We start from the raw sequence: 72,089 nt of genomic DNA on the forward strand, positions 1-72,089 counted from the left end.
TCCTGCGTGATCGTAGGAAAATTTTGAAATACTATGTTTGAAGGAAATATGCCCTAGAGGCAATAATAAAGTTGTTATTTATATTTCCTTATATCATGATAAATTTTTATTATTCATGCTAGAGTTGTATTAACCGGAAACATGATACATGTGTGAATACATAGACAAACATAGTGTCCCTAGTATGCCTCTACTAGACTAGCTCGTTAATCAAAGTGGTTAAGTTTCCTGACCATAGACATGTGTTGTCATTTGATGAACGGGGTCACATCATTAGAGAATGATGTGATGGACAAGACCCATCCGTTAGCTTAGCATTATGGTCATTGAGTTTTATTGCTATTGCTTTCTTCATGACTTTTACATGTTCCTCTGACTATGAGATTATGCAACTCCCGAATACCGGAGAAACACCTTGTGTGCTATCAAACGTCACAACGTAACTGGGTGATTATAAAGATGCTCTAAAGGTGTCTCCGAAGGAGTTTGTTGGGTTGGCATAGATCAAGATTAGGATTTGTCACTCCGAGTATCGGAGAGGTATCTCTGGGCCCTCTCAGTAATGCACATCACTATAAGCCTTGCAAGCAATGTGACTAATGAGTAGTTGCAGGCTGGTGCATTACGGAACGAGTAAAGAGACTTGTCGGTAACGAGATTGAACTAGGTATGGTGATACCGATGATCGAATCTCGGGCAAGTAACATACCGATGAAAAGGGGAACAACGTATGTTGTTATGCGGTTTGACCGATAAAGATCTTCGTAGAATATGTAGGAGCCAATATGAGCATCCAGGTTCCGCTATTGGTTATTGACCGGAGATGTGTCTCGGTCATTGTCATGGACTTGTCACGTCAGATGTCCTAGTGTGAGGACTTAGTCGTGGAGCCATCGCAACGAAGTTAACTTAAAGGGGTTAAACGAGACAAAGGACACTGGGAGTTATACTGGTTCGGCCCCTTGCGGTGAAGGTAAAGGCCTAATCCAGTTTGTGGTGGTATTGCTAGGGTTTCGATGACCAGGGAGCGAATACGCTTATCCTGGCTCTCGATCTGTTGTTTCTTGTCCCTAAACCGCCGCAGGGTCGTCCCTTTATATACACAGGTTGACGCCTTGCGGTTCACAGAATCCCGGCAGGCTCATAAACGTGTCCGGCTCAGTATCTACTCTTTCTTATTTTACAATACAAGTCATACACCTATGGCGGTTTACATCTATGGGCCCTAACCCGCCTCTGGGCTTTGGGCCTTCTTATTAAGTCTCCTTCATAATTCGCCATCTTCTATGTCTTCATGGGTTTTAATACTGGTAAATCATCATGAGTATAATCCGGCCCCTCCTGGGCGGTTTATACTCAATAATTATATCCCCAACATTAGGCCCCGGGTTGATTTGACCTTGTTCACATCAATCTTCAATACTTAGAAAAAATCCCTCCTTCATTACCTTCGCGAAACTTATAACTCGTCATGACGTCATCTTCTGGAATCATAATAACCCGTCGTGACGTCACCTACCATTAATTTTACACAGAGCCAAAATCTTTTAATGTATCTCCTTATCTTTAATGAATCTCCAAAAATCGAGGCGTCTGCACGTTTACAGATCCGTTTTTTGACCTCCTCGATTCCCGTGCTTGCCACTTATCCATTCGCCTTATAAATAGGACCGGGGGTCCTTTCACTCCCCCCCCCCCCCCGTGCCTCTTCGTCTCGTCTTCTTCCTTGCGACACCCTAACGCCCGAGCTCAGCCGCCGCCGTCAAGCTTCACTTCTGCTTCAACGTTGGCCGCTGCATCAACCTGATTGGTCCAGATCTCACTCGCGCGCCTCCGCTGCTCCAGCAGCCTCGGTAAGTTTTTCCTCCTTCCCTCTCCATAGATCCCATTAGCGTTTGTTCGAGCTCATGGAAGTTTAGCACTGTTCTTCCCTTGTTCTTCGCTGTAACATGAACTCTTGATCCAAACTTGATATTTCCTTGTGCGGCAATAGCCATAGTCCTTCTTTCCTTATCAGACATCTCTTTTTAAGTAGAAAATCCAATCTGGAACTTCATAAACTGTTCAAGTACCAATATTTAGGTCTGAATATATTTTCATTTTCTGACATGCGGTAGATCCAAAATTGTGATATCCATCTGTGAAAACTGTTTTTCATCACTTAGTCATTTTCCAACTTTAGATCTATACTTTCAATATCTGTGTAGGCAGTTTAACTCAGAAAATAATAACCCGCCAGGTACCATTAGTCCCCTCTTAAACCGCCAATTGCTCATCTCTGCAACTTGATAACGCCAATCACCGGTTTAGCACTTTTGCATGCTTCAACACTTTCTGCCTTTTAATCTTTAACGGATTAACCATGAATCTTAAACCGGCATAAACCTTCTTCCAAGTGATTGAATAAATGGCCAAGTCCTTTTATTCCTGGAACTGGGTTCAATCCCGGGTTACAGAAGAAAAACTGAACGGGTGTGTTGCTACTAGCGCTTTAGCCAAAAAGGAAGTCATCCACTGGAGAGTCCCTGGTCCTGAAAATCCCCTTGAGCCCAAGGAAGGGGAAGTGATCGTTTTTGTTGACCATCTGAGTCGAGGATTCAGCCCTCCCGGATCAAAAAAATCCATGAAGTGCTTCATTTCCTCCAACTTCACCCTCAAGATATTGGACCTAACTCTGTATCCAATATTTGCAATTTTCAAGTGTTCTGTGAAGCTTACCTGCAAGAGGAACCCACGGTCGAACTGTTCAGAGATTTCTACTATTTAAACTGCCGCACAGAATTTGTGGACGGGCCCAATACTGAACTTGGCGGGGTGTCCATCCAAAAGAGAAAAGATGTCAGCTTCCCTCACGCTAACCATCCTAGCCATCCCAAAGACTAGAATCAAACTTGGTTCTATTGCCGAGATACATCTCCAGCTGATGAGAATCCTCTGTCGGGTTATCGTGCTCACCGGCTTAGCAGTACACATCCACTCCCCCAAAGACTCAGCGCAAAGGAATAGGCCAAGTATGCACCACGGCTTTCAAAGCTCAGAGCCTTTGTGCAAACGGCCTAACAGGCTTTGATTTCGTCCGTTGCTGGGTGTCTTGGAGCATTTTACCCTTAAGCCGTCGCCCCGGTTTAATGTGTGAATACATAGGGGACGTGAAAGATCCTCAACGCCACATTGATATTCAGCTGACTAACGCTGAAGTTACTGAAGCTGTCAAGAAAATGTTGGATATACCGGTGGCTGAGTGCAGCAAAACAGGGCTTAGTCCTTTCTGCGCTTCAAATAAACTGCCAGCTGTAAGAATTGCCCAACTCTTGCTTAATCCATATTATTAATACTCCCTTATGATCTTTTCAACTTTTAACAGGGTGATGATCCATTATGGAAGAGGAAACCGCAATATAAACCGGCCAAGACAGCTCGTCCCAAGACCAAGGTCCACAAGAAGCTCGCCAAGAAGAAAACCGTCGAGTCTACCGAGTTAAACATTGATGATGCCAATGATAACCCGGAGTTAGAGGTAGAACTTGATTCACTTGGCTCCTTTTTCATACACCTCATTGGCAATGATTGTTATCAGGACGACGCGGAAGCCAGCCGTGCAAGTGACGCAGAGGTAATTATTCTCTCATCCGGCTCAGAACCTCTGCCCACACAGAAAACCCGACAAGCAAACCGGAAAGTAAGATTTTCTCACCCTCTAGCTCACTTGGATCCAAACTATCTTTTGAAGAAACAGCAACACAAAGCTCGCCACACAACCCAGCATAGTGGCCATGTGGTAACTTCTTTCGGTTTACCGAACACGCCGGTTCGTAAACGCCGCCCAGAGGTCTCTTATACTTCTGACACATGTCATCCTAAGGCGGGTTATTTCCGACAACCTCTTAATCCGTCTGATTCAAATTATCAGGGAACTTCCCATTCTTCCTCTGGCGAGTCAACAGGAACACAAATTCCAACCCTCAAAACTGTTCCTGGGTGAGCACATTTAATTGACCCTTCATACCTTATGCTTGATCATTATACTAACCTGTTTCTTGCATCTTATTTTCAGAGCCAAGGCCAGACCCAGCAAGAAGGCCAAACTGAATAATCCAGTTAATGATTCCAATCCATCTGGACCAGAATGGACCCCGGAACCTTCTAATCCAAATACTGAAGCTATTCTTGATGATCCGCCACCGCAAGATCATGAAATTGAAGTTGAACATATGGAAGCCGATCCGATGATTCATGCTGATAAACCGCCAAGCCCAACTAAAGTTGTTGTGACAACACTGACGATGTTATGGTCACTGGTGCTAGTTACACTGCCCCAGGCAACCCCACTGCTCTGTCAAAACATAGTGCCAAAGAAGAATTTTCTGCTGTTGACAAAGGCAAGTGGAAGGCAGACTTGGAAAGCTATGCCCACCTCAGCGCCCAAGACATTCATTCTGGGTTTTTAAACCGTTTGTACACAAGCCGCGACTATGAAGCCGGTTTACTGAACATGATGGAGCGATATGAGGTAAATGTTGTTAACTCTGCATAAATATTCTTCCCTTCGCTGCCAAGTTTATTGAACATAATAGAATAGAATGTTCTGTAGACTTCCTAGAACCATATAGATCATCTCCAGTACCGTCAATATGAACCGGGACTTATAGAATAACAACTCTTCAATTTTGCCTGTGTAGCCCCCAAGGGCCGGTTTATGCTTTCAAGATGAACGGATCTTTGGAATAACAACTCTTCAATTTTCCCTTTGTAAATCGGCTAACCACCAAGCTGATAGTGGAAGAAAAATCCATAGTTTTAACTGGAGCAAATATGCATTAGCCCCCAAGTGCCAAGAATAATGCCTGTACTGAGCTTGGGACTTGTAAAAAATTTGATAAGAAGCAATAGACATTAGCCCCCAAGTGCCAAGAATAATACTTGTTATGTGCTTGGGACTTGAAATATGCCATGTCATCTCATAAGATGCTTGTCTCTTGCAGGCTGAGCTTAGCAAAAAGGAATCCCAAATCGTCGACCTTCAAGAAAATATCAAATCGCAACAAGCAGAGACTTCCAAGGCCAAGGATGAACTAACCAGTGCCTTAGCAGCAATGGAAAAACTGAAGGAAAGCTTCAAAAACAAGCGGGCAGGTTGGGATACAGAAAAGTCAACTCTGCTAAAGAGGGATGAAGATGCTGAAGCGGCCCTTAATCCGGTGGCGGAGGAGCTGACTGGCTTGAAACAGCAAATAAATGCCATGACTGCTGCCATTTTTGGTAAATAGCTTCTTCATAAGCTTTAAACATGTATAATCTAATACACTACCGGTTTACAGACGTTTTTGATGATGCAGGATCCCGCATTACTCATCTTGGCTCGGATATGCGGAAAAATCTGAAAGCTGTCTATACACTTGTAGAGCAATTATATACCGACGTACAACGGGTCATGTGCATAGCTTCCCATAATAAGCCACCCCCAACTTTGATCAAGGAGACATTGGAAAGGCTGCCTATGATGCCTGCCCGGTTTGAAGAACTAAAGAAATCAGCTGCAAGGGCAGGTCCTCTTACCGCACTAACTCGGGCCAAAGCATGGATATCTGATCTTGATCCGACTGACTTGGCGAACGGCTACCCAAGCATAAAGGAGGACGGGTCAGACTTTAATACGGATGACCTCGGAGCCATTACGAGGGAAATGCGCCCACTGGCTAGTAAATTGGCTGATGAGACTGATCTTTCATTTTATCAGTCGGTTTATGATGCCAACAATAAGAGAGTTAAAGCGCCAACTTATGATACTCCAAGCCTTACTCCTCCAATCCGTAAGCACACTTATGCCCCTGATGTTGACCCCTCCCCACCTATAAGTGATGAAGCTGTATTCAAAGCCTTAACTGGGATTGATTGGACAACCATTGACTTCCAGCCACTGGGTAGAGAAGATGAAGATGAACCGGCGTTGGATGATCCACAACCGTCAAGTCCACCAGGCCAAGATTCATGAACCGGAGGCTGGCTGAGCCTCTGCTCTCTGCAAGATTTGTTAAAAAAATTATTCTTTTGGGCATCACACGCCTTTTAATAGGCTAGTTTAAACTCTTGATTTGTTATGCCATCGCGCATATTTGCTCTTGCATGACACTGCTGATCCGCCATGTTAAGATATGCCACATATGCTTATGATATGAGCAATTTGAATCTGTTTCTGCATTCAACAGTGTAAAAAGTGTCCTGGCGGTTTACCGCTGGACTCGTTATAATACCCAATATAAAGCTATGGGGAATTAATCATAGTTTATAACCAAAGCTGGACTTAAGGACAACCATATATAATTGAGAATATATCATACCTGTGATATTTGATCACACTGTTGGTTTACCAAGCCAGTGTAATAAGGGTGATAACCCAAAATTTGAGCACTGATAATTATATATTGCCGGTTATGAACAAAACCAGGCCGGGTTAATCAACACAGGATATTATCTTATCTCATACTGGCGACTTATAGTCAAAAACCAGGCCAGGTCAATAAACACCGGATATTATTTTATCGCATACTGGCGATTTATAGTCAAAAGCCAGGGCGGGTTAATAAACACCGGTGAATTATAATCATAAAGCATTATAAGCCTCATCAAATAAACCTCAAAAGATCTGTCGAATAAAAACAAACGAAAAACGAGGCTTTTCATGGGCTGCCAGGCCGAAAATCGAGTGCTTTCACGGGCCGCACAGCCACTGAGTTAAACCTATATACAAACCTTATAAGATGGACCTCACATAACCAATCACCGTTTTAACTTTGACAAGTTCAGGGTCTGTATAAGATTGACTTGTCAAATGTACGGCGGGTCATTCCAGGATTACCTGGGCGGAGTGGCTTACTTAAAAAGGCAGGATAACTCGGGGTTTTAGGTGAGTACACCTGGCTTCCAAGCCTGGCTTTTAAGCCTATTACAAGGGTTATAAAAACTCTTTGTTCTTTAGAACAAGGAGCCCCCAAGCAATATTTTTGAGTTGTGCTCAAGGGCCACCTATGTTTGAGATGTGCTTTTGCAACAGACTCTCTTTGGTCCCTTTAACCTGGGTAGCAAGCCCCCAAGTTTTTTTTCAGTGTCTTATAAGCCGGTTCAAAGGGTAATCATAACTTCGCCCATAAGCCGGAAGCCCCCAAGTAACCAAAGACTAATTAAGGAAAAACGATAGAGGCCCTGCTTTAGCAGGGATGCCGGTTTATTATATTGATCATAATATATACATTGTCAAAAATATGTACATCAGAAGAGCCATTGGCTCAAGTGTAGTAAGGCCGAAGATGAGCAATATTCCACGGCCGGTGGGTCTCCTCCTCCGATTTATGTGAGTCTTTGTGCTCTCGAACATCGATAAGGTAGTATGACCCATTGTTGAGATTCTTACTGACCACAAAGGGTCCTTCCCAAGGTGGGGACAACTTGTGCATATCAGTCTGATCCTGAATAAGCCGGAGCACCAAATCGCCTTCTTGGCTGATAAATCGCCGAACAAGCCGCTGCGATGTCACGCTCCTCATCCAACAGGTCAAGTGCTTCCTAACGTGCTTTTTTGTTGTCCGCTTCAACATAAGCCGCTACCCGAGGTGAGTCATGACGGATGTCACTAGGGAGAACTGCCTCTGCTCCATAAACCATGAAGAAAGGCGTGTAACCCGTAGATCTATTGGGGGTGGTATTAATGCTCCATAACACGGAAGGTAACTCCTCCACCCAACAACCCGGCGTCCTCTGTAAGGGAACCATAAGCCGGGGCTTGATGCCTCTCAGGATCTCTTGATTGGCTCTCTCAGCTTGACCATTAGATTGGGGGTGAGCCACTGACGACACATCAAGCCGGATATGCTCACGTTGACAAAATTCTTTCATAGCACCCTTGGAGAGGTTAGTGCCATTGTCTATTATAATGCTGTGTGGAAAGCCAAAACGGAAGATCACCTTCTTCATTAATTGAACCGTCGTTGCTGCATCACACTTACTGACCGGCTCTGCCTCTACCCACTTAGTGAACTTATCAACCGCCACCAAAAGGTGGGTCTTCTTATCTTTGGACCTCTTAAAAGGTCCAACCATATCAAGCCCCCAAACTGCAGACGGCCAAGTAATTGGAATCATCCTCAATTCTTGAGCCGGTACATGGGCTCGTCGTGAAAATTTCTAACATCCGTCGCATTTACTGACCAGATCCTCAGCATCAGCATGAGCCGTCAGCCAATAAAATCCATGATGAAAAGCCTTGGCCACAAGAGACTTAGAGCCAGCATGGTGGCCACAATCTCCTTCATGAATCTCGCGCAGAATCTCACAACCTTCTTCAGGTGAAACACAACGTTGAAACGCCCCTGTGACACTGCGATGATGTAGCTCCTCGTTGACAATAGTCATTGACTTGGACCGCCGGGTTATTTGCCTGGCCAAAGTTTCATCCTCCGGTAACTCGCCCCGGGTCATATAAGCCAAATATGGAACCGTCCAATCAGGGATTACATGAAGAGCTGCCACCAACTGAGCTTCCGGGTCAGGAATAGCCAAATCCTCCTCTGTAGGCAACTTGACCGACGGGTTATGCAAAACGTCAAGAAAGACATTAGGCGGCACCGGTTTACATTGAGAACCCAACCGGCTTAAGGCATCCGCCGCTTCATTTTTTCGCCGATCAACATGCTCAACCTGATAACCCTTGAAGTGACCAGCAATAACATCCACCTCTCGTCGATAAGCCGCCATGAGTGGATCCTTGGAATCCCAAGTACCAGAGACTTGTTGAGCCACCAAGTCTGAGTCGACAAAACACCTTACCCGGCTTAAGTTCATCTCCTTAGCCATCCGAAGACCGTGGAGCAAGGCCTCATATTCAGCTGCATTGTTAGTGCAAGGGAACATCAAACGGAGAACATAACAAAATTTATCACCTCGAGGGAAAGCGAGCAAACTCCAGCCCCCGAGCCCTCCAATTGTCTGGACCCATCAAAGTGAATAGTCCAATACGTGTTATCTGGCTTTTCCTCAGGCATCTGCAGCTTTGTCCAGTCATTGATGAAATCCACCAGTGCCTGAGACTTGATGGTCGTGCGAGGCATATATTTCAAACGATGAGGACCAAGCTCAATGGCCCACTTGGCTATCCGACCTGTGGCTTCTCTGTTCTAAATAATATCCCCTAAAGGAGCAAAACTAACCACAGTGATGGGATGACCCAAAAAATATTGCTTGAGCTTCCGACTGGCCATGAACACCCCATATACAAGTTTCTGCCAGTGCGGATATCTCTGCTTGGACTCAATAAGCACCTCGCTGATGTAGTAAACCGGCCTTTGAAACGGATATTCCTTGCCTGCCTCCTTTCGTTCCACCACAATAGCCACACTGACAGCCCCGGCACTAGCAGCTACGTACAACAATAATGGCTCTTTATCGACAGGAGCAGCCAGAACAGGTGGTTCAGCCAGCTGCTTCTTCAAGTCCTCAAACGCTGCATTAGCGGCATCACTCCAAACAAAATTATCTGTCTTTTTCATCATCTCATACAGAGGGATCGCCTTCTCTCCCAACCGGCTTATGAACCGGCTTAACGCCGCAATACGACCCGCCAGACGTTGTACATCATTGACACACGCCGGTTTAGCCAGAGAAGTGATGGCTTTGATCTTTTCCGGATTAGCTTCAATGCCCCTGTTAGACACTAGAAAGCCTAAGAGCTTGCCTGCCGGTACACCAAAGACACACTTGGCCGGGTTAAGCATCATCTTATAAACCCGGAGATTATCAAAGGTTTCCTTCAAATCGTCTATCAACATCTCCTTCTTTCTAGATTTTACCACAATATCATCAACATAAGCATGAACATTGCGCCCAATCTGATTATGAAGGCAATTCTGCACACATCGCTGGTAAGTCGCCTAAGCACTCTTGAGCCCAAAAGGCATAGACACATAGCAGAAGGCGCAGAAGGGAGTTATAAAAGCTGTCTTCTCCTGGTCCTTAACTGCCATCTTGATCTGATGATAACCAAAATAAGCATCCAAAAAACTCAAATGCTCACAACACGCCGTAGCATCGATAATCTGATCAATACGAGGGAGAGCACAAGGATCAGCCGGACAAGCCTTGTTTAAATCCGTGTAGTCCACACACATACGCCAAGTGCCATTCTTCTTAAGTACCAGCACCGGGTTAGCCAACCACTCAGGATGAAAAACCTCAACAATAGACCCAGCCGCCAAGAGTCAGGCTACCTCCTCACCAATGGCCTTACGTCTTTCTTCATTAAAGCGATGAAGAAACTGCTTGACCGGTTTAAACTTGGGATCAATATTAAGAGTGTGCTCAGCGAGTTCCCTCGGTACACCCGGCATGTCAGAAGGTTTCCATGCAAAGATGTCCCGGTTCTCACGGATGAACTCGATGAGCGCGCTTTCCTATTTCGGATCCAGATTAGCACTGATGATGAACTGCTTGGATGAATCGCCAGGAACGAAATCAACCATCTTGGTATCATCTGCCGACTTGAACTTCAGGCCCGGTCATGCTCTGCAGTTGGCTTTTTCAAAGATGTCACATCCGCCGGATCAACATTGTCCTTATAAAATTTTAACTCCTCCGTTGCACAAACCGACTTAGCATAAGCCGCATCACCTTCTTCGCATTCCAAAGCTATCTTTCGGCTCCCATGCACTGTGATGGTCCCTTTGTAACCCGGCATCTTGAGCTGTAGATAAACATAACAAGGCCTGGCCATGAACTTAGCATAAGCCGGCTGTCCAAACAGAGCGTGATACGGGCTGTGAATCTTGACTACTTCAAAGGTCAATGTCTCTGACCTAGAGTCATGCTCATCTCCAAAAGCAACTTCCAGAGCTATCTTACCAAGTGGGTATGCCGACTTATCAGGCACCACGCCATGGAAAACACTGTTCGACGGTTTAAGATTTTTATCTGTCAACCCCATGCAACGGAAGGTTTCATAATAAAGGTTATTGATGTTGCTCCCTCCGTCCATGAGTACCTTGGTGAACTTATATCCTCCGACCTGAGGTGCGACTACTAAAGCCAAGTGACCCGGATTATCAACCCGGGGCGGGTGATCTTCCCGACTCCACACAACGGGCTGCTCAGACCAGCGCAAGTAATGGGGAACTGCCGGTTCAACAGCGTTCACCGCCCTCTTATGAAGCTTCTGATCCCCATTTGCATAAAATTGTGGTGAAGACGTGGTACTGCCCGCTATTCAACTGCTTCGGGTTACTTTGATACCCAGATTGCTGCTGTTGACTCCCCTGATTACTCTGCTGATTCTAACCACCCTGGTTGCCGTGATTGCCTTGATTTTCTTGGAATCCAGAGCTAGAACCACCACCGACATAACCCGGTCCATGAGAGCCGGATCCTGAGCCGCCACCTGGCCCATGACTGTCTTGAAAAAGATTGGAATTCTTGTACTCCTTCATAATGTAACAATCCTTCCAGAGGTGCCCGGACGGTCTTTCTCGCGTACCATGTCTTGGGCACGGCTGATTTAGCATCTGTTCAAGATTAAAGCCCGATCCTCCGGTCCGTGGGGGCGGTTTACCCTTACGATCCTGACCATTATTCTGCATATTGGTGTTAGCCACAAAGTCCAAACTATTATCAGCCTTATGTTTACCATTGCCTCCCTGATTCGCCGGATTATGATGCTGCCCTCTGGTACTGCTGCTCTTCTTTCCCTTTCCCGGTTTTTCATCATCAGACTCGGGGTCCTTGGTACCATCAGAGTCAGCGTATTTAACCAGAGCCGCCATGAGTGTCCCCATGTCATTGCAGTGGCATTTGAGCCGTCCCAATTTCTGCTTCAGGGGCGTGAAACGACAATTGCTTTCCAACATTAAGACTGCTGAATCGGCATTGATGCAATCCGACGAGTGAGGATTGTTGAGACCCGGCGCACCCAATGAGTCGTCGATTCACCTTCTTCTTGGACACAGGCGGCTAAATCCACAATTGACATGGGCTGCTTGCATGTGTCTTTAAAATTCTGGATAAACCGGGCCTTTAACTCGGCCCATGACCCAATGGAGTTGGCAGGGAGCCCCTTCAACCAAGTGTGGGTCGTCCCCTCCAACATCAGGGGGAAATATTTAGCACACGCAGCATCGCTAACATCCAGCAATTCCATGGCCATCTCATAACTCTCGATCCATGCCTCAGGAGGTAAGTCGGCTGTGTAGTTAGGGACCTTGCGAGGACCTTTGAAATCCTTGGGCAGACGCTCGTTACGTAGAGCGAGCACTAAACATGGCACGCCCAAATTCCTAAAGGTTACACCTGCCTCCACCGAAGTTGTTGGACAAACCGGAGTAGGTTGGCAGGCTGCATACTGTGCTGCTAGTTCGGCCTCTCGACGTGCTCTACCTTGATCCACTACGTTCTGAGCATCAGCACCACCGCCCGCCGGGTTATGTCCACGGGGCGGGTTATGGTTCCGTCCACTGCTTGACACAGCCGGCTCATCGATATGCCTGCTGTAACTCCGGCTCGGGCGAGGGGTGGAATGAATCATGTCACTACTGTGAGAGTAAGCCTGCTGCTGAACCAAAGCTGTCTGAAGGAGCTCTCTAGCCCTCCGTGTTTCAACTGTCGTCGGAGACTCGCCCTCAACCGGGAGAGCTGCGAACCGTGACGCCGCAGCGATCATGTTATCCAAAGGGTTAGAGTACTGACCCGGTGGCGTCGGCACGTGCTGAGGCGGGTTATTGTTCTGACGAGGCAGGTCCGTCGCGCGTGGCTGAACTGGCGTACCCGTCCCAGGTGCTTCGACCCGGTTTACCACTGTCGGGTTACTGGTTCCTGCTCCTGGCGTGTTAAAGAGGTTTCTTGCCTCGTAAACCGGGGGCAGGCGAGTCTGATGCCTCCTCCTCATGACTTCGTTTGAGGCGTTCTGATCCAGCATGAGCCGGTAAGACTCCGACTGAATCCGCTGTGCCTGAGCATCCAAAGCCTCCCGCTCCTCGGCCATCCTCGTGTTTTCTGTGTTCAGCTCCTCCTTTGCCAGTGCTATCTCATCACGCAATTTTGTGACCGCCGCATTATGCTGATCCTGATCCGCCGGGTTGACCACTGTTGTCAACAACGCTGTCAGCTTATCCAGCAAGTCAGTTAAGACCTGAGCCGGCGGGCGCACAGGGCCCCTGCCCCCGCAGCCATTGCCGCTGCTGACCCGGAAATCAGCTCTGCTGCAGTCGACGAGTGCTGCACGGGCTGTGTACCGGCCATGAAGATTGCAACCCGGTTCGGCGGCTCGCAGGGGTCCGGAATACTGTCGCCATCGGAACAGCCCCCAAGCCGGCCGTCTTGCAGTTGATACAATGACTCGGTCTCTCCGGTGGACGATTCATCATCAGAGTAAACAACCGTCTCACCACCAAATGCCGATCTACCTTCAGATTCCGCTCCATGGATGAATCCCACGAAGGCATGATTCATGGCAGGCTGAACTCGAGCGGGTCTCGTACGCTGAGCCGTCTCAATGATGTCGGTGCAGATGTCCGGCTCAGGGCCCGGTTCGTCGATCTTGCTAATGAAGACGTGAATTCCGCTGAAGGGGACCCGGTACCCGTACTCGATTGAGCCGGCCTCGGGGCCCCAGCCTGCGTCGTCGATGTAGAGCTTGCCACGATGACTCTTGGTCATCCGGCCCATAGTGTACCCCTTGATCCCTTCAAAGTTGCCCTCTAAGAACTTGAAACCATCGTGCGATAGCCCCACGGTGGGCGCCAACTGTCGTGGAATTGTCACGTCAGATGTCCTAGTGTGAGGACTTAGTCGTGGAGCCATCGCAACGAAGTTAAATTAAAGGGGTTAAACGAGACAAAGGACACAGGGAGTTATACTGGTTCGCCCCTTGCGGTGAAGGTAAAGGCCTAATCCAGTTTGTGGTGTTATTGCTAGGGTTTCGATGACCAGGGAGCGAATACGCTTAACCTGGCTCTCGATCTGTTGTTTCTTGTCCCTAAACCACCATCGGGTCGTCCCTTTATATACATAGGTTGACGCCCTGCGGTTCACAGAATCCCGGCCGGCTCATAAACGTGTCCGGCTCGGTATCTACTCTTTCTTATTTTACAATACAAGTCATACACCTATGGCGGTTTACATCTATGGGCCCTAACCCACCTCTGGGCTTTGGCCCTTCTTATTAAGTCTCCTTCATAATTTGCCATATTCTATGTCTTTATGGGTTTTAATACTGGTAAATCATCATGAGTATAATCCGGCCCCTCCTGGGCGGTTTATACTCAATAGTTATATCCCCAATAGTCATGTCTACATAGTTCTCGAACCCATAGGGTCCGCACGCTTAACGTTCGATGATGATTTGTATTATGAGTTATGTGATTTGATGTACCGAAGGTTGTTTGGAGTCCCGGATGAGATCACAGAATGACGAGGACTCTCGAAATGGTCGAGACGTAAAGATCGGTATATTGGAAAGCTATATTCGGACATCCGAAAGGTTCTGAGTGATTCGGGTATTTTTCGGAGTACCGGAGAGTTACGGGAATTCACCGGGGGAAGTAGTGGGCCTTAATGGGCCATACGGGAAAGGAGAGAAGGGCCTCGAGGGGTGCCCCCCCATGGCAAGTACGAATTGGACTAGGGAGGGGGAGGCGCCCCCTTCTCTTTCCTTCTCCCTCTCCTACTCCTTCCCTCTCTCCCCTCTTGGAAAAGGAAGGGGACTCCAACTAGGATTGGGAATCCTAGTTGGACTCCCCCTATAGGCGCGCCCCTCCTAGGCCGGCCTCCTCCTCCTCCCTCCTTTATATACGTGGCCAAGGGGGCACCCCAAGACACACAAGTTGATCTTTTAGCCATGTGTGGTGCCGCCCTCCACAGTTTTACACCTCGGTCATATCGTCATAGTGCTTAAGCGAAGCCCTGCGCCGGTAACTTCATCATCACCGTCACCACGCCGTCGTGCTGACGAAACTCTCCCTCGGCCTCAACTGGATCAAGAGTCCGAGGGACGTCACCGAGTTGAACGTGTGCATATCGTGGAGGTGCCGTGCGTTCGGTACTTGGATCGGTTGGATCGCGAAGACGTTCGACTACATCAACCACGTTACTAAACGCTTCCGCTTTCGGTCTATGAGGGTACGAGGACATACTCTCCCCGCTCGTTGCTATGCTTCTCCTAGATAGATCTTGCGTGATCGTAGGCAAATTTTTGAAATACTACGTTCCCCAACAGCGGCATCCGAGCCAGGTCTATGCGTAGATGTTATATGCACGAGTAGAACACAAAGAGTTGTGGGCGATAATAGTCATACTACTTACCAGCATGTCATACTTTGATTCAACGGTATTGTTGGATGAAGCGGCCCAGACCGACATTACATGACCGCGTTCATGAGACTGGTTCTACCGCCGTGCTTCGCACACAGGTGGCTAGTGGGTGTCTGTTTCCCCAACTTTAGTTGAATCGTGTTTGACTATGCCCGGTCCTTGTTGAAGGTTAAAACAGCACACTTGACGAAAATCATTGTGGTTTTGATGCGTACGTAAGAACGGTTCTTGCTAGAAGCCCGTAGCAGCCACGTAAAACTTGCAACAACAAAGTAGAGGACGTCTAACTTGTTTTTGCAGGGCATGTTGTGATGTGATATGGTCAAGACATGATGTGATATAATTTGTTGTATGAGATGATCATGTTTTGTTAAGGTTATTGGCAACTGGCAGGAGCCTTATGGTTGTCTCTTTATTGCGTAAGATGCAAGCGCCATATAATTGCTTTACTTTATTGTTATGCGATAGCAATAGTTGCAAAAGCAATAGTTGGCGAGACTACCATGTGACGACATGTTGATAGAGATCAAGATGATGAAGATCATGGTGTCATGCCGGTGACGATGGAGATCATGACAGTACTTTGGAGATGGAGATCAAAGGCACTGGATGATGATGGCCATATCATGTCACATATTTTGACTGCATGTGATGATTTATCTTTTATGCATCTTATTTTGCTCAGTACGACGGTAGCTTTATAAGATGATCCCTTACTAAAATTTCAAGGTATAAGTGTTCTCCCTGAGTATGCACCGTTGCGACAGTTCTTCGTGCTGAGACACCACGTGATAATCGGGTGTGATAAGCTCTACATTCACATACAACGGGTGCAAGCCAGTTTTGCACACGCAGAATACTCGGGTTAAACTTGACGAGCCTAGCATATGCATATATGGCCTCGGAACACTGAGATCGAAAGATCGAACGTGAATCATATAGTAGATATGATCAACATAGTGATGTTCACCATTGAAAACTAGTCCATCTCACGTGATGATCGGACATGGTTTAGTTGATTTGGATCATGTGATAAGTTAGATGACTAGAGGGATGTCTATCTAAGTGGTAGTTCTTAAGTAATATGATTAATTGAACTTTATGAACTTAGTTCTGGTAGTATTAGCATATCTATGTTATAGATCAATAGCTCGCGATGTAGCTCCCCGTTTATTTTTGATATGTTCCTAGAGAAAAATAAGTTGAAAGATGACAGTAGCAATGATACGGACTTGGTCCGTGATCTAAGGATTATCCTCATTGCTGCATAGAAGAATTATGTCCTTGATGCACCGCTAGGTGATAGACCTATTGCAGGAGTAGATGCAGACGTTATGAACGTTTGACAAAGCTCGGTATGATGACTACTTGATAGTTTAGTGCACCATGATTTACGGCTTAGAACCAGGACTTCAAAAATGTCTTGAACGACATGGAGCATATGATATGTTCCAAGAGTTGAAATTTGTATTTCAGACTCATGCCCGTGTTAAGAGGTATGAGACCTCTTACAAATACTTTGCCTACAAGATGGAGGAGAACAGCTCGACCAATGAGCATGTGCTCAGAATGTCTGAGTACTACAATCGCTTGAATCAAGTGGGAGTTAATCTTCCAGATAAGATAGTGATTGACAGAGTTCTCTAGTCACTATCACCAAGTTACTGGAACTTCGTGATGAACTATAATATGCAAGGGATGACGAAAACGATTCCCGAGCTCTTCGCGATGTTGAAATCAGCGAAGGTAGAAATCAAGAAAGAGCATCAAGTGTTGATGGTTTACAAAACCACTAGTTTCAAGAAAAGGGCAAAGGGAAAGAAAGGGAACTTCAAGAAGAATGGCAAGCAAGTTTCCACTCCCATGAAGAAGCCCAAAGCTAGACCTAAGCCTGAAACTGAGTGCTTCTACTGCAAAGGAAATGGTCGCTGGAAGTGGAACTGCCCTAGATACTTGGCGGATAAGAAGGTTGGCAAAGTGAACAAAACTATATATCATATACATGTTATTGATGTGTACTTTACTAGTGTTCATAGTAGCCCCTGGGTATTTGATACTGGTTCAGTTGCTAAGATTAGTAACTCAAAACAGGAGTTACAAAATGAACAAAGACTAGTTGAGGGCAAGGTGATGATGTGTGTTGGAAGTGATTCCAAGGTTGATAAGATCACCATCGCACACTCCCTTTACCTTCGGGATTAGTGTTGAACCTAAAATAAATGTTATTTGGTGTTTGCGTTGAGCATAATATGATTGGATCATGTTTATTGCAATACGGTTATTCATTTAAGTCAAAGAATAATTGTTATTCTGTTTACATGAATAAAACCTTCTGTGGTCATACACCCAAGGTGAATGGCTTATTGAATCTCGATGATAGTGATACACATATTCATAATATTGATGCCAAAAGATGCAAAGTTGATAATGATAGTGCAACATATTTGTGGCACTGCCGTTTAGGTCATATTGGTGTAAAGCGCATGAAGAAACTCCATGCTGATGGGATTTTGGAATCACTTGATTATGAATCACTTGATGCTTGTGAACCTTGCCTCATGGGCAAGATGACTAAGACACCGTTCTCCGGAACAATGGAGCAAGCAACTGACTTATTGGAAATAATACATACTGGTGTATGCGATCCGATGAGTGTTGAGGCTCGCCGCGGGTATCGTTATTTTCTGACCTTCACAAATGATTTGAGCAGATATGGGTATATCTACTTGATGAAACATAAGTATGAAACATTTGAAAATTTCAAAGAATTTCAGAGTGAAGTGGAAAATCATCGTAACAAGAAAATAAAGTTTCTATGATCTGATCGCGGAGATGAGTATTTGAGTTACGAGTTTGGTCTTCATTTGAAACAATGTGGAATAGTTTCGCAACTCACGCCACCTGAAACACCACAGCGTAATGGTGCGTCCGAACGTCATAACCATACTTTATTAGATATGGTGCGATCTATGATGTCTCTTACCGATTTACCACTATCGTTTTGGGGTTATGCATTAGAGACAGCTGCATTCACGTTAAATAGGGCACCATCTAAATCCGTTGAGACGACACCATATGAACTGTGGTTTGGCAAGAAACCTAAGTTGTCGTTTCTTAAAGTTTGGGGCTGCGATGCTTATGTGAAGAAGCTTCAACCTGATAAGCTCGAACCCAAATCGGAGAAATGTGTCTTCATAGGATACCCAAAGGAGACTGTTGGGTACACCTTCTATCACAGATCCGAAGGCAAGATATTCGTTGCTAAGAATGGATCCTTTCTAGAGAAAGAGTTTCTCTCTAAAGAAGTGAGTGGGAGGAAAGTAGAACTAGATGAGGTAATTGTACCTGCTCCCTTATTGGAAAGTAGTTCATCACAGAAATCAGTTCCTGTGACTCCTACACCAATTGGTGAGGAAGCTAATGATGATGATCATGAAACTTCAGATCAAAGTTAATACCGAACCTCGTAGGTCAACCAGAGTAAGGTACCGTACCAGAGTGGTACGGTAATCCTGTTCTGGAGGTCATGTTACTTGACATGATGAACCTACGAACAATGAGGAAGCGATGATGAGCCCAGATTCCGCAAAATGTCTTGAGGCCATGAAATCTGAGATAGGATCCATGTATGAGAACAAAGTATGGACTTTGGTTGACTTGCCCGATGATCGGCAAGCCATAGAGAATAAAATGGATCTTCAATAGGAAGACGGACGCTGATAGTAGTGTTACTATCTACAAAGCTCGAATTGTCGCAAAAATGTTTTCAACAAGTTCAAGGTGTTGACTACAATGAAATTTTCTCACTTGTACCGATGCTTAAAAGTCTATCCGAATCATGTTAGCAATTGCCACATTTTATGAAATTTGGAAAATGGATGTCAAACCTGCATTCCTTAATGGATTTCTTAAAGAAGAGTTGTATATGATGCAACCAGAAGGTTTTGTCAATCCTAAAGGTGCTAACGAAGTGTGCAAAGCTCCAGCGATCCATCTATGGACTGGTGCAAGCATCTCGGAGTTGGAATATACGTTTTGATAAGTTGATCAAAGTATATAGTTTTATACAGACTTGCAGTGAAGCCTGTATTTACAAGAAAGTGAGTGGGAGCACTACAGCCTTTCTGATAAGTATATGTGAATGACATATTGTTGATCGGAAATGATGTAGAATTTTCTGGAAAGCATAAAAAAGAGTTTTTCAAAGAAAGACCTCGGTGAAGCTGCTTACATATTGAGCATCAAGATCTATAGATATAGATCAAGATGCTTGATACGTTTTTTCAATGAGTACATACCTTGACAAGTTTTTGAAGTAGTTCAAAATGGAACAGTCAAAGAAGGAGTTCTTGCCTGTGTTGCAAGGTGTGAAGTTGAGTAAAGACTCAAAACCCGACCACGGCAAAAAATAGAAAGAGAATGAAAAGCCATTCCTTATGCCTCAGTCATAGGTTCTATAAAGTATGCTATGTTGTGTACCATACCTACTCACCATGAGTTTGGCAAGAGGGTACAATAGTGATCCAGGAGTGGATCACTTGACAGCGGTCAAAATTATCCTTAGTGGAGTAAGGACATATTTCTCGGTTATGGAGGTGACAAAAAGTTCAACGTAAAGGGTTACGTCGATGCAAGCTTTGACACCGATCTGGATGACTCTGAGTCTCAATCTGGATACATATTGAAAGTGGGAGCAATTAGCTAGAGTAGCTCCATGCAGAGCATTGTAGACATAGAAAATTTGCAAAATACATACGGCTCTGAATGTGGTAGACCCGTTGACTAAACTTCTCTCACAAGCAAAACATGATCACACCTTAGTACTCTTTGGGTGTTAAATCACATAGCGATGTGAACTAGATTATTGACTCTAGTAACCTTTTGTGTGTTAGTCACATAGAGATGTGAACTAATCACATAAAGATGTGAACTATTGGTGTTAAATCACATGACGATGTGAACTAGATTATTGACTCTAGTGCAAGTGGGAGACTGAAGGAAATATGCCCTAGAGGCAATAATAAAGTTGTTGTTTATATTTCCTTATATCATGATAAATGTTTATTATTCATGCTAGAATTGTATTAACCGGAAACTTGATACATGTGTGAATACATAGACAAACATAGTGTCCCTAGTATGCCTCTACTAGACTAGCTCATTGATCAAAGATGGTTAAGTTTCCTGACCATAGACATGTGTTGTCATTTGATGAACGGGATCACATCATTAGAGAATGATGTGATGGACAAGACCCGTCCGTTAGCTTAGCATTATGATCGTTGAGTTTTATTGCTATTGCTTTCTTCATGACTTATACATGTTCCTTTGACTATGAGATTATGCAACTCCCGAATACTGGAGGAACACCTTGTGTGCTATCAAACGTCACAACATAACTGGGTGATTATAAAGGTGCTCTACAGGTGTCTCCGAAGGAGTTTGTTGGGTTGGCATAAATCGAGATTAGGATTTGTCACTCCGAGTATTGGAGAGATATCTCTGGGCCCTCTCGGTAATGCACATCACTATAAGCCTTGCAAGCAATGTGACTAATGAGTTAGTTGCAGGATGGTGCATTACAGAACAAGTAAAGAGACTTGTCGGTAATGAGATTGAACTAGGTATGGTGATACTGACGATCGAATCTCGGGCAAGTAACATACCGATGACAAGGAACAACGTATGTTGTTATGCGGTTTGACCGATAAAGATCTTCGTAGAATATGTAGGAGCCAATATGAGCATCCAGGTTCCGCTATTGGTTATTGACCGGAGATGTGTCTCGGTCATGTCTACATGGTTCTCGAACCCGTAGGGTCCGCACGCAACGTTCGATGATGATTTGTATTATGAGTCTGAAGGTTGTTCGAAGTCCCGAATGAGATCATGGACATGACGAGGAGTCTCAAAATGTTCGAGACTTAAAGATTGATATATTGGAAGGCTATATTCGGACATCGAAAAGGTTCCGAGTGATTCGGGTATTTTTTCGGAGTACCGGAGTGTTACGGGAATTCACCGGGGGAAGTAGTGGGCCTTAATGGGCCATACGAGAAAGGAGAGAAGGGCCTCAAGGGGTGCCCCCCATGGCAAGTCCGAATTGGACTAGGGAGGGGGCGGCGCCCCCCTCTCTTTCCTTCTCCCTCTCCTACTCCATCCCTCTCTCCCCTCTTGGAAAAGGAAGGGGACTCCAACTAGGATTGGGAATCCTAGTTGGACTCCCCCTATAGGTGCGCCCCTCCTAGGTTGGCCTCCTCCTCCTCCCTCCTTTATATACGTGGCCAAGGGGGCACCCCAAGACACACAAGTTGATCGTTTAGCCGTGTGCGGTGCCCCCTCCATAGTTTTACACCTCGGTCATATCGTCGTAGTTCTTAGGCGAAGCCCTACGCCGGTAACTTCATCATCACTGTCACCACGCCGTCGTGCTGACGAAACTCTCCCTCGGCCTCAACTGGATCAAGAGTTCGAGGGACGTCACCGAGCTGAACGTGTGCATAACGCGGAGGTGCCGTCCGTTCGGTATTTGGATCGGTTGGATCGCGAAGACGTTCGACTACATCAACCGCGTTACTAAACGCTTCCGCTTTCGGTCTACGAGGGTACATGGGCATACTCTCCCCGCTCGTTGCTATGGTTCTCCTAGATAGATCTTGCGTGATCATAGGCAAATTTTTAAAATACTACGTTCCCCAACAACGTTCCCCAACACTTAATGCTCTAGATGCATGCTGGATAGCGGTCGATGTGTGGAGTAATAGTAGTAGATGCAGGCAGGAGTTGGTCTACTTGAGACGGACGTGATGCCTATATTCATGATCATTGCCTTAGATATCGTCATAACTTTGCGTTTTTCTATCAATTGTTCCGCAGTAATTTGTTCACCCACTGTAATATTTTCTATCTTGAGGGAAGCCTCTAGTGAAACCTATGGCCCCCGGGTCTATTTTCCATCATATAAGTTTCTATTTTCCATGATATAAGTTTCCGATCTACAATTTTAGTTTCCAATTTACTTCCTTTGCAATCCTTTACTTTCCGACCTATAAACCGAAAATACCAAAAATATTTACTTTACCGTTTGTCTATCTCTATCAGATCTCACTTTTGCAAGTAACCGTGAAGGGATTGACAACCCCTTTATCGCGTTGGGTGCAAGTTGTTTGATTGTTTGTGCAGGTATTCGGTGACTTGTTTGTTGTCTCCTACTGGATTGATACCTTGGTTCTCAAACTGAGGGAAATACTTACTCTACTTTGTTGCATCACCCTTTCCTCTTCAAGGGAAAAACCAACGCAAGCTCAGGAAATTGCACCCAGTGCGACCACCAATTTCGGCAGGCGGTGACCATAGTCGAAGCGTCATGTTGCATGTTCCAGCCTATGGTCACCACAATCGCATCCGCCAAACTGCTAGTTCTGGCATCAACTCAAATGGTCGCCGATGCCTCCGCCCACCGCACCTCCGGTTGTGACACGTCATGCGTCAGCCCCGCAATGCGTTAGTTTTAGCACCAGGGGATGCTGCTCGACGCAAGCCGCATCAGCGGTTGTAGCCATAGGCTTCCGCCCCTTGGCAGCTAGCGGTGGTGTCATCCCCAGCTTGGCGTAGCTATCATCGCTGACGACCGGCAGCTAGCCCTGACCCCCGCCTCCTCCCTCTCCAATCTATACGCAGGAGCAGGGTAAAGAGGGAGGTGGGAACAACCTTGCATCGCAGTAGCGTCCCACGTCGTCGACGGTCGGCCGGCCTGGGCTGCCAACCCCTTGGAACAAGAAGGAGGTGAGAGGCGAAGAGAGGAGAGATGGAGGAAACAGGTGGAGGAGGCCGCCTCCCGGAGAAAAGAAAAGGAACTCGACATTTCGATCAGCGGGCCCCGCCAGCCACGTGGCACCTGCGCATAGTGGTCGAGCATGAATCGTTGCGCGATTCGGAGGGCGCGCGTGCGGCCGGGACGGCGCTTCCGCCAGTTGGCCGACATAGACCGTTATCCTTTTACATGGCGCCCTCGTTTTGCATGATTTAACTTTGATCATATTTTAATTAACAATATAAGTAATATATGTCATAAAAATTATATCATTGAATTCGATGATATAATTTCTTTATAAAATATAACCTACATTTATCAGTCGATGGTAATACTTTTATTAGTGTCTCTCTCCCTTCTCGATAGTTAACTCAATAACTAATCATTAATTTCAAAATTTATCCATCAAAATACATCTTGCCATCACAATGTGGTATTTCCTATCGGAGCAAACCAGATTTTTCTGAAAAGGAGGTTCACCTCTGACCTCTAAACATCAGTGATGCACACGACCACATATTATTTATTATAAAAAAGAATGCTAAGCAAGGCCAAATATTGATCCAAAATAAACCAGCATAAAAAAAGCATTCTTTCGGTACATTTCCATTTACGTACAAAGTTTACAAATGTTCAATGTAGTTCAATGGGTGAGATTAAAGCACACCCTCTACTTATCAAAGGAAGTATAATCATCTTGACAAAAAAATCTACTCATTAGCACGTTCAAAATAATGACCTTTATCTAATCATTAGCACGGCTTTCAGTAAAGAGTTGTTTACCCTCAAAAAGTAAAGAGTTGTTTACCATCTAAAAAAAAGATTTGTTTAACATATCCTTAGCCAGGGTCCATTACCGTCTGCATACTTTCTCCGTGATGGGTGAGTGTGGAATTTGTGTGGGGCCGGAATTTGTGCAGGACCGTATAGTATATCTGTGCGCTCTTCAAAGTAGGAGTACTACTACAATTCCGAAGTGCAGAAGTGGCACATGCAGCGGAGCATATGAAGGCGTACAATAACGGTAGTAGTGCAGAAGTGGCACATAGTACTTCCCCAAAATGTGGTGCAGAGCATATGGAAGCACAGTGGTAGTAGGAGTAGCAGGCTACATATGGTACGACAGGACGGCTGCGTGTAAAGACGGAGCAAAAGTAGGCAGCCACCGACCAGAGAGCCCGCTTGTGGCCAGAAGACTGCTCTGCGCGATGCGCGGGCCGCGGGGCCAGTTGGTCCCGGCCCCGGAGTCGCTACGCATGCGACGCAACTGTCCTGTTGACAAGACTTAAGTAGTGAGTTCAGTCATTTCCCCATTATTTCCCTCTCAGCGCAAGGTGCTGTGCTTTGGAGCAACTCCAACGTGGCGACCTGAACGAGAGCGTTTTGTCCGTTTTTCGTCCGGTTAGGTCGGTCTAGCGGACGTGCATGTTCGCATTTTTGATGGATCGATTTGACCGCTCAACGAAAGGCGGATACAAATATGCCCGCATAGAAAAAAATAAGTCACAGAAATAAACATAATTAAACATTAAAGTTGCCGGTCAATCGCCGGCCAAAGTGCACTTAAACCTAATTAAACATTAATTAAAAACATAAAAAAGTCTGCGCCCGCACGCTGCCCTAGACGTCATCCGCCTTGCCTTTGTCCTTGACGTCACCATCGTCGCCCGTGAGGTCGATGAAGACGGGAGCAGGGCCCTCCCACCGGAACGCCGCTTGGTACGCTGCGAGGGCAGCCTCCTCCGGCGTCTGCTGGGGCGCCGGCATTGCAGCTCGCCGGGCGCGCTCCTCCTCCTCCTCAAACCGCAGTGCCTCCGCGTCGCGGCGCAGCTGCTGCTCCCACAACATTTGCCGCTTGTCGTCGGCCTCCTCCTGGGCGAGCCAGTGCGCCTTCCAGCGCTCAAGGTGGGCCGCCTCCTCCTCCAGCGTCGCGGCGTAGTGGACCGGAGGCGCGCTCACCCACTCACGGTACTCGCTGGTCCACGTGTAGGCCTCCTCCGGCCAAGTGGGTGGAGGCGGGGAGCGCTTTCGTGTCGGCTCCGGATCCAGCTTGGGCTCGACGATGGGCGGCGGCGGTGGCGAAGGCGGGACGAAGAGCGGGGTGTGGACGGAGTCCCCCGCCGCCGACAAGGCAAGGGCTTGCTCCAGTCCATCCCAATGCGCGTCCTCCTCGAGCCGGCTAGCCTCCAGCGCGTGCTGCAGGGCCTCCTCGAGGGCGGCTTGGTACTCCGCCTCCGCCTCCATTTCCTCCGGCTCTACCCGCGGGGGCGGCGATGGAAACTGCAGGTTGGCGTCGACGCCTAGCCGCCGTTGCTCCTCGTGTTCGAGGGCAAACCAGGCCTCCCAGTTGGGAGAGTCGGCGGCGTACTCGGGCATATGCCGCTGCGCCGGCGTGAGCTGCGCCCGGCGCCTTCGCGCCTCCTCGTCGTGCGCGCGTTGTGTCTGCAAAACCGCCGGCACCGGGATTCGATGTGGATCGAGGTGCCAGTGGTGCGGCAGCGTCACGTCGGGGTAAGGCAGCGGTTGCCTGTACTCCCAGTGCCACCGCGCTTGATGCACCGGGATGTGCAGACGCCGCTGACCTGACCGGTCACGCGCCGGCCGCAAAGAAGGAGGGGTAGGAGGAGCACGGGAGGATGAGGCGCCGGGGGTCAGCTTGCCCTTGCCGCTGCCGGAGCTGCTGCCGAAGAGGCCCATTGCTAGGGTTTGGGGTGTCCCGGCGAGGAAGCAAGAAGGAGGTTGCGGTGCAGATGTGGACGGAAGTGGATGAGGCCGCCCCCCACCGCACGCGTGGGTTAAAAAAGGACGTTTTCACTGGCTGACTAGTGGGCCCGGTGCCGGTGGCCGTCATAAATTAGACGACGGGCGGTAGTTGGGTGGCCGACAAGTGGGACCACGACAGACACCGAGGAGACGCGTGGCGCGGACGCGAAGCATTTCAGGCGCAATTTTGGGCCGGAAATGGGTCGGCGCGAATGCGAAGCGGATGGCTTTTGGGAATGGGTCGGCGCGTTGGGCCGGTGTTTCTATCCGCGCTGACCCAAACGAACATGGGCGGACGAAATGAGTCGCTTTGTTGGAGTTGCTCTTAGTACTTTCTTTTCACAGGCAAGATGCGTCCTGCGTTAGAGCAACTCCAATGGTGCAGTACTCTTGAAAAACTTTGTTTTACCACTCTGGATTTTGATCACTTTGCTTATGCCATTCTAGATTTTAACCATTTTGCTTATGCCACTTTAGAATTTGGCATTTCACGTTTGCCGCTCTTAGTTTTGGACCCGCTTGAATGTTAGTGATGAAAGACATGGTAACTCGCTGCAGGTGCTCCATTTTATGTTTGCAGGAGTCGAAGCCGGAGCGATTATCTGAGGCAATACGAGCTGAGTTGCCCGGCCCGAGCAGGGGCGGAGCGATTACCAAGTCTAGTTGATAAAAGAATCGGTCTACGGCCAATTATCATACTATTGTAATAATGTGCCACTTTGGCGCTATGAGACATGCTTACATTTGTATTAGTTTGAAATTGCTGATTACCAATAAGATACAATAAATAAGATACCAGTAATTTTGTCAAAGGAGGACTTAGCTGCTAATTCACTTCCAATCTAGATGATATCATGCAGTACCGGAGAAAGTCGCATTCCCTTTTACTCTGAATTAATTTTGACGGTGTTTAGTTGCGCTTTCTCTTCATAACTGCAAGCACCGGGAGTGGTCCTATGAGTGCCAACTTCCTCCATCTCCAAGTGATGATCATGGGTTGAGACATCTATACAAAAAAGGACCAACACCACTCATTTTGATACAGAGTTAAACGCATATTGCAAAATCTAGAAAAATGCAATAACATTCAATTCCATCACCAGCTCAGCTTCACATTTATTATTCTCAACTATCATATTAAAAATATCAAACAAATTGAAAGAACTAAACAAATTCAATAACAAACAACGAAGGAAGGGTTGCTTGGCTGAGCTAAAACCAAAGTAAGTGAGCTACACGGGAACGGGGAAGGCGCTACTTGGCTGGGCTAAAACCAAAGTAAATGGGCCACACTGGAACAGGGAAGGGGATGTTATTCGGAGTACGAGCTATTCATGTTGTTTCTGAATGTTTGTGAATTCAGAAAGTTGTTTGTGAATAAAAAAATGTTCATGCATTCGACAAATGTTCACGAATTCAAAAAAGATGTTCCGGCACTCCAGAAATGTCCGTGATCTAAAAAATGTTTGCGAATACAGAAAATGTTCACAAATTTCCAGTGAATAGGATTTCCAGTGCGCTAGTTCCATCCGCACACAACGAAGGCCTAAAAAAAGCAGAACCAGAAAAGCCCAACTACGACCAGACGACCACGAGGCCTACAAAGACTGAGGTAATTAGGAGCGGCAGATCCTATTTCTCGTACAGGACGTTGGATAGTCAGGTACCTCGTACACCAGAAGCACTAGTGCATTACAAGGGCTTTTGCGAGCCTTTCTTCCATCGGTTTTAGGACGGACCTCCCTTGAATAGGTTTTTTCTACTATTTTTTTGATAACTATCTGGGTTCATCAGCTGTAGTTTTTGATGGACTAGTTGATCCGACTATTTTGGAGGCGCATGCTTGTTGCGAGGCCATTGCTCTGGCACAAGATTTGAACATTCGGAATTTGGTTGTTGCCTTGGCTGCCTCGAGGTCGTCACAAACATAAGGGAGCTTCGCCTTCATGCGCACATGCCCTGAACATTATTAAACTTAGTATTAGTAATTTCGCTTTCACATATTTCCAATTTGAGTTTGGAGAAAATAATTTTGAAGCCCACTCTCTAGCAAAAGAAGATGTGTCTCTGGAGGTGGGTCGCCATCTGTGGCTAGGGGTTCTGCCGGATATTGCTTGTATTCCGCTCGTTATGATTTTCGAAGAAACCCTGGTTACCCTAAAAAAATACTTTTTTATCTCTCCTTTTACTGTTTTCATTTTTTACTTCCATGAACACTTTTTTAGAAGTTCGAAATTTGTGAGCATTTTTATAATTCATGTACATTTTTTCAAATGGTAATATTTTATAAAATATCTGACCATCTTTTTTGAAATTTTTATCAATTTTTATTTCATGATTTCTTCGAAGTCTGGTATTATTCAGATTTATGCAGAATTTTGAATTCTGGAATATAACTGGGGATAATTTCTGAAATTTAGGGATAATTTTTCTGAAATATGAGAACAATTTTCAAATATATGATCAATTTTTTTAAAGGATCAATTTTCAAATTCATTAATGGTTTTAATTGTGCATGGACAATTTTTTCATTTCTGATGGACATAGGTTTGAAAATTGAGAACAACTTTCAAATTCATGAAGATCTTTTGAAATCCAGGAACAACTTTTAAAATTCATGAACACTTTTTTAATATGGAATAATTTCCAAATTCGTGATTATTATTTTTCATTTCAGAATATTTTTTACTCCTGTAGTATTTTTCAAATTCATCAACATTTTTTGTAATTTGATTTTTTTTAAATACTGAAAAATTTTAAAATTCAAAATTTCTTAGTAGTCCCGGAAGTAATAACTAACCAGAAGATTTTTCATGATTCACTCACTAACCAGAAGCAAGGCAATAACTATTCAGCAGCCCCTCAATACTAGACTTAAAAAGCAGCAGGTTGTCAACCAAGAACAATAGGTGGTTGACCACCGGGTCAGTCGGAGCCACTTTTATTCCACTAAGATGCGATGACTACGAACTGAATTTTAAAAGGCACAAAAGACCCTCCGCTGCAATTAAGAAAAGATAAGGGGAAATTGGGGCTCCTTGTTGAATACCTCTTGTAGGTTTGAAGAGGTCTCTCTCATTTAACAACACTGAAAAAGAAACTAATTTGATCATATTCATCACCACATTTATCCAAGATGTCGCAAAACCAAGCTTAACCATAATAGGATGCAAATAGTCCCACTCGAGTCTATCATAGGCTTTGATCATGTCGAGTTTGAGAGCACAAAATCTATTTGTCTTGAACTTGCTTCACTTCTTAAAAAGCAAACATTCATATGCACTAATAATATTATCTACAATTAGTCTACTAGGCACAAAAGTTGGCTGTTTCTCTGAAATAATATCAGGAATGATTTGCTTCAAACGGTTTTGCCACTAACTTTGATGCAAGTTTGTAGAGAACGTTGGAAAGGCTTAGGGGTCTAAATTGTGCCAGAAGTGTGGGATTCATTACCTTGGGGATTAGAACTAGGATTATTTTCATTTATATTCTTGAGATTCTCCTCCCCTCTCACAATGCACAAGACTACCCTAGTTACTTCATCGCCGCAAATGTCCCCGTGTCGCTGGTAAAAATGAGCTGGGAAGCCATCTGGTCTGAGTGATTTAGTTGGGAACATCTAGAAAAGGAGAGCCCTTTTAACCTCCTCTACCATATATGTGAGGTATTGTCACATGCGGCACGACTGTTGGGTCGGCCCATATATCCCATGCTATACACAAGCGCGAATTGTAGCTCGCATTAAGTGGGGCATATCCATTCTTCTATGTCTCGCCTATTGCAAGACGATAGCTCGTCTCGCCTCTAGCACATGCGCTACGAGACGGGCATAACGTGTGTTTATGTAGCTCCTCCGAGCGGTTTTCAAAAGATTTTATGGACCTATTTGAATCGGTTTTGGAAGCTTCGTTGTGGTTTTCCATTATTATTTTTCTAAGTCTTTTCTATATCAATTTTCACTATTTTATTTTATTTTTGTTTTCTGGCTTTTCTTCATTTCTCAAATATAAGCGGATCGTTTCAGATACACGTTGAACATTTTCATATACAGGTTGAACATTTTTCCAAAATACACATTGATTATTTGTTGAATGCATATTCGACATTTTTTAATACAGGGTGACATTTTTAACACACATTGAATAATTTTCATCAATGCAATGAACATATTTTTGAATGTGCATAGATTTTTTATGTGCATATATTTTTGAAATGGTGCAAATAATTTTTATAAAATCATGCAAACATTGTTTTTACGTTTTATAAAGATTTTTTGAAAATCTCACGAACATATTTATGAAATGCATGAACATTTTCCTGTGTTTCTCTCTCCGGGTTTCTCCCTTTTTTTTCATTTTTCCTTTTTTCTGTGTGTGTTTTTTTCTTCGTTTTTTGTTGGATTTTTTAATTTATCTTTTATAACAAATGTCTAGTTTTCTCAACACATGCAGTACATTTTTATTATAAATCTGAAACAATTTTCTTGATACAAGTTGAACATTTTTTGAATACGTGATTGTTTCAAAATACATGGTTTGAATATTTTTTCCAGTGGGTTGTTAAACTTTTTCAAATACACATTGAAACATTCTTTTGAATGATACACAACATTTTTATTAAAAAATACACGAACATTTCCTTTCATTGTATAAACATTTTATGAAAAATACCAAGATCCTATTTTGAAATGTGTGATTTTTTAAACATGTAACGTACATGTTTTGATTGGTACGTATATTTTTTTAAACAAAAAAATATTTTAGGGCATTGCACCAATATTTTTAGAAAATATCATTTACTTTTTAAATGCATGAACATTTATTTTAAATGTTACATTTTTTAATGTTTCGAAACTTTTTTTACTTAAAAAAAGATTTTCGTCCTTATATAATTTTTTAATATCATGAATATTTTTCGAAAGGCGTGGACATTCTTAAAACGTCACACACATTTCCTTTAAGGCTATCAATGTTTTTTTAGATTACGCACCCATTTTATACATTGGATAAATATTCTTTTAAACATGTGATGATTGTTTTTGATAACTTTAGAAATTATTTTTCCATTTTTTAAATATAAGTAAAATTAAAAAGTACTCCCTCCATCCCATAATGTAAGACGTTCTTTGACACTAGTGGTGTAAAAAATCGTCTGACATTTTTTACACTAGTGGTGTCAAAAATCGTGTTACATTATGGGATGGGGGGAGTATGTGCCCTGGATATTCAGCGCTGGGCGGCGCTTTTAGGGGCCGCCTTAGGCGAGCGCCACGTTTAGCTCGTAGCAGGCGAGACATATCCATTTCTCAAAAAAAAAAAGGCGAGACATATCCCTTCCCGTACTTGCATTGCTGACCCAACTCAAAAAAAAAATTGCATCGCTGACGTCCCCAAAAACCAACTTACGTAGCTGACGTCTGCCCATCTCAATCGACTGAGATGAAGCTCAAGTCGCTCCCTAATTTGAAAGGGTCAAAAAAGAAAAGGTTTGCCTCCGAAGAGGAAGCGCAATTACACACTGCAATCAGATATAGAAATAGAACTGCCTTCGTCAGATACGAATCGTCCTGCAGCTAGCTGCAGGTGTCAACACGTTGTCAAGGATGACAAGTCGCTGCTGCCTCTGCGCACCACCTCGGTTTTGATCGTGGGCGCACAGCCAGCAGGCGTGGGAGTTCATGCTGCAAAGTATAAGTTCAGATCAGGGGACGGACGGTTGGTTTCGGCCTTCTGTGAAGAGCTGCTGTTGCTACCCGCGGTTCACGTCGGAGGCATCTGCAATTTCTTTTGTAGTATAGCAGTTGGGCAGGCATTGGAGCACTTCCCTGTAAACTGGTGAGCAGTCCATTGTGAGTGGAGCCGCGTTGGGTATAGAGTATAGACAGTACTGGCAGCTTGGACTGATCTGCACAAGCTGTTCAATTCTATCGCAAAGTCCAAACGGGAGCCAGTAACTAAATCGTTGCAACGAGCCAAGAACTGCCCTCGCAGAAAAAAAATCGGAGCCTACTACTGCTTTCAGTGAGCTGGAGGGGAAGTTGAAGGGAGTAAACAGAAGATTTTGTTTGGGGAGGAAGGACAAAAAACTCAGGGGCATTCCGAGAATTGAACTCGGGACCTCTCGCACCCTAAGCGAGAATCATACCACTAGACCAAATGCCCTATGGTGTCTATTTTTACTGTGTAACCTTATTAGAAGAGAGAAGCACGGTGTCAACTACGTACAATGTTAGTACATTACTTCTTCTTTGGAAAAGACACATCGATTAATTACCGGTGTTGTCAGCAAAAGCAGTTCGTATATGTGTGCAATGCCTTTGATCTTTGTGCAACCCTGCATGGGCTTGACCTACAGGTTTTTGTGATCCCTTGAGTGATTAATTAGCAGAAGAGCTAAGATCGTGGTCTTTCCGCTCTTTGTCTCTTTTGCTCCTTAAGGGAGCGTAGACTGTGTGCTGTTTTCATTTTGCTGAGGCAGCGTTTCTGCTGTTTTTTTCCCGCGCGCCTTGTAGCTCCAAAACAAAACATGTTCGGTGGTTTCGTTGCATGCAATGGAACCGGGGCGTTCGAGCCCTTTTCTTCTAAAAAAAGAGCTAAGATCGTGAAGAGCATCACCAAGTTTGATTTTCACGCTCTTTAAAGGAAAAAAAGTGCATTTATGCAATACGTAGCTCATCTTAATGTATATATAATCCCCCTCAGGGTTCAGGCCTCAACAGAAAGACTAATGCCGCGCGTAAATCACTGCATGCCAACTATAAGAAAAATAGACATACACAGCGATCAAGCTATAGATCACCGTATCTCCGGTGGATTAAATACGGCACGCTTTAATTTCTTCGAGCAGAAGTGGCTCGCATGTACACGACGGGGAAGATGGAACCACATATGTGCAGTCCAGCTAGCTAGTGATCAGTCAAGCACCAGGATATCTTGCATTTCTGCATATATCTTTCTGTCAATTCAAACGCCTAATGCATTAGTTAACCAGCTGCTCTTGTCAATCACAGCTTGCAGCACCAGCTAAAGCGAATCAACAAACAAATCAATTTCATATCTCATGGGTGCACCGGTTATTACAATTAATGTACAGCAAGAACTGCAAACAAGGTAAAAAAAATCAAAATCAAACACATAAAATCAATACTGCAGGAACCTAGACTAATAATTTACAGCTTGCCAAACCAGCCTAGACAACACCGGGCCAATTTGATCATCTCGTGTGTGAGGCGAGCGAGCGAGCATGCGTGTTCATCATGCAGAAACCCTAATGCGCAATATTGAGTTGGTAAGACTTCTGACCATGTCGCCATCGGTTGAGGGTTGACCCGATCATTGCTGCTGAGACGAGAGCGGCCCGAAGATGTCGAGGAAGCCGGACGGCGAGCCGAGCGCCGACGCGCCGCCGGGGCTCAAGAAATGGTCGCTGGTCTGGTGCAGCCACGGGGAGACCATGGGCGCCTCGCCCTTGAGCGCCCCGCCGCGGAGCGGGCTGAGGTCGTGGAACAGGAACCCCGTCGTCGGCGACGGCGACGGCCCCGCCCACGATGGCGGCACGTTCTGCTGCTGCTGCTGCCTCGTGGCCGTCACCGAGACGGACACCGCGGGGCCGGGCCGGTTCAGGGCGCGGGCCTTGACGCGCACCGGCTGCGCCGCCCTCCCAGCCCTGTCCCCCGCGATCCTGGGGGAGGACGACGACGTCGACGCCCTCTCCCGCCCGTCCTCCCCGGCGACCTCCGGGCCGGTGAGCCGCTGCACGAGCGACATGAACTCGTGGGCCTCCACGTGGATCACCTTGGGGGACACCATGTAGATGTCTAGATGATGACCGGCTTCCGGTTCTGCTGCTGCGCCTGCGACGACGGCGTCGGCTTGCTGATCTTTCGCGACGCGCCGTGCACGCCGAGGGCCCTGTGCCGGACGTCGGCGTTGTCGTAGCTCGTGGTGGTGGCCATGGGGGTGGAACAGACGAGCGCGCACGGGCCGGCGACGACGACGGACGGACAGCTACGTACCGGCGGGGGGTAATGGATAGGTGCGACTTTGCGGCAGGCAGGCAGGCAGACGCGGATGATTTGAGGGGGACAGCAAGAGGTTAAACGTACAGATCTTCTATCATCCGTGGGGGCAGAATGGCTTATATAGCCATGGACAGCGTCCTCGCCTCCGGGCGTTTTAAAGGCCAAAATCGAATGAGACAAGAGTGGTGCGGCGTGGCACGTGCCTCGTGTTCCATCCTGTGTGGTCGCCTCTCTCCGCAGCCCTAGTTGTGCTCTATCGTCGACACATGCATCATCTCTTTTTTTTTTACTGCTCGAACAATCCCATTTGAAGTGCGAGATACCCCGGTTTTATTTACTGACAAATATGATGTTTGGTAGCCACCACACGTTGCCTATTGTTCAGGTCAATTTTTCATTCTTCTTCAAATTTTACTCTTTTGAATAGTTTGGATTGCTTACCACATGTGTCATGTTGTTCTTCAAATTTTACTCCACGGTGTGGTCTCCCTTTGATTCACATGGATGGATGAAGGACTAGAGGATATTTTTCTCCCATCTCAGCTTCAAGACAAAATCTACTCACACCATCTGTTGGAAAAGGCAACGCTTAAGGAGGTGCTTAAGCGTCACCAAGTTGCTACATATGTGTTTTTTCCTTAAGGGTGAAATCTTGTATGTTTTTGTTCTCTCAGCAGTTTGGTAGGAAATCTAGAATGTGCACAACAAAGTAGCCTTTTTGACGAAATCCTGATCAAAAGTGCATTTGAGATTATGCTCTTTGCATGTTTGTATCTACTATGTTGGACAAATATTGGGAAGCGAGAAGATATGGATGCCTTGCAGCAAGGTGATGACATGATCCTTTCAAATGTTGTGAACATGATTGAGCCGACCAACGGAAGGACGACCGGGCAAGGCAAGGTAGAGTGCTCCGGGCCACCAAACCGCCCGAAAAACTGATTTAAAAACCCAACTCGACGGCCCCTCGCCATTTTCATATGCTTGCCGTCCACGTCGGCTGAGCAAGCAGAGGAGAGGTGCCCCGTTGATGATGGATTGGACGTAGACGCGGGGCACTTCACCTCGCGCCATTGGCTCCCTGGACCGCCACAAAGTCAGCTCGCACATGGCGACGACTAAGGGATCCAGTGCCGATCGAGCAGCTAGCTGTGGTTATCCCAGTGGCGGATTGCAAGTTGAAACATGCGTGCGCATAGTTGTTTTTGCAGCAGGACTGCCGGCCGGCCAGCCGGCGATGGCTCGCGCACGGCGACGTGGCGCGCGTGAACTCGTGGGCGCGCGCGCGCGCTGGGGTTTATTGTGCTGGCGGGGCCGGGATGCCATTGTGACGTGCACGTAGCGAAGGGCGCGCGGGGGGTACGATGTTTCGTACGGCGGGGTTTTCTGTCGGTCAAGCACACGATCGGAGACTGCATGCGCGCGCGGCGAGGGATGACGGCTTGACTTGACGGCGGAAGAGACGAGGGAAGAATTTCGGAGTACGAGCTAGCGCATGCATGCATGGCGAGATTTGAACACGTTTTTTCGCTTGCATTGCCTGCGACGGCATTCCGCTTCCTAGCTAGCACTACTATTTAATTGTCCCTAGATCGATGGTGTCGAAGCTTGGACAAGATAGGGGTGTTTGATTAGGTTAGGTGGATTTATGGCCCAATCGTAGCCAAGATATCAACAAGTAAAACGCTTGACACGGTAGGTATCCTCTTTTAAAACGATATGAAATGACACATTTGACGTATACACCACGGATGGCTTGACCTTCGAAAGAACCACGCACCTACGGACGTGTTAAGACGTGTAATATATACCGTGCGTCAACGTCACAGATGATGAGTGTGGTTCTGATCGATTTACCACCCAAAAAAAGCCAAGGCGCTTTTGGGCACCTTCGGGGGGTGCTTCAATCTGTACGCGCGTACCCTACGGGCGGGCGGCTTCGTCGCCAGGGAGACCATCGGCAGGTAGAAAGCGCGACGTAGCACGTCTCTCTCACGGCCGCCGCCATGGCGCGCATTTCTCTTCCCCCACCATCATCCGATATTGTAAATGATTCTATCAGCGGCAGGGCTGTTGCAAACTTGTAGTAGTAGCAATTGTTTCTGAGCTAGGCGCACATATGATACGCCGTACGTCTCTTTCCCCCGGTTTGACATGGCGGGGGCAGCAGGGGGCGTGGGGCGTGACCCGATTCGGCTAAGCGCGCGAGCACACAATCGAAGCCGTGCAAGAAAGCGTTGTGCGCACCAGGGATAGATGGGCGGGGAGGGAGGGAGGAAGCCGGGTCGCGATGGGGTTAGCACGTTGAAATTGATTAATCATTAACTAATATAATCGCTTTTGAAGGGTTCCAGGAAGATACCAGTAGGCGCTTTCTATTTTGAAAAAGAGGTGGCAGTGAAATGAATCGTCTTCGCCCGGAGGCTGAGGTGGCCTTTCCGGTTTGGGTAAAGCTCCAAAGGGATCCGCGAGGTTTCGCACACAGAATCAGAATGCGACGGGGGGTAGCATCCACAATAGAACTTGTTCGAGAACGTACCCGGGGTCGGACGAGGCATTCGGGGTCAATCCACCCCGGTGACTTTTGCCAACTGCTGCATATTTTCTTTTGGAAAAAAAATACTACTACGTGACGCCTGCAGTTTTTACACGAAGCCTTTTCTTTTCTTCCTGCGGGTGTTTTTTCTTCCCGCAGCTTCTTGCAGGTGTGCTTACAAAATGCTTTTTTTTTTGCGGGGGGAAATGCTTACAAAAGGCTTTCAACCTGCTACCTGACATTTAGGCCGCGCACCACGACAATTCTTTAGTCGTAACATGACAATCTCTATCTTATAGCATGGCAGTTCTCTATGTTGTGACATGGTAATTTTCTGGACATGTGTGGCAGTTTCCTCTTCTGTACCATGGCAATCCTCTTATTTCTAGCATGACAATTCCTGAACATATGGGCATGGCAACTTTTCTCTGCTCAACATTTGTCATGACCTAATACCTATAGCCTGGCAATTCTCTTCGTACACAGTATGGAAAAAACCTGAACATATGGCAAGTTTCTCTGGTTGCAGAATGGCGACTCTCTGTGTGAAACATAGAGCATCCAAGCAACAACATGTATAGAGCATAGTTCATCATCACTGCACGGTTCACCTAAAAGCGACCATTTACGTAACTAGAGAAGGGTGTTTAGTCACGACTAAATTCTGAGGTTGCATATCAAAGTTTCAGACTTCCAGTCAACTACTACAGGTGTAGCAAGCATAGAAACTCAACTGGAAATAAGGTTCCCTTAGACTACCAGTGAATGGATAGCTTGGAGCTGTCAACTGTCCGTCAAGAAAATCATGGAATACAAACTACACCTTGCAATGGGAGAAAATAGATAGCTGACAACGAAGCTTATTAGCCTTGGCGTTGCAATTTTTGTATGCACAGATATCTCTGGGTTACACGAGTAAAAGCAAATGATTGTACAGAAAGATACTCCCTCCATCCCAAAATTCTTGTGTTAGATTGGTCTAGATACGGATGTATCTAATACTAAAACGTGACTTGATACATCCGTATTTAGACAAATCTAAGACAAGAATTTTGGGACGGAGGGAGTAATATACTTCTAATGCACATGCAAATCAAATGATATCAGAAATCATAAAGTCGATACTGGTCAACCCCCATATCCTTGGAGATGCAGAATTGAAGATCAAGGGGTCCCAAGACTTGACCTGGGCCCCGAAGGGGGCTTATTTCACTTCCAAGTCCATTTTAGTTTCATTCCTGAGAAACAAATATTCGAACTGCAAATACGGTTTAGGGCGAAATCTCGATGGCGGTAAGCTGAAAAGAACAGGCAAACGACCAGACCTTGCCTTTCCTAAGAAATGCTTAATGCTACCATGTGCAGACTTCTATATAATTTGTTGAGCTTATCCTGACATATCCAAAACGTTCTGCTGCCTGAAGAACACTGGTTTTGTTTTTTGGCTTCTATATTATACACAACAAAATAAATTGGAAAAAAATATTCTACCAGGGTAAGTTATAAAAGAGTTTTTAACTTCTGATACATTATCGCTGGCACAGCCCCAGCCTCCATTGAGTTGACAAATGATAGATGGAACTTTATAAAATTATGTTGACACAATAATAGAGGGATAGAAATATAAGAAACCTCTACAAGACCAAGTGTTACACAACTCTGTTTAATATCAAGTCCTAAATGTCTTTAGCATGATGACACTTAATGTAGTTTGAGGTCAACCAATATTACAGTATAACTTCGCTGCCACCACCTTTTTATTTAAATAAGGCTTCTCTTCTCTTTTTCCAAGAGTCATTTTCCACGCTTTTCAAAGTATGATGATAGATGAAGATAAGCAAAAGTACATAATCCATGTCATCCATGGCACAGTTGCGAATTGTGGTACAGGCAAGGATGTTCTGTCAAGATACCCTAGGTGAAGGCTAAGTGTACTATTGGACATTAAGCCTTTCCAGCTGAAGTTTCACTCTGAATCTGTGCTGTCTGAAATATCAAACCCTAACTCTTGCTAGTTCAGTTCGTGTTTTACGAGAAATAGTTGCTCCAATTCACGACTGGCATAAATGTTCTACACATTAACAGATAATGGAGTAACAAAAGAAGAACCGGTACTGGTTGTCACTTGTCAAGTCTTAGCCAACAAAAAATCCATTTTGTGGCAGCATAGTTTTTCATATTTTGGTTGGGGTGGAAGTTGGCACTGAATTAAAACATCCAATATCCACCTAGAGGAAAAAAAGAGGAACATCCCCTTCCATGAAGAACTAAGAGTTGTCTCCTAAGATTCTTCCTATTTGCTTAAACAGCTCATAGGATCACAAGAACCAAGCATCTCATAGTAAAAAGCCCGTCCACAGGTTTACAAAGAAAGTCACAAGGTCCATGATAGCAATCAAATGAGAGGTTGATAATTAAGGTAGCTTGAACTTGGATCTTATATAATTGACTCCAAATTGTCATTCACAGTTTCAGCTAGTCAAGCCAACTAATAATCTGTGAAGCAGGCACGAAAATTAAGTCATCCAAATTAACAGAAGTGGGCAGCGAACTTATATTAGAATCACATACATCATAAGTAGCTAACCACGTGGAAGAAACACCAGATAAACCATTCTTAGTGTAGATGAGAGATACACACTAAACGATCAACAATCATGGACTGTCATTGTATGCTAGTAAGAGGATTCATACCAGTGTTCTGTAAACCACCAATTGGCATGCAGCGAAATGGGACAGGCCCGAGTCCAGACTTCTGAACCCTTTCATTATAATCGACAAACAAATTATGTGAATACTACAGAACCGACCACCAATTAACAATCCAACACAGAAAGATATGGAATCTATGTATTATTATTGCACAAAGTATACATTAATTACATTGGTAAGGATCTACATCAATAGATATACTCGCTACATATCATCCATAAAACACTCGAATTGCTTTACAGTCCAACAATTACACAAGCGTAAGCGACAGAAGCTAAACCAGTTACCAGTGCCAGCAACAGTACTGCCCCCACAAAGTCCATCCAGAACTAATGTGTGGTGTCGTAAATCTGGGCCAGAAAAGGCTTCACTAAATGCGCAACAATAGAGTTCTGAAAGAGGATCACAGTACCTGTACATCATATGTGGGCAACTAGGACAAACACCTTGGCCATAAGCAGACTAACACAATATATAACATATATGAAAGTTGTGAGCTGACCAAATTTTGGTCGAAGTTTACAGTCCCGACTAAATTGAGCAGTGCAGATAATATAGGATTGGACCATGGGACATGGCGTATAATGATTATTACTGTTATAGGGGGTTTCAGCTGCAGTACTGCAGCTGTTTGTGAAGCTGCACTGAACACTTGGCAAGACAAATTTTCAATCCATTTAAGATATGTACCATTAGACATTTGGTATGTTGTCATTGAACAGACTTCTAAAGCCGTCCCATAATATAAGAGCGTTTTTCACACTAGTGTAGTGTCAAAAACGCTCTTATATTATGGGACGGAGGGAGTAACTGCAAAGTGCAAACAATACGCAATAGCTCTGCAACTGATATTAGTATAAAAATACTCAAATGCGGTAAGCACCGGGCATGGCTACCACATCCTAGACTACAAACACAACACCATATGATCGGAAGCGCGCAATCCCACAAGTGCATACTGACGACAATTCACCAATCCATCCCAGCACAATTCACCATTCCATCCCAGCACAATTCACAGGGCTCGCTGCCTAGAAGTCCATCTGCAGCCATTTCTTGTAGTAGACACAAGTAGTTGGCGAGATGACCCCATCCGGTGAGCACTCGTCGATCCTGGGACAAACCCCACATGGAATCCCTTCTATCATGCCACCCTGCGGCGCGCCACCCCGCCGATAGCACACCCTCCCAGCTCTGACAGCGCTGAACTCCCCCTCCCCGGTGCTCCTGCACTCCTCCAGCACCCTGTCGAGCGCCATGGTCTGCAGGATGTCCCTGATCTGGTCGATAGCGTACCCTGCCCTGGGGTCTTCCCTCTCGACGCCCTTGTGGACCATGTCAGGGGTGGCAGCGCCGAGCCTGTCAATCTGGTCGAGGCACCTGCGGCGCACGGCCGCCACGGCGTCGGTATCGAGCTGGCCGTTGTGATACCAGGTTCCGCCGGTGATCTCGGGGGAGGGCTCGATGCGGGCGTCCATGAAGACCTTCTTCCCGCGGTGGCGGACATCGGTGACCTCCTTGAGGATGCCCCGCTGGACGAGGGCGCGGGTGAGCTTGGTGAGGGTCGGGGCGGCCAGCTTCATCGCGTAGCGGATGTCCTGGCTCCACATTCCCTTGTTGCCCGCCTCGTAGATGCGCTTGTAGACCTCCCGCTCCGGCCCCGGGAGGTTGTTGAGGATGGAGGCAGGCAGGATCTCCGGGGCGGAGGCGGGGGCGGGGGCGGGGGCAGGGGCGGGGGCGGAGGTGGATTTGGAGGCCGGAGAAATGAGGGGCTTGACATCCGGTTGGGCTGGCATGCCCGAGGACGGTTCCAGCGGGCGCTTCCGCGGCGGCATGGCGGGGCGACGAGGAGCGGGCGGCGGCGGCGGCGGCGGTTGGGTTTGGAGGAGATGAAATCGTGGGGGTTTGGATGGGTCGCCGTGGTGATCCCACGGTTCCTTCACTTCATCTGGGCCTTCTAGCTTAAGATAGAGGCCGAGTGGAAAGACTAGTCGAGAGAATTTGTGGGCCGGGCAACTGAGAACATACTTTGAGCTTCCGAAAAGACCATTCTCCAAAAAATTTAGGTAAAATTGTTAAGCATTTTGCCCTGCAAAAAACAAACAAACTGAATACCAAATATTACAAGCGAATTTGTTTGTTCACCATGAAACAAAGCTGCTCCGTTTCGCATGAAAATTATCAAGCATGCTTATGACACTAACACGAACATCTACCAAAAAACAGAAAAGGTAAATTTTGCTTACTTTTTTTCAAACTGTTCATGCGGAGCAAATGCACCTGGAAGCCAAAACGCCCTCCAGAAGTTTCTATTTCTAAATATAAGATGGCGAAGTATGAGGTGAAAATGCATTTTTAGTGAAAATCTGAAAATTTCTATTCTACACTGTTGGATCGATGGCGGACGTTCTAGATTAAGGTGGGACTGCTAAGTATCCACTTAAACGTAATTAGCACATAACCCCCTCTCTATTAATCATCAGGTGAAAAAGGGCTTGGCCCTCGCTAATTCCTGGATCATATCGTCTTCACGCCTTGAGCGCCGCCGCCGTGCACCTTCCACCGGCGCATAGCCCCTGGCCTCAGCCGGCCGCGACCAGCCCTACTCCCGTCAGAATGGGCCTTCCATACCTAGGGAGTGGCCCGCCGACGACTCTCCCTCTACTGGTTGTGTCTGTACCCATGAATTCTCTTCCACAGATAGCGGTGGGGCCTTTGTCGTCTGCGGGTTGCCCTCCATGGGATGCGGCTCATCCTCCGGCAGCCGCGACTCACTCTTCGGAGCAGCGGCGTAGCTAGGCCCCAGGCTACCAGGGATGTGGCCTGGGGCGTAGCAGCTTGTTGCTTGGTGTCCTGTAGCAGCAGAAACACTGTTTGCTACTCCACTGCTTCGGAGCACTTGTCACCGCTGCTCCCTGCAATTATGTCGTCCGACATGCCTCAGCCTCTTCGTAGTCATGTACAGGTAAGCTAGTAGATGGATCATTAACCTACTCTAAAAAGACTTATATTTAGGAAGAAGAATGTTGGAGGGCCGAAAAAGCCTCGCACATGCGGGGCGTCTAACCAGGTTGGCTTCTATGACAGTCGTAGCTGCCCCAACAAGGAACAAGAATCGTAAAGGAGTTGTCATACACAAAAATGGCTATATTACTTCATAAGTCGTTTGTCCACTATAATTGATCTTTTCATGTCTACCTGCAGATTCTTTTATTTTGATATGAGGCAACCCGGTGCTTCCATTTTGATGTAGTACAAGATGAAGTTCAAAACTTTAGTGTCATCTTCACCGACCTTCAACGCTATCTTCCTAGCTATTGAGAGCTTGTGTGTCATCTTATCTGTTGAGAGTTGTGGTGTTATGTTTGGAAACTTCCTTTTGTTTACCTTTAGAGAAATGAAACTCTCTTTTGTAGAGAGACATAACTAGTTATTTTTCTTATGAAAAAATTGTAAGTTGTCACTGGTTTATGTACAATGTGTGCCCTGAACTGTCACTGATTTTGGTTCATCTCAGTCTGAACTATTCTGGGATTTTGATTCATCTCCAATGCTGTTGGTGTGGAATAAGAACTTCATGCCTTGAATATTGTCTTTATAAGATGTACCCGTTCCACATCTAGTACAACAGCTGGTAGTAGATCAGCTGAACATAGCTTTCAATGATACAGTACAAGGTAATTCACATTGGGTGACTGCAAAAGAGCTCACCAAAGATAATGTTAGGAGAGAATTTTGACTTTCTGTGTTGTCAATGATTGAGATACACCAAACATTGCAAGGGAGCTCACGCTGTGGTTTTTAAATGGTTACAGCCTCTGAATTCGGACTACAGTACATAAGCAAGCTTACAAGTTTCATCAACAGAAAAATGTAACATTCAGATACAATTTCTGAATTCATACTACAAAGCAAGAATTCTGCTGCAAAATGTTGGAACCGGCTAGCCCTAGCCCTAGCCCTCTCCTCCCTTGCACTGGTCTCTCTCTCTCTCCGGCCGTGGCTCGCACCAATGAAAACGAGGAGGAAGGAGGAAGATGGAGCAGACAGAAGACACGGTGAGGTTTTCCCCGGCGCAACAACGCCTGTTCCCGAGCTCGTACTCGTCACCTCCACTGCCTACAACACACGGGTGCGAGGGAGTTTATATCTGCGTCCATCGGCGCACCCCACCGCGCCCCCGACGCGCCCCCCTTCACGCACTCCCCCACGTCCCCGCGCTCCCGCCGCGCACGCACGCGATCCGCGCGACCAGGTCCAGCGCCCGACGTGGTCTACACCCGCGCCCGCTGCGCCAAATAACACACAGCATGGCCCCGCGCGCACACGCGCTGGCTCACGCACTCACACACGCACACCTACGCCACGGACCCGACGCGTCCAACGTGCCCGGCGCGCGCCCATACACGCACCCGGCTCGTTCGACACCTCGCCGCGGCTTATTGCGCCATTGTGGACACATGGTCGATCGCGTACCCTGCGCTGGGGTCTTCCCTCTCGACGACATTGTGGACCATGTCCGGGGTGGCGGCGCCGAGCCTGTCAATCTGGTCGAGGCACCTGCGGCGCACGGCCGCCACGGTGTCGGTGTCGAGCTGGCCGTTGTGGTACCAGGTTCCGCCGGTGATCTCGGGAGAGGGCTCCATGCTGAAGTCCGTGAAGACCTTCTTCCCGCGGGGCCGGACTTCCGTGACCTCCTTGAGGATACCCCGCTGGACGAGGGCGCGGGTGAGCTTGTTGAGGGTTGGGGCAGTCAGCTTCAACGCGTAGCGGAGGTCCTGGCTCGACATGCCCTTGTTGCCCGCCGCGAAGATGCGCTCGTAGACCTCCCGCTCCGGCCCCTTGAGGTTGTTCAGGATGGCGGCAGGGGGCTGAACCTCCGGTGCGGAGGCGGGGTCGTCGGTGGATTTGGAAGCCGGAGATATGACGGGCTTGACGTCCGGTTGGGCTGGCGTGCCCGGGGAAGGTTCCAGCGGGCGCTTGCGCGGCGGCATGGCGGGGGCGACAAGGAGCGGGCGCCGGCGGCAGTTGGGTTTGGAGGAGATGAAATCGCGGGGGTTTGGCTGGGTCTCGCCGTCATGTTTTAGGATAGAAGAGGCCGCGTGAAAAGACTAGTCAAGAAAACTTGCGGGCCGCGCAACTGAGTAAAGTTTTTGAGCTTCCGAAAGAGCATTTTCCAAATTTCTTATGCGTAAATGTGTGAATAATTTTTTATCTCAAATAATAAGTGCCACACATGTGACATGAAGCAATCCGGTCCTGATATTTTTTTTACAACTAAAATTGTCATCCGAAAAGAAAAATAAACCTAAAAAAACTAAAACTTGCCATACGAAAAGGAAGCTGCCATCCTCGCGTCACTAAACTTACCTAAAAAATGTTAGGAGCTGCCATGTGTTCTTGCCACACGTGTGACACTTATCAAAGTCCTTTTTTATTTGCAAGCTTATGAAAGAAAAATGGTTTCACCCGCAAAAAAATGGTTTCATACGTGGGTTGCCAAAATTCTAGTGAGCTAAAACATAATAGGACCATAAAAGAGTAGTGCTCTTAACTTTTAATCACCAAAAATGTATTCATTTCTTCTAAGTTTGTGGATGCATTTGGAACTAACGTATTGATGCGTTCACTTGCCAATTTTGAAGAAGGGGTTACTTTGCAAAATTTGGATGTCATATTGTGTGTGTTCTAATCAAAACATCATCAATATTAATAAATATGAAAATTATAATGAACAAAAGTTTGTGTTGTAACTGCAACTTATTGAATATTTAATGACGTTGTTCAGATTTTGTTTGCAACTAAAATCTCCTCAGCCTCTTAACAACTCATAAGTTTCTCTTTTTCACTCTCAAAGATAGCCTTGAAGCAAAGAGAGACAAACACAAGGAATGGGTCAACAAAGGGAGGAGCTTCGCCTCTGGAACACAATGCTCTTTGGGCCCTCACAAAGTCTAGAAAATGGCCCACCTGCCCACGGAGCATGGTGTCTATTCATAGAAAGCGAAAATCTCACCCTCACAAAGTAACTAGCCCTATCGCTTTTTCTTTGTGTTTGCATATTTGTTTTTTATATGATATTTCTTTAATGGAAAGAGTTGTCTTTGCTCTCAAGATGTGAATGTCTTCTAAAAACTTAACTAACAACATTTTCAAAATTGGCATGAAATCTTATGATCTACATATGCTTGCTCGATTTTTGTTTGATCTAATATATAACAACATTTCTTAGGAAGTATGCAAACTTACATAATTTTGTAGTTTTCTTGCCGTCGCTATTATTGGAGGAAAAAGGCATATAAAAATTTCAGAAAAAATGTTTGTAAATGTCTAGAGAAATAAATTTGTCATTGTTCATTTGTTTTAATTGGATATGCTTTGCAACTTCTCAATTACCAGTTCACAGCATAGATGAGTTGAAATACAAGGCGGTCCAAGCAGTGAGACGTTTTTAAAAAATATATCCAAAAGAGCGTTTTTTTTCAACTATCAAAAGTTTCCAAAATAATTTAGCGTGAACCAAAGCAGTACACTAGGAATCTATAAACATTTGCGGAAAAATGTTTTTTTTCTTCTGATGAATTTTTTTGTAGAGCTGAAGTAACAAATAGTATCAATTTTTATTTTATTATCCTTACTAACAAAATTGTGTCTTCATCCTCCAGTTTATGGGTGCGACTAGTATTGAAATAATACACTTCTGAAATAGACCAAGTTAACCCTAAAGAGAAACTACTCTTTTTTTTCTTTTGCGGGTAAAGAGAAACTAGACTTACTCCTAGTTACGTTAAAAAAGTACAAGTGCTTATTTGATTCAACAGTTTCAAAGGAAATCTGAAGGTTTAGAATGCTTAGAGTTGTGTGTGTGCGCGCGCGCATGTGTATTTTATTATCCTTCCTATCAAAATTGTGCTTTTTTCCATCAGTTTATCGGTGCAGCTAATATTGAAATAACACACTTCTACTCCCTCTGTAATAGACTTGAAAACATTTCATGGGAATTTTGCATTCATCTTGGACATATTCTTCTATTTCAAACAAATTTGATGCAAATTCAAACTTTTGGAACCCAAACGGACATGACATTGTATTCCTTGATTCCTGAGTTTGCAAGAACCCTACGAATCAAAGTGGCTCACCAATTTTTTACCCCTAGATAAAGTGGCAATCTGATAATCATGTAACCACATGTTTCTAATATTAACAGGAAAATCTCGGCAACATTACTCAACTATAATACAGTAATAAATTCTATAGCAAAGCTGTATACTTCGCCTCCTACTGCATAGTGAAAGAGACAATTTCAGTGGTACATATAGTGCAGATATGTCTGAATGCAGAATCTGAATCGAATTGATCAAAGTTAACTCTGTGCGATCCAATCAACCAGTTCTGTAACAGAGGCTGGCTAGTATAAATAGACCAGAGAACAGCAAAAGTACATGATTTAATTCACAGTAGTGAATAAAACCTTATGGGCTCACTCTGATGGTTTCGATGGCATTATATGATTTAACAATGTACACTGAACATTTCCACCATTTTACAGCTGTTAGGAATCGTCAAATTTTACAAATTACTGAAATGAAACAGGTGAGGTCCTGGTTGCATCTCCAGCGAACATCAAGATTAAGGTTGACTGAGTAAGAGGTGTCGTGTGTCACAGTGTCCGTCTTCTCATTTGGCAGCCTGCTCGATCACAGATATCTTCGTCCACCTTTCCTGCTCTTCGGGTGCATTGTTTCCCTGAAGAGGTGGCAACGAGAAAGCACTGACTGTCGAGCTTTTGCTTCGGATCTCTTTCAGAGCCCTAAGCGCCGCGACCGTGCTCTTCATGTACATGCTCTCCATGAACTCAATCTCATCAAGCTCTGGAATACATCTGCTGTTAGCCAAGGAAGAACTGGGGTTCAGAGGCTGGTCCGCAGTGTTGCCATCTTCTTTGCCCTCTTCAATTGATACAGATGGTTTGTTTGATGGCAGGAGCTGGTCAAGCATAGCCTCACACTCCTTCACAAGCTTGTACAGGAGGTCAGTGGTGAAGAAAGGCTGAAGCAACACGTTTTGGATGAAAGGCAGACGGATCAGAGCCCCAGTTCTCTTGTCATACTTCTTGAGAATCTTCACCAGCCCTGTAATTACAACAGAAACGTAAGCATCATAGACGATGAGATATCAGAGGACTTCAAATAGCTAGTCACTGAGTAGTAAAGGTCCAAATGGCACACAGATCACACCCATCTCCCTCCAAATGGCACACCCCCCCCCCCCCCCCTTCAGGAAGTTCTCCATAAGAGAAGAGAGGGATTGCTGAGTTCTGCTTTATAAAGTCTAATAAGCAGCAGTTTAGACTCAATGAACTTTTATCTTTAGTCAAATTCTAAAATTAAGTTATGTCAAATCTGCAGAAAACGACAGAGACGGGAAACAAACATACAAATTTATCGGTAACTTATCATGCCCCCTCACTAGAAAACCTGATCCCTCAAAGGAACATAGCACGAAAATTACTGTTTCAACAAAGCTAACATGATAGCATCTGTAGCCAGTTCAGGGCACATTGCAGGAGCCAATATGGTATTGAGTGGGTCACATCATGTCCACTAAAGCCACTATGCAGCAGATATAATGCAACAAAACAAGCTACTCATTAACCTCAAGTTGATTATAGCTCACAAGAATATGATTTTATAAAGGAACCTACCAGACCAACACTAGAAAATAGATCACGCATGGCAGGTGAGTTATGAGCAATCATATAGCACTTCTTTGAATTGTCGAAGAATTTGAACAGCAATAACATGCAAATTGCCAAATTACCCACTATTACATATTCCTCTGAGGTGTAACTCTAGTCAGTAGACTTTCATACTAAAGATGTTTGGGCGAGGGGCACTTGCGGCCAAATTTATGCACTTTGATATGAGTTTGCATCCAGACTTTTCCAAAGCATGCAAAAGACCATGTAATCATCCATGAAATTTCCATTGATCTTCTGAATAGTAAAGAGAGTTCACTGCTGTGAATTGTAGGGGCATATGACCCTTGCTAATTGATTCCATGTTCATTAACGTGTTGACCTTGTCATGGTGCGAAAGGATGAGTTTATTGGTAACAAAGAGTACAGAGGAAAAAGACTTTACCCGCAACAATTTGCCAAGCCAAAAGAAAGAAACAGGCAAACCGATAAAACCCCTCAACTTAACAAGATCATATGTTCACAATTAAGCTTTAGTACTACTATATACTAACATATCCTCATCCAGGTTAGCAAATCTGATCCCAAGAGAAAACAACAACCATTAAAACTGACACTTAAATCGTTTTAGAGAGTATGATTTATTAGCAACCCGACTGATAACAAGAGCAGCATTTTTTCACACTCGAAGCAACAATATTGACAAAGAGGAAACAAGATTACTCAACTGTAAAGCGAGCAAATGAAGACCTAGTTTGCACAAGCACTATATATGCTGATTGCAGTACAGTCTGGAAAGGAAACTGATCTAGTGCGTAATAGCACGTCATCATGACATTGTGCGAGTATGTGAAAAACAAAACATATTTTTAGTGAGAATAGCATAACACCATTTTGAGTGACAATAAGTTCAATGCATCATGTGAATTTACAAGCCATATTACATCGTGAGATGCGATATCAGGCTACTGAAATGAACAACTTATCTTCTACCATTTGTTTTTATATTTATACATCTAGATCTCTAATCAAATATTTAACTGATTTGTACACAAAGCCAGACAAAATTATGCCTAGACCTAAAGACGTAGAACCTATTAGGGTCGTTTCAAATCACAGGAGAAAGAAACATAGTGTGCTCCAAACTGATAAAAGATATCTACGCTTGTACGATAAATTGCTCATTTCTCGCAAGAAATCGAACTGTTGATATATCGTGCTGACGCAATTTCTCCCTGACCATCTATATATTTGTCAACGTCCCGGGCAGTGCACGTGCAATTTCAACGGCGCAGCGGATCTATTCGCATTGACAGTGACACAAGTGCTCCACTCACTGACAAGGAAGCCATATCTGCTCGGAGGAACGGCAACTCCCCTTTTTTCTTGACTCATGTTCACAAAAGCTCACTCTTAGTTCCCCCACTTTAAGATGTAGGCTCAATTACCTAATTACCCAATTTGAACCATCTTCCTACTCCCTTCCCATCCACTACACGCACAAACAATTCCAAAACGAGATAAGCAACAACAAAGTACTACTGATTAGGAGACAGCATAAATAAATAACTAGAGACAACTCCATGCAGCGGTGATGCGGCGACTCACCGGTGTAGTTGAGGGCGCTGTAATTCTCAAGCAGCACCATCTCGCCATGGAAGTCGACGATCTCCTTGTGCACACGCAGCAACTCCTCCCTGGACTCCATCCCGGCCGCCCTGGCCACCCTGTCCTGCAACTCCTGCACCACTCACCCGCAATCTCAATCAGATCAATGGACTCCGCGAATTACAACGAAAAATAAAATGACGAATTGGACGGGCGGGCGGCTAGCAACCTTCTGGCGGATGATGTACTCCTCCTCCTTCTCGACGAAGAAAGAATTGAACTTGTCGAGCTCGGCCTCCAGGAGCCGCATGAAGTCCGCCTCCTCAGGCGTCATCGCCGCGGCCGCCGCCGCCGCTGTCTCGTCGCCGTCCCCGGCCGGCTCCGAGACGCGGGCCCGCTTGGCCTGCCGCTCCTCCCCGTCGGCGCCGAGGCCGATGAGCTTAAGCCGCTTCTTGAGGTCCTTGTAGGACAGGAACTTGTCGCGCCACTCCGGCAGCGTCTCCACGATCTGGCTGCTCAGGCTCTTGCCGAACTTCATCGCTCAAGGCCCGCGGAAAGGGTCCTCGTCTCCTCGCACGATCTCCAATGGCGATGCGGGCGTTCGGCGGTCCTGCGGCGGATGGGGGTGGTGAAATAGAGGGGAAAGGGAAGGGGGGAGAGAGGATATGCGGAGACGGGCGAGGCGAGAGTGGAATATTCGCGAGCGGGAGGATATTAATTTTCTGCGGTGTGCGCCAGTGGTTGTTCTTCGCTTGCGTTTCTGGGTTTCTTTTTCCGGATCGCAAGTGAGACCCAGCACCAGCACTCATCACAGCGAGACCACGTCTGGGTTTGACGAAATTTGCAGGTGAATTGTTTTTCTTCTTCTTCTAAAATAAAATGTCAGTAGGACAGCTACGGAATTTATTGGCCAAGAAAATAAAGATGCAAATTTACCAAAACAATGGTGTGGAGAGAAGAATGGTGAATTCCCACTGGTTCTTTTTGTGTTTGTGGTTGGTGTTTGTTATTCTAATGTGGTGTTGAATATGGATCTCGATGAATTGATAGATATTCTATTCGAACGGGGTATTGTCTTTCACGAAACAAAACCCCTACCGCTTTGCTTGTAAGGTTACGTAAATGCATTACAAAACATTGCAAGGGCTTACCCAAAAATCAAAGAAACCGATGTATTTTAAGTGATTAAAGAATAGCATCACATTACAGATTGGTGCATAACCTAACTACTCCCTGCGTTCCTAAATATAAGTCTTTTTAGACATTTTAAATGGACTACAACATACGGATATATGTAGACATATTTTAGAGTATGGATTCACTCATTTTGCTCCGTATGTAGTCACTTGTTGGAATGTCTAAAAAGACTTATTAGGAACGGAGGGAGTAGATGATTGTTATTTCTGAGAAAATTGTACTATCATGATTTCGCTTGACTCCCTCAACAGGCTTCCTCTGCATCAGTGGTTCTTAAACTATCACGACTTTCTCATCGTGCTTTTTGTCGCCTATAGGGCGCAAAATTTGCAAGGGTGGATGGTGATGTGACAACTTCGCTTGGGCAGATGTTGAGATGGAAGATGATGTGGCGCAAAAATGGATGATCCAAATTACAGCAAGCCAATACATACCACAATAAAAATGTTACTATTCTGTGTTTGTGCATGCATATATAACTTTTCGCATGTTAGGGAGAGGGCCATGTCATTATCCACCTCTCATCAGTCACCACCGTGTTCATGCCATCGTATATTGTTAGGAAAGGACACGTGGATGCAATGCATATATATATATATATATATATATATATATATATATATATATATATATATATATATATATATATATATATGCATGTGTGTGTAACTTTTGGAATGTTAAGGGAACAAGGCCATGTCAATGTCCACATCCCCCTTGCCCACAAAATTCACCACTTTAATCTCCGCAGTGGCTGGATACATGATGAGGAAAAATCATGATAGTGTAAGCACAGTTTTTTTTTGCGATTTGAGTTCTAATGTAAAATGGTATTTACCTAATTACTTACATCTTCAGTTAATTTCCTAGGGAAACTATGAGAGAAGGCCCTCTGATATAAATAAAGATCGAAATTTTTGTTCATGACAATTTGATACTAGATCGTGGATATGTCCATCCATGTTGCCAATCAACTGATTTATTACGAAAATAACTTTCTCAGCCAACCGGTTTGGGTCACATATATCTTATCTTGGTGACTAAACCTTAAGCATGATTTGCTACACAAATATTATATGCTACATGATCGCAAGACCACTTTTGATTAATAGTTATACACTAATAATAAACATTAATAATGTTCTTCACATTGCTAAGAAAATTTCTAGGATGAAATAAATTATACACTTCTCAAGTGCGACACTATTGGCTTTTCTGATTGAGAATAAAAGAAGTATTATTGCGAATTGAGCATAGCTCAATTGGTTAGGTTTCGTGTAACGGAGTTTGTCCACCCGATCATCTGGCACGGTTGCTCGCATTTTTCTGGATTTGTTTCTGACTTTTTAGTGCAATTCTTTCAGTTGTCATGTATGGCGTGCCCATTAACTACGAGGTGCTTGTAGTGACCTCATCAATCTGAATATCTACCGACTGGGTCCTCCAAAGGTGCTCGTACGGTAGTGTGTATGTGCCTGTTTGTGCGTCCGACGTTGTATTGTGTTTTTGAACAATTTTGTTTCCTCAGAAAAAAAGATCAATTTTGTTATCTTATTACTAGCCTGCTAGTTAAGATTGTTATGATTTATACAAAATGCGGGCTGATTTTGTAAATAAACTGGATAAGAACAAAAGTCAATAGAAGGATGAAGCACTGAAGCGATAAGCCCAGATGATCCTGTCTGAGATGAACATCAATGTTTTTCAAAGTGATTAGGTAGCCATGGCAGAGATATCCACCGGAATATTCCGTGCAATAATATGATGGGCAACTTTGGGCACTTTTTTCTCTGATAGCATGTTACTTGGACACAATAGCCCCCATGTATGTAGCTGCTGTTAGAAGGCTCATGAGTTAGTGATGACAGTGCCATGAGTAAATGGTGGCAGCCTGTAAGTGTGTGTGCGTCTTCTGAGTGTCTACACGTCTGGACTGTGTTTCTACAAAATTTGTCCACACACAAGAAAAAAGGATTGTCACATTTGAGCAAAATGACTTGTTTTCGTAGTAGTACGGTTTACCATATTAGTATAGTATTTTTTGAAAAGCATCCATGATAACACATAACATTTTTTTAACACAAATAACAAATAGCATTTAAAGTGTATAATCGGACGCCTAAAACTTTATTTTATTTCACCATCCATCCGTTGTAACATATACACCCACCACTTTGGATTTTCGGTTCCTATCGGCGACGCGAAGACTCGAAAAAGCTGCGAGAGAATGAAACAAACAGCAACGTACTCGAAGGAACGGCTTATCCAATCCAGAAAGAAAAGAAACGGTGAGAGCAGCCCCATGGAGCAACACAGCTAGCGCGGCACAGAAGATCGGCAGCGGAACTCCGGAACTATTCCCAAAAGACACGCACACGCCATGACCTTGCAGCGATGGAAGATTCGGAGCATAATTCCTTGCCTGGAACCCGAATATCCAACCGGATATTGCCCCAGATCCTCTGCGCGTCGCTGTCCCGCCATAAAGCCCCCGCTCCTCCCCTCTCTCTGAAAATAAAAAAACCCACAGGAAACTCCACCTCGAAGTTGTCTTTTCCCCGCGGCAAAACCCAGAAAAAAATCGTACACTGTTCTTTTGCTGCTTCTTTGACGTGATTTTCTTGCTCGTCAAAAAAGTGATGCGTCGGTTCCTCTTTACGTGAGTGATGGTGTACTTCTCACGGTTCTCGTGGGTGCGCAAGTCCAGGTGTCACTGGGCGGCCGCTTGCTTGTTTTTAGAAAGTGGGAGTGGTTGTTTCACTATTTTAAGTAATGAGAGACCAGAGTTGAACTTGAACGACTCAAAGACTAGGATACTGGAGTTAATTAGGGGCGGGTCATAGTCCGTGCTACTACTGGGTCAGAAAAGTGTGTCTTATGGTTGGACTATTGTGCGGTCCACATGAGACGATCATGGATATGTTTTTTTAGTCTTGGTTGTAAAGTACGTCCTATCATTGGTCAACTTTTAGTCTACGTGTGTGACGGATTTTCCCACTTTTAGTATATTGTCTTTAGATGAGTTCTCGTTAGTGGGTGCCTTTATGGATTACATTTTTTTCCTTTGCTTTTCGGTCTGAATAGTCATTTTAATAACCGTTGTTCTGTATATGTCTGAAATCACATTTTTCACGGCACTAAGTTGTATTTTCCACAACACTAAGTTGTATCTTGGCGGAGTACCTCAAAATACCATATTCCTTCGTTAAAACATGGCATGTTTTAGTACATTATTGTGGCGTACACCTTATTATCATGTCACTCATGAATCTCTGCTATCTAAGTATGGTGTCTAGTGAGAAATCGAGCTTCTAACCACACAACAGGATTAACCATTGTACCATCCACAACAAAGAATACGGCCAATTTCATAGGTTTCGACTAATATCTCTTGCCCCTACTTTTAGGGACGGCGAAATTTATGGACCTAGAAATTGTAACAATGAAAAAAGGTTAGCATAGTGGATATTTGTACCATCCTATCCGCCATTATCCAAGTACTCCTATCCTGCATATTTTTCGCTTAAAGAAAAGCTTCCAGCGAAACAGGACGTAGCCTAACGATCATCGACCCGTTTGGCTGCCCATGCAGATCGAGCAAGCAATGGCCGGCTGCACAAAGGATCGCTTCCAAGCGCGAGTCGACGGCGCTGCTCCTCGATTTCTGATCCGGGACAAGGCGACGCGGAGAAGAGGCTGCCCTGCCTGCCTGCCTGATCTGAACCGCCGAGGCCGAGGGAGCGACCACCGTCCGCCAGCCTGGGCTAGATTTGAACCGAGCTCGTGGCCCGTACGAGCCCTCGGGAGGAACGACCCGAACCTTTGCATATTCTCGCGCGGATGCGCATCCAACGGGCTAAAATACTGCTGTACATGTTGGGCTGGTTTTGTTCGTCTACACGCGTCGGTGCGTGTTTGCAACGTATAGATGTAGCGATCTCTCTACACAGTCGTGCTTCAACTTTGATATAAACATGATATAATTTGTTGGCCTATGGATGATCACGAACATGGCGCGGAGGATAAGAAGCACCGGATCGACGGCGGCGGAGATAGTGTTTTCCTTTGCGAGAGCGTGGAACATTTGGGTCGCCAAATGGCATCGGGTGAGCATATCCCTCGTGACGTTCAACTCTTCTGGACGCTAGGAGCCGCATATTCGTCTTCTGCTCTCCTTCGTGCCGGCCGCCCGATATACGGAGTAACATGGTTGAGTTTATATCAGCGCATCACTTAAAAAGTACGATTATAGAAATATTGGGCTGCACTTTTACAATGGACCACATCTTAATGGAAAACCTTGGTTGATACATCCGTATCTAGACAAATCTAAGGCATGCTTTTTATTTTTTTCATGGATTTTTTTATCTATTATTCATCATGTGTCAAGATAGTATAATGAACACTAGAAGTAAAAAATTATATCTAGGTCGACGACTATAAGCACTGGAGCGAGCTGAAAGCGCGCTGTTTTCATCGCCCCTCCTCATCGGAGCTGGGCAAACCTTATTGTAGTAGACAGTCAGGAAGTCGTCGTGCTAAGGCCCCATAAGACTAGTGCACCAGAATAGCAACCACCGCCAATGAAGAAAAGAGTAGATCCGAAGAATCCAACCTGCAGACACATGGATGCAGACGAACGAATATCAGATCCAATTGGATCCACCAAAGACAAACGCAGACCAAATCACACGAGATCCGCCGGAAACGCACCTTCACACGCCCTCTGATCATGCTAGAACGGGGGCAAGGCGGGAAGAACCTTATTCCATTTTAAAAAGCCGCATCCGCATCGTCTTCCCAAGTATGACACAAACCCTAACAAAACTGGAAGAAACACTTAAAAACGGAGCCCTCCCGCCTGCAAGGGTCGGGATCAACCGCGCCTCCATGGTCCGAACCAAAGAGAAGAGGTAGACCAGCGGCGACGCCAGTGAGAGGCAGAGGAAACCCTAGCTAAGGGACCACTAAGACATACGGAGTACTAGTTAGACTTTGCCATATGCTTTTTTTTTTGAAAAGGAGGCTTGCCCCTGGCCTCTGCATCTAAGCGATGCATGCATCCATCTTATTAAAAGTCTCGAAAAAAGCACAAGGTCGTAGATTCATTACAGCTCGCAAGCGGAGCAAAAAAGAGAAAAAAAATACATAACTCAATACCACAGTCGGTATGTATAATAGGACAAGATCCCTAGACTCCTATCCTATTATCAGTCTGCCATCCAAACCGGTTGAATATAGCCCGTGCTACCATCTCCCACTGGTTGCACCATGTAACCAAAGGCTCCCTGGAGTACGTAGGAGTAAGGATCACGTACAGATCCATCCTGTAGTTCTGAAAATAACCTGCGAAAAGTTTAAGATGTGTTGTCTGTTAAAAATCATGTCGTTCCTGCAGTTCCATATAGCTCAAACAAGTGCACATATTCCAATCCGAATACGAGACGCGGTAATATGATCTACACCAGCTAACCACGTCCCAAATAACAATTCAATGCTAACTGGAGGAATAATGTTAAAGGCTATATGAATCGTTCGCCAAAGTAATTTCGCGAGAGGGCAATCTATGAATAGGTGTTGTATTGTTTCATCATGATCACAAAAACAACATCGTGCACTGCCTACCCAACGTCGCTTTAGTAAATTATCTTTGGTGAGGATCACTTGCTTGTGGACAAACCACATAAAGATTTTAATACGCAAGGGAACCTTAACTTTCCAGATATGTATCGATCTCGGGATTGGGCCATAATTAATTAGATCCACATACATGGATTTGACCGTAAACACACCATTTCTAGCTAACTTCCAGTGGAACGAATCAGGTTGGTCGGAGTGTTGAACCTCCATCAACCTCCGTACCAAGTGCATCCAGGAGTTCCAGCGCTCCCCAACTAAAGACCGCCAAAATTGGATATTTAAGGGTACCGATTGTAATATTGTGCCCACGTAATCCTCCATACGTAGTACAATATTATATAGGGTGGGATACTGCATGGCTAGGATGCCTCCCCTAACCACGTATTCTCCCAAAGATCTTGTTGTCATTCCATTACCAACCAAGAATTTGACCCTATGAAAGAACAAATCTTTCGTTCTCATAAGCCCTTTCCAAAAAGGTGAATCATTAGGTCTCACGGTCACTTGGGCAAGAGTTTTAAATTGCAAGTATTTGTTGCGTAAGATCTGTGCCCACATACCCTCTGTCTCAACTGATAACCTATACAACCATTTAATCATGAGGCATTTATTTTTAATTACCAAGTTCTCAATACCGAGGACCTCCCTGGTCCTTAGGTCGGCATATGACATCCCATCTTGTCAGGCGATACTTATTTTTTAGCCTCATCTGACTACCAAAAAAATCGAGACCGAAAAAAGTCTAATCTCTTCCGTACCCCTGTGGGTACTTCGAAGAAAGATAACAGGAACATCGGCATACTAGTTAATACTAAATTAATAAACACTAACCGACGTCCATATGACATTAGCTTGCCCTTCCCGCAGCTAAGCTTTTTCTCAATTCGATCTTCGATGCATTTCCATTCTTTATTCGAAAGTTTGCGATGATGAATCGGTATGCCCAAGTAACTGAATGGCATAGAACCTAATTCACATCCGAACAATTGTCTATATGCATCTTGTTCCTCTTTAGCCCTACCAAAGCAGAACAATTCGCTCTTGTGAAAATTAATTTTTAGTCCCGACAATTGTTCAAAGAGACATAACACTAATTTCTTATTCTGGGCCTTTGTAATGTCGTGCTCCATGAAAAGAATAGTGTCGTCGGCATACTGTAGGATGGATACTCCCCCATCGACTAGATGTGGGACAAGTCCACCAACTTGGCCGTTCTCCTTGGCCATACCGATCAGAACGGTCAACATATCGGCCACTATATTAAACAGGAGAGGAGACATTGAATCCCCCTGTCTCAAGCCCTTAAGTCTGAAAATAATGTCCGATATCATTGTTAACCTTTATTCCGACACTACCTTTTTGGACAAGAGAACCCACCTGGTTCCGCCATGTCTCATTAAAACCCTTCATACGCATTGCCTGCTGAAGAAAATGCCACTTAACTTTATCATATGCCTTCTCGCAATCCACTTTGAAGATAACCCCATCTAGTTTCTTTGAATGGATTTCATGTAGAGTTTCATGGAGGACAACAACCCCTTCTAGGATATGTCTTACCGGCATGAAGGCCGTCTGACTCGGTTGCACCACCGAATGGGCGATCCGTGTCAGTCTATTAGTACCCACTTTCGTGAATATTTTGAAGCTCACATTGAGAAGACAAATCGTCCTGAACTGCTCGATGCGAACCGCTTCTTCTTTCTTTGGCAAAAGCGTATCATACCAAAGTTAAGATGAAACAGTTCGAGGTGGCCATTGAAGAAATCATGAAACATAGGCATAAGATCATCCTTAATAATATGCCAACATTTCCTATAGAATTCCGCAGGGAACCCGTCTAGTCCGGGTGCTTTATTCGGTTTCATTTGAGAAATTGCATCAAGAACCTCTTTCTCAGTGAACGGTGCAGATAGAACCTCATTTTCCTTTGCCTGTAGCTGAGGGATATCTCCCAATACAGACTCATCTAGGGAGACCTTATTCTCAACCGGCGGCCCGAAAAGTTGTTTATAATAGTTGGAGATATAGGACTTGAGGTTCTCATGACCCACCACGGTCCCCTCGTCCTGTTCAAGCTGGATGATCCTCTTCTTCCGATGTTTACCGTTCGCGATCATGTGAAAAAATTGTGTATTATCATCCCCTTGGACAACCTTGAGAACCTTAGCGCACAAGGCCCATTTTAGTTCTTGTTCTCTAAGAAGAGCACGTAGGCTTTGCTCAACTTTGGACTTTGTGGCCTGTTCCACCACATCTAGCAGGTTCAATTATGCTTTTAGGTCCAAAGTCTCGATCAGTTGGGTGAGTCTTTCTTTTTCTTGTTTGTAAATCTCACTTTCGTTTTTGGCCAAACCCCGTAAAAATTGTCGTAGATGCCTAATCTTGTTTTGCCATCTCTCTAAACTAGATCGCCCACCAATAGGCTTTGCCCATTCTCGTGCTATGATGGCCATGAAGTTTTCTTTTTCGAACCAACTTAATTGGAAGGAGAAAGTGTTTTTGTTACCAATATGTGTTGCGTCTCCCGAGTCTACTAGCAATGGTGTGTGATCCGAGATTGCCCTCTGCATCGCATGCACTGACACCAGTGGGTATTTATGTTCCCATTCCACACTTGCTAGCACCCTATCCAACTTTTCATAAGTTGGGGTAGGTAATGTGTTGGCCCATATGAACTGCCTACACGTGAGTTCAATCTCCCGCAGACTGAGACTCTCAATAATCATATTGAACATTAGGGACCAACGCCCATCAAAAATTGTCATTGTTCTTCTCATCTCTTCTTCTGATTATATTAAAGTCCCCTCCAACTAGGACGGGAAGTCTTTCATCCCCACAGATCCGAACTAGATCAGCTAGGAAATCAGGCTTAAATTCGGGTTGGGCTGCTCCATACACAGCCACCAAAGGCCAATGGAACCCATCCAACTTTGATCTCACCCGAAACTTAACCACAAAATCCCCCCGAACCACATTAAGCACCTCTAGAGTTTCACACTTGACCCCCAGCAAAATCCTACCGGATCTTCCTCTGGGTGGTAAACAGTGCCAATCAAAATCAATTCCACCAGACAAAGTTACAAGGAACTGTGAGGTGAAATTATCTCTTCCTGTCTCGAGAAGAGCAATAAAAGTCTAGTTGTTGATCTATCGATGTCTCTGCAAGGAACCTTCTTTTAGCCAAGTCAGCTAGACCTCTGCTATTCCAAAAAATTCCTTTCATACATCATCATGAATTTTTTTCTTAAGTTTAACTCTAGCACTTCTATGAATAGTCGAAGTAGGATACACCTTCTTTTTCCAGGAACGCTTGGGCTTATCCACCTCAACCTTCGTTTCGTTATTATCGGAAAGACTTGAGACCTTACCATCTATCTCTAGTGGCTCTACAATGTCCTCATCCTCCGTCCCTTCTACCTCAACCTCGGCTTCCGAAGTAGGCAAGAGATCATTACAAAAACTCTCAAGGGCTGATATCCCTAAATTTTTCATGTAGGCCTTGATGACCCACAAGTATAGGGGATCTATCGTAGCCTTTTCGATAAGTAAGAGTGTCGAACCCAACGAGGAGCAGAAGGAAATGATAAGCGGTTTTCAGCAAGGTATTCTCTGCAAGCACTGAAATTATCGGTAACAGATAGTTTTGTGATAAGGTAACTTGTAATGGGTAACAAGTGATAAAAGTAAATAAGGTGCAGCAAGATGGCCCAATCCTTTTTGTAGCAAAGGACAAGCCTGGACAAACTCTTATATAAAGGAAAACGCTCCCGTGGACACATGGGAATTATCGTCAAGCTAGTTTTCATCACGCTCATATGATTCGCGTTCGTTACTTTGATAATTTGGTATGTGGGTGGACCGGTGCTTGGGTGCTGCCCTTTCTTGGACAAGCATCCCACTTATGATTAACCCCTATTGCAAGCATCCGCAACTACAAAAGAAGTATTAAGGTAAACCTAACCATAGCATGAAACATATGGATCCAAATCAGCCCCTTACGAAGAAACTCATAAACTAGGGTTTAAGCTTCTGTCACTCTAGCAACCCATCATCTACTTATTACTTCCCAATGCCTTCCTCTAGGCCCAAACAATGGTGAAGTGTCATGTATTCGACGTTCACATAACACCACTAGAGGAGAGACAACATACATCTCATCAAAATATCGAACGAATACCAAATTCACATGACTACTTATAGCAAGACTTCTCCCATGTCCTCAGGAACAAATGTAACTACTCACAAATCATATTCATGTTCATAATTAGAGGGATATTAATATGCATAAAGGATCTGAACATATGATCTTCCACCAAATAAACCAACTAGCATCAACTACAAGGAGTAATCAACACTACTAGCAACCCACAGGTACCAATCTGAGGCTTTGGGACAAAGATTTGATACAAGAGATGAACTAGGGTTTTAGAGGAGATTGTGCTGGTGAATATGTTGATGGAGATTGACCCCCTCACGATGAGAGGATCGTTGGTGATGATGATGGCGATGATTTCCCCCTCACGGAGGGAAGTTTCCTCGGTAGAACAGCTCCACCGAAGCCCTCGATTGGTTCCGCCTCGTGGCAGCGGAGTTTCTTCCCGAAAGCTTGCTTATGATTTTTTCCAGGGTAAAAGACTTCATATAGCAGAAGATGGGCACCGGAGGCCTGCCAGGGGGCCCACGAGGCAGGGGGCGCGCCCAGGGGGGTAGGGCGCGCCCCCACCCTCGTGGATGGTGGGTGGCCCCCCTTTGGTACTTTCTTCGCTCAGTATTTTTTATTAATTCCAAAAATAACTTTCGTGAAGTTTCAGGACTTTTGGAGTTGTGCAGAATAGGTCTCTAATATTTGCTCCTTTTCCAGCCCAGAATTCCAGCTGCCGGCATTCTCCCTCTTCGTGTAAACCTTGTAAAATAAGAGAGAATAGGCATAAGTAATGTGACATAATGTGTAATAACAGCCCATAATGCAATAAATATCGATATAAAAGCATGATGCAAAATGGACGTATCAACTCCCCCAAGCTTAGACCTCGCTTGTCCTCAAGCGGAAGCCGATAACGATAAATATGTCCACATGTTTAGAGATAGAGGTGTCGATAAAATAAAATACGGACATGAGGGCATCATGAGCATTCTTATAACAGCAACATAAATATATTTTGTCATATGATTTCTTATGCTCAAGTAATAATCTATTCACAATGTAAAGTATGAATCAGAAAATTTATTGAAAACTAACAAACTATAATCTCCAGTCATTGAAGCAATTGCAATTTATCATAACATCAGAAAGAGTCAAATAGGAGCTTTTCAGCAAGTCCACATACTCAACTATCATTTAGTCTTTCACAATTGCTAACACTCATGCAATACTAAAGGTATGGAGTTTTAATCGGACACAGAGAAAGATAGGGGCTTATAGTGTTGCCTCCCAACCTTTTACCTCAAGGGTAATGTCAACAATAATAATTCATGCTAACTTACATCCAATTGGATATATATATATCAGGATCTTTCCAACATAAGGTGCTTGCCAAAGGATAAAATGTAAAAAGGAAAGGTGAAGACCACCATGACTCTTGCATAAGAAGTGAGACAAGAATAAAAGATAGGCCCTTCGCAGAGGGAAGCAGAGGTTGTCATGTGCTTTTATGGTTGGATGCACGATATCTTAATGCGAAAGAACGTCACTTTATATTGCCACTTGTGATATGGACCTTTATTATGCAGTCCGTCACTTTTATTTCTTCCACATCACAAGATCGTATAAAGCTTATTTTCTCCACACTAATAAATCATACATATTTAAAGAGCATTTTTTATTGCATGCAACAATGACAACTTACTTGAAGGATCTTACTCAATCCATAGGTAGGTATGGTGGACTCAATGAAAAAACTGGGTTTAAGGGTATTTGGAAGCACAAGTAGTATCTCTACTTGGTGCAAAGAATTTGGCTAGCATGAGGGGGAAAGGCAAGCTCAACATGTTGGACGATCCATGACAATATACTTTATTTCGGATATAAGAAAACATAACCCATTACGTTGTCTTCCTTGTCCAACATAAACTCTTTAGCATGTCATATTTTAATGAGTGCTCACAATCATAAAAGATGTCCAAGATAGTATATTTATATGTGAGAACCTCTCTTTCTTTATTACTTCCTATTAATTGCAACGATGACCAAAACTATGTTTGTCAACCCTCAACAACTTTTATTCATCATACTTTTTATATGTGAAGTCATTACTCTTCATAAGATCAATATGATCTCTTTTATTTCTTTTTATTCTTTATTTTTCTTTTATTTTATTCCCTCAAGATCATAGTAAGATAATCAAGCCCTTAACTCAACACTAATATTTATTATATATAGCTCACGGACTCGATTACATAGAGGGATCATAAAGCAAAACTCAAACCTAAACCATGCTAAAACTTTATGCTACTAGAGCAAAATATTACTAAAAGGATCAAGCTAAGAAGAATAGTAAAGATAGGAGTGTGATGGTGATACGATACTGGGGCACCTCCCCCAAGCTTGGAGTTGCCAAGGGGAGTGCCCATACCCATGTGATTATATCTCTTTCTTCGGAGGTGGTGATGATGGAGTTGTTGATGATGTAAATTGTGCTTTCAGCTTCTTCATATTGTAATTGAGAAGAGCAATTTCCTCCTTTAAATCATCGACCTCCGATTCCAGCTTCAAGATCTTGTCACATAAATCTCCTTTGCTTTTCTTCCGAAAACGAGAAGGAATAGATCGGTTGTTAGACAGTTTAGCCCTCTTAGGGAGACTAGACTTCTTGAACTTCACGTGCATATCCCCAGGTTGAGGTAGAGGGACATCCTCCTCCTCCGAACTTGAATCATTGACCCTCATCAAATGAGCATCCTCCTCCTCATCCGTAGTTCGACCACAAGGAGATAGATCCCCATAGGTCTTTGGGTCAGCAATGAGGTGTGAGACATAGCTCTCTCCGTCGGAATCCTGAGATGACATCTTGCTCCAAATCTGCTACAGAAACAGCTCGAAACAAAAACTGAGGATATTTGCGTGATACGGTGGTCAAAACCTTCGGGAGATTATATAATGAATTTTTACCGACCAAAAGAAGTACTGTGCAAGAAAACGGAGTCCGGAGAGCACACGAGGTGCCCACGAGGCAGGGGGCGCGCCCAGGGGGGTAGGGCGCGCCCTCCACCCTCGTGGATGCCTCGTGTCCTTCCCGGACTGCTTCTTATTTTCCTATTTTCTTAAATATTCCAAAACGGAGAAAAATTACCATTAGAACTGTTTTGGAGTCGGTTTACTTACCGTACCATCTACCTATTCCTTTTTGGAGTCTGAAACGTTCTGGAAAGTGTCCTTTATGTATTCCTCCGGGGTTATGGTTTCAATAACATTAGTTTCAACATTTATGGGATTACCTGAGATACAATGTTTGATTCTTTGACCGTTTACCACCTTCGGATTTGTGCCTTCGAAGTTGTTGATTTTTATGGCACCGGAATGATAGACCTCCTCGATAACGTAAGGACCTTCCCATTTAGAGAGAAGTTTTCCTATAAAAAATCTTAAACGAGAGTTGAATAGCAACACATAATCACCTACATTAAACTCACGCTTTTGTATCCTTTTGTCATGCCATCTTTTAACTTTTTCTTTAAACAGTTTGGCATTGTCATAAGCCTGGGTTCTCCATTCATCAAGTGAGCTAATGTCAAATAGCCTCCTCTCACCGGCAAGTTTGAAATCATAATTGAGCTCTTTAATAGCCCAATATGCCTTATGTTCTAGTTCGAGAGGTAAATGACATGCTTTTCCATAAACCATCTTATATGGAGACATACCCATAGGATTTTTATATGCAGTTCTATAGGCCCATAATGCATCATCAAGTTTCTTGGGCCAATTCTTTCTAGATCTATTAACAGTCTTTTACAAAATTAATTTGAGCTCTCTATTACTCAATTCTACTTGACCACTAGATTGTGGGTGATAAGGAGATGCAATTCTATGATTAATGTCATACTTAGCAAGCATTTTACGAAAAGCACCATGAATAAAATGTGAACCACCATCAGTCATTAAATATCTAGGGACTCCAAACCTCGGAAAAATAACTTCTTTAAGCATCTTAATAGAGGTGTTATGATCAACACTACTAGTTGGAATAGCTTCTACCCACTTAGTAACGTAATCAACAGCAACTAAAATATGTGTATACCCATTAGAGGAAGGAAACGGTCCCATATAATCAAAGCCCAAAACATCGAATGGTTCAATAACAAGTGAATAATTCATAGGCATTTCTTGACGTCTACTAATATTGCCAATTCTTTGACATTCATCACAAGACAAAGCAAACTTACGAGCATCCTTGAAGAGAGTAGGCCAATAAAAACCGGATTGCAATACCTTATGTGCAGTTCTATCTCCAGCGTGGTGTCCTCCATAAGCCTCGGAGTGACACTTGCGTAGGATCTGTTCCCTGTTCATACTCAGGTACACAACGTCTAATAACACCTGTTGGGAATCGTAGCATAATTTAAAATTTTCCTACGCTCACCAAGATGCATCTATGGAGTATACTAGCAACGAGGGGAAGGGAGTGCATCTACATACCCGATCGCGAGCGGAAGCGTTCCAATGAACGTGGATGACGGAGTCGTACTCGCCGTGATCCAAATCACCGATGACCGAGTGCCGAACGGACGGCACCTCCGCGTTCAACACACGTACGGTGCAGCGACGTCTCCTCCTTCTTGATCCAACAAGGGGGAAGGAGAGGTTGATGGAGATCCAACAGCACGACGGCGTGGTGGTGGATGTAGCGGGTCTCCGGCAGGGCTTCGCCAAGCTTCTGCGAGAGAGAGAGAGGTGTTGCAGGGGAGGAGGGAGGCGCCCAAGGCTGTAGGTTGATGCCCTCCCTCCCCCTCCCTTTATATAGGCCCCTGGGGGGGGCGCCGGCCCAGGGAGATGGGATCTCCAAGGGGGGGCGGCGGCCAAAGGGGGGGAAGGGGTGCCTTGCCCCCCCAAGGCAAGGGGGAAGCTCCCCCCTAGGGTTCCCAACCCTAGGCGCATGGGGGGAGGCCCAAGGGGGGTGCCCCAGCCCACTAAGGGCTGGTTCCCTTCCACTTTCAGCCCACGGGGCCCTCCGGGATAGGTGGCCCCACCCGGTGGACCCCCGGGACCCTTCCGGTGGTCCCGGTACAATACCGGTAACCCCCGAAACTTTCCCGGTGGCCGAAACTTGACTTCCTATATATAATTCTTCACCTCTGGACCATTCCGGAACCTCTCGTGACGTCCGGGATCTCATCCGGGACTCCGAACAACTTTCGGGTTTCCGCATACATATATCTCTACAACCCTAGCGTCACCGGACCTTAAGTGTGTAGACCCTATGGGTTCGGGAGACATGCAGACATGACCGAGACGCCTCTCCGGTCAATAACCAACAGCGGGATCTGGATACCCATGTTGGCTCCCACATGTTCCACGATGATCTCATCAGATGAACCACGGTGTCGAGGATTCAATCAATCCGTATGCAATTCCCTTTGTCAAACGGTATGTTACTTGCCCGAGATTCGATCGTCGGTATCCCAATACCTTGTTCAATCTCGTTACCGGCAAGTCTCTTTACTCGTACCGCAATGCATGATCCCGTGACTAACGCCTTAGTCACATTGAGCTCATTATGATGATGCATTACCGAGTGGGCCCAGAGATACCTCTCCGTCACACGGAGTGACAAATCCTAGTCTCGATCCGTGCCAACCCAACAGACACTTTCGGAGATACCCGTAGTGCACCTTTATAGTCACCCAGTTACATTGTGACGTTTGGCACACCCAAAGCACTCCTACGGTATCCGGGAGTTGCACGATCTCATGGTCTAAGGAAAAGATACTTGACATTGGAAAAGCTCTAGCAAACGAAACTACACGATCTTTTATGCTATGCTTAGGATTGGGTCTTGTCCATCACATCATTCTCCTAATGATGTGATCCCGTTATCAATGACATCCAATGTCCATAGTCAGGAAACCATGACTATCAGTTGATCAACGAGCTAGTCAACTAGAGGCTTACTAGGGACACGTTGTGGTCTATGTATTCACACATGTATTACGATTTCCGGACAATACAATTATAGCATGAATAATAGAAAATTATCATGAACAAAGAAATATAATAATAACCATTTATTATTGCCTCTAGGGCATATTTCCAACAGTTTCCCACTTGCACTAGAGTCAATAATCTAGTTCACATCACCATGTGATTAACACTCACTGGTCACATCACCATGTGACCAACATCTAAAGAGTTTACTAGAGTCATCAATCTAGTTCACATCACTATGTGATTATCACTCAATGTGTTCTAGTTTGGTCATGTTATGCTTGTGAGAGAGGTTATTAGTCAACGGGTCTGAACCTTTCAGAACCGTGTGCTTTACGAATATCTATGTCATCTTGTGGATGCTACCATGCGCTATTTGGAGCCATTTCAAATAATTGCTCTACTATACGAATCCGGTTTACTACTCAGAGTCATCCGGATTAGTGTCAAAGTTCGCATCGACGTAACCCTTTACGACGAACTCCTTTCCACCTCCATAATCGAGAAAATTCCTTAATCCACTAGGTACTAAGGATAAGTTCGACCGCTGTCATGAGATCCTTTCTGGATCACCATTGTACCCTCTTGGCCAACTCATGGCAAGGCACACTACATGTGCGGTACACAGCATAGCATACTATAGAGCCTACGTCTAAAGCATAGGGGACGACCTTCGTCCTTTCTCTATCTTCTGCTGTGGTCAGGTCTTGAGTCTCACTCAATACTCACACCTTGTAACACAGCCAAGAACTCCTTCTTTGCTGATCTATTTTGAACTCTTTCAAAATCATGTCAAGGTGTGCTGTCTTTTGAAAGTATCATCAGGCGTCTTGATCTATCTCTATGGATCTTGATGCCCAATATGTAAGCATCTTTATCCAGGTCTTCCTTTGAAAAACTCCTTTCAAACAACCCTTTATGCTTTCCAGAAATTTTACATCATTTCGGATCAACAATATGTCATTCACATATACTTATCAGAAATGTTGTAGCGCTCCCACTCACTTTATTGTAAATACAAGTTTCTAACAAACTTTGTATAAACCCAAAAACTTTGATCACCCCATCAAAGCGTATATTCTGACTCCGAGATGCTTGCTCTAATCCATGGAAGGATCGCTGGAGCTAGCATACCTTTTAGCATCCTTAGGATCGACAAAAACTTTCTGATTGTATCACATACAACCTTTCCTTACGAAAACTGGTAAGGAAACTTGTTTTGACATCCATCTGCCAGATTTCATAAATGTAGCTAATGCTAACATGATTCCGACGGACCTAAGCATCGCTACGGATGAGAAAAACTCATCGTAGTCAACTCCTTGAACTTGTGAAAATACTCTTTGCCACAAGTCGAGCTTCATAGACGGTAACATTACCGTCCATGTCCGTCTTCTTCTTAAAGATCCATTTATCTCAATGGCTTGCCGATCATCGGGCAAGTTCACCAAAGTCCATGCTTTGTTCTGATACATGGATTCTATCTCGGATTTCATGGCCTCGAGCCATTCGTTGGAATATGGGCCCACCATCGCTTCTCCATAGCTCGTAGGTTCATTGTTGTCTAGCAACATGACTTCCAAGACAGGATCACGCATTACTCTGAAGTAGTGCGCATCCTCGTCGTCCTACGAGGTTTGGTAGTGACTTGATCCGAAGTTTCATGATCACTATCATAGGCTTCCACTTCAATTGGTGTAGGTGCCACAGGAACAACTTCCTGTGCCCTGCTACACACTAGTTGAAGCGACGGTTCAATAACCTTATCAAGTCTCCACCATCCTCCCACTCAATTCTTTCGAGAGAAACTTTTCCTCGAGAAAGGACTCATTTCTAGAAGCAATTACTTTTGCTTCCAGATCTGAAATAGGAGGTATACCCAACTGTTTTTGGGTATTCTATGAAGATGCATTTATCCGCTTTGGGTTCGAGCTTATCAGCCTGAAACTTTTTCACATAAGCATCGCAGCCCCAAACTTTTAAGAAATGACAACTTAGGTTTCTATAAACGGTGTCGTCTCAACGGAATTGCGTGGTGCCCCTTTTAAAGTGAATGCGGTTGTCTCTAATGCCTAACCCATAAACGATAGTGGTAATTTGATAAGAAACATCATGGTATGCACCATATCCAATAGGGTGCAGCTATGATGTCCGGACACACCATCACACTATGGTGTTCCAGGCGGTATTAATTGTGAAACACTTTCCACAATGTCTTAATTGTGTGCCAAACTTGTAACTCAGATACTCATCTCTATGATCATATCACAGACATTTTATCCTCTTGTCACGACGATCTTCAACTTCACTCTGAAATTACTTGAACCTTTCAATAATTCAGACTTGTGTTTCATCAAGTAAATATTCTCAGCATCTACTCAAATCATCCGTGAAGTAAGAACATAACGATATCCACTGCATGCCTCAGCATTCATTGGACTGCATACATCAAAATGTATTACTTCCAATAAATTGCTCTCTTGTTCCATCTTACTGAAAACGAGGCCTTTCAGTCATCTTGCCCATGTGGTATGATTTGCATGTCTCAAGTGATTCAAAATCAAGTGAGTACAAACGATCCATCTGCATGGAGTTTCTTCATGCATATATACCAATAGACATGGTTCGCATGTCTCAATCTTTTCAAAAACGAGTGAGTCCAAAGATCCATCTACATGGAGCTTCTTCATGCGTTCTACACCAATATGACTCAAGTTGCAGTGCCACAAGTATGTGGTACTATCATTACTATTTTATATCTTTTGGCATGAACATGTGTATCACTACGATCGAGATTCATTTTAGGTGCAAGACCACTGAAGGTATTATTCAAATAAACGGAGTAACCATTATTCTCCTTAAATTAATAACCGTTTTGCGGTAAACATAATCCAATCATGTTCAACGCAAACACCAAATCTCGATGGTGGAGGGAGCATGCGATGCTTGATCACATCAACCTTGGAAAAACTTCCAACACATATCGTCATCTCACCTTTAGCTAGTCTCCATTTATTCCGCAGCTTTTATTTCGAGTTACTAACACTTAGCAACCGAACCAGTATCTAATACCCTGGTGCTGCTAGGAGTACTAGTAAAGTACACATTCATATAACGTATATCCAATATACTTCTGTCGACCTTGCCTGCCTTCTCATCTGCCAAGTATCTAGAGTAGTATTGCTTCAGTGACCATTCCTCTCATTACAGAAGCACTTAGTCTCGGGTTTGGGTTCAACCTTGGGATTCTTCACTAGAGCAACAAACGACTTGCTGTTTCATGAAGTATCCCTTTTGCCCTTGCCCTTCTTAAACTAGTGGTTTTACTAACCATCAACAATTGATGCTCCTTCTTGATTTCTACTCTCGCGGTGTCAAACATCGCGAATAGCTCAAGGATCATCATAATTATCCTTGATATGTTATAGTTCATCACGAAGCTCTACTAGCTTGGTGGCAGTGACTATGGAGAACTATCACTATCTCATCTGGGAGATTAACTCCCACTCGATTCAAGCGATTGTGGCACTCAGACAATCTGAGCACACGCTCAACGATTGAGCTTTTCTCCCTTAGTTTGCAGGCTTAAGAAACTTGTCAGAGGTCTCATACCTCTTGACGTGGGCACTAGTCTGAAATCCCAATTTCAGTCTTCGGAACATCTCACATGTTCTGAGATGTTTCAAAAACGTCTTTGGTGCCACAATTCTAAACCGCACTGAACTATCACGTAGTCATCAAAACGTGTATGTCAGATGTTTCGTAACATCTACAGACGACGCTGAGGTTCAGCACACCGAGCGGTGCATTAAGGACATAAGCCTTCTGTGCAGCAATGAGGACAATCCTCAGTATACGGACCCAGTCCGTATAATTGCTACTACCAACTTTCAACTAAATTTTCTCTAGGAACATATCTTAACCAGTAGAACTAAAGCGCAAGCTATGACATAATTTGCAAATACCTTTTTGACTATGTTCATGATAATGAAGTTCATCTGATTATGAACTCCCACTCAGATAGACATCCCTCTAGTCATCTAAGTGAAACATGATCCGAGTTTAACTAGGCCGTGTCCGATCATCACGTGAGACGGACTAGCCAAGATCGGTGAACATCTCCATGTTGATCGTATCTTCTATACGACTCATGCTCGACCTTTCAGTCCTCCGTGTTCCGAGGCCATGTCTGTACATGCTAGGCTTGTCAAGTCAACCTAAGTGTATTGCGTGTGTTCCGAGGCCATGTCTGTACATGCTAGGCTCGTCAACACCCGTTGTATTCGAACGTTAGAATCTATCACACCCGATCATCACGTGGTGCTTCGAAACAACGAACCTTCGCAACGGTGCACAGTTAGGGTGAACACTTTCTTGAAATTATTATAAGGGATCATCTTACTTACTACCGTCGTTCTAAGCAAATAAGATGCAAAAACATGATAAACATCACATGCAATCAAATAGTTACATGATATGGCCAATATCATCATGCTCCATTGATCTCCATCTTTGGGGCACCATGATCATCTTCGTCACCGGCATGACACCATGATCTCCATCATCATGATCTCCATCATTGTGTCTTCATGAAGTCGTCACGCCAACGATTACTTCTACTTCTAAGGCTAACGTGTTTAGCAACAAAGTAAAGTAATTTACATGGCGTTATTCAATGACACGCAGGTCATGCAAAATAATAAAGACAACTCCTATGGCTCCTGCCGGTTGTCATACTCATCGACATGCAAGTCGTGATTCCTATTACAAGAATATGATCAATCTCATACATCACATATATCATTCATCACATCTTCTAGCCATATCACATCACATAGCACTTGCTGCAAAAACAAGTTAGACGTCCTCTAATTGTTGTTGCAAGTTTTTACGTGGTTTGTAGGTTTCTAGCAAGAACGTTTCTTACCTATGTATGACCACAACGTGATTTGCCAATTTCTATTTACCCTTCATAAGGACCCTTTTCATCGAATCTGTTCCGACTAAAGTAGGAGAGACAGACACCCGCTAGCCACCTTATGCAACTTGTGCATGTCAGTCGGTGGAACCTGTCTCACGTAAGTGTATGTGTAAGGTCGGTCCGGGCCGCTTCATCCTACAATGCCGCCGAAACAAGAAAAGACTAGTAGCGGCAAGAAGAATTGGCAAACTCAACGCCCACAACTGCTTTGTGTTCTACTCGTGCATAGTAACTACGCATAGACCTGGCTCATGATGCCACTGTTGGGAATCGTAGCATAATTTAAAATTTTCCTACGCTCACCAAGATGCATCTATGGAGTATACTAGCAACGAGGGGAAGGGAGTGCATCTACATACCCTTGTAGATCGCGAGCGGAAGCGTTCCAATGAACGTGGATGACGGAGTCGTACTCGCCGTGATCCAAATCACCGATGACCGAGTGCCGAACGGACAGCACCTCCGCGTTCCACACACGTACGGTGCAGCGACGTCTCCTCCTTCTTGATCCAGCAAGGGGGAAGGAGAGGTTGATGGAGATCCAACAGCACGACGGCGTGGTGGTGGATGTAGCGGGTCTCCGGCAGGGCTTCGCCAAGCTTCTGCGAGAGAGAGAGAGAGGTGTTGCAGGGGAGGAG

The 72,089-nt window shown here is 44.8% G+C and overlaps 3 protein-coding genes, 1 non-coding gene and 1 pseudogene across 4 annotated transcripts; all 5 read right to left on the reverse strand.

Annotated features, from left to right (window-relative positions):
* Window positions 1-32,010: 32,010 nt before the first annotated feature.
* TRNAP-AGG (transfer RNA proline (anticodon AGG)) lies at window positions 32,011-32,082 on the reverse strand. The gene has a single exon. It is a non-coding gene; the product is annotated as a tRNA-Pro (tRNA).
* An 871-nt stretch (window positions 32,083-32,953) lies between these two features.
* On the reverse strand, window positions 32,954-34,022 carry LOC123170812 (protein MKS1-like; annotated as a pseudogene).
* Window positions 34,023-39,841: 5,819 nt separating this feature from the next.
* Window positions 39,842-41,136, reverse strand: LOC123165531 (DNA-directed RNA polymerase III subunit RPC6-like). Its single transcript, XM_044583198.1, has one exon. It carries the CDS (start codon window positions 41,022-41,024, stop codon window positions 40,221-40,223), a length of 804 nt encoding a protein of 267 aa, XP_044439133.1. The 5' UTR covers window positions 41,025-41,136; the 3' UTR covers window positions 39,842-40,220.
* Window positions 41,137-42,911: 1,775 nt separating this feature from the next.
* Window positions 42,912-44,296, reverse strand: LOC123168805 (DNA-directed RNA polymerase III subunit RPC6-like). Its single transcript, XM_044586670.1, has one exon. It carries the CDS (start codon window positions 44,181-44,183, stop codon window positions 43,629-43,631), a length of 555 nt encoding a protein of 184 aa, XP_044442605.1. The 5' UTR covers window positions 44,184-44,296; the 3' UTR covers window positions 42,912-43,628.
* Window positions 44,297-46,669: 2,373 nt separating this feature from the next.
* On the reverse strand, window positions 46,670-50,199 carry LOC123166183 (SPX domain-containing protein 1). Its single transcript, XM_044583952.1, has 3 exons — window positions 49,725-50,199; window positions 49,496-49,628; window positions 46,670-47,321 (listed from the first exon to the last, which is right to left on the reverse strand). Exons 1-3 carry the CDS (start codon window positions 50,031-50,033, stop codon window positions 46,867-46,869), a joined length of 897 nt encoding a protein of 298 aa, XP_044439887.1. The 5' UTR covers window positions 50,034-50,199; the 3' UTR covers window positions 46,670-46,866.
* Window positions 50,200-72,089: the final 21,890 nt, after the last annotated feature.

Source organism: Triticum aestivum, chromosome 7D (genome assembly GCF_018294505.1).
Source record: "Triticum aestivum cultivar Chinese Spring chromosome 7D, IWGSC CS RefSeq v2.1, whole genome shotgun sequence".
Classification (NCBI taxonomy): domain Eukaryota; kingdom Viridiplantae; phylum Streptophyta; class Magnoliopsida; order Poales; family Poaceae; genus Triticum; species Triticum aestivum.

Coding starts and splice junctions, on each gene's coding strand:
- LOC123168805 (XM_044586670.1), bottom strand. CDS start 44,183: ATGCCGCCGCGCAAGCGCCCGCTGGAACCTTCCCCGGGCACGCCAGCC.
- LOC123165531 (XM_044583198.1), bottom strand. CDS start 41,024: ATGCCGCCGCGGAAGCGCCCGCTGGAACCGTCCTCGGGCATGCCAGCC.
- LOC123166183 (XM_044583952.1), bottom strand. CDS start 50,033: ATGAAGTTCGGCAAGAGCCTGAGCAGCCAGATCGTGGAGACGCTGCCG. Junction 49,629..49,724: donor AGTACATCATCCGCCAGAAG/GTTGCTAGCCGC, acceptor TGAGTGGTGCAG/GAGTTGCAGGACAGGGTGGC. Junction 47,322..49,495: donor CAGCGCCCTCAACTACACCG/GTGAGTCGCCGC, acceptor TTGTAATTACAG/GGCTGGTGAAGATTCTCAAG.